Source organism: Argiope bruennichi, chromosome 4 (genome assembly GCF_947563725.1).
Source record: "Argiope bruennichi chromosome 4, qqArgBrue1.1, whole genome shotgun sequence".
In the NCBI taxonomy this organism is placed as follows: domain Eukaryota; kingdom Metazoa; phylum Arthropoda; class Arachnida; order Araneae; family Araneidae; genus Argiope; species Argiope bruennichi.
In genome coordinates this window covers 126,537,648-126,609,736 of record NC_079154.1, presented here as the reverse complement: position 1 = coordinate 126,609,736, position 72,089 = coordinate 126,537,648, and the positions used below count along the sequence as shown (strand labels likewise).

At 27.8% G+C, this 72,089-nt stretch overlaps 3 protein-coding genes across 4 annotated transcripts; 1 reads left to right on the top strand and 2 right to left on the bottom strand.

Annotated features, from left to right (window-relative positions):
- Positions 1-12,985: 12,985 nt before the first annotated feature.
- LOC129966439 (GSK3-beta interaction protein-like) lies at positions 12,986-13,333 on the bottom strand. Its single transcript, XM_056080863.1, has one exon. The coding sequence runs from the start codon at positions 13,331-13,333 to the stop codon at positions 12,986-12,988; it is 348 nt and encodes a 115-aa protein (XP_055936838.1).
- A 3,903-nt stretch (positions 13,334-17,236) lies between these two features.
- LOC129965916 (N-alpha-acetyltransferase 35, NatC auxiliary subunit-like) lies at positions 17,237-53,492 on the top strand. Its single transcript, XM_056080199.1, has 20 exons — positions 17,237-17,442; positions 19,327-19,439; positions 21,452-21,485; positions 21,580-21,694; positions 22,192-22,266; positions 22,416-22,583; positions 25,562-25,672; positions 26,030-26,080; positions 29,306-29,389; positions 30,162-30,282; positions 34,286-34,467; positions 36,267-36,326; positions 36,404-36,525; positions 38,693-38,858; positions 42,045-42,223; positions 44,844-44,929; positions 45,308-45,429; positions 47,190-47,453; positions 52,859-52,939; positions 53,367-53,492. The coding sequence occupies exons 1-20, from the start codon at positions 17,390-17,392 to the stop codon at positions 53,424-53,426; spliced, it is 2,247 nt and encodes a 748-aa protein (XP_055936174.1). The 5' UTR covers positions 17,237-17,389; the 3' UTR covers positions 53,427-53,492.
- Positions 53,493-55,725: 2,233 nt separating this feature from the next.
- On the bottom strand, positions 55,726-71,572 carry LOC129965739 (proton-coupled folate transporter-like). 2 transcript variants are annotated; one of them, XM_056079876.1, is made up of 6 exons: positions 70,476-71,572; positions 60,737-60,985; positions 59,447-59,530; positions 58,301-58,451; positions 57,080-57,135; positions 55,726-56,049 (listed from the first exon to the last, which is right to left on the bottom strand). In XM_056079876.1, the coding sequence occupies exons 1-6, from the start codon at positions 71,326-71,328 to the stop codon at positions 55,991-55,993; spliced, it is 1,452 nt and encodes a 483-aa protein (XP_055935851.1). In that variant the 5' UTR covers positions 71,329-71,572; the 3' UTR covers positions 55,726-55,990. The 2 variants fall into 2 exon arrangements, with proteins under 2 accessions (XP_055935851.1, XP_055935850.1); XM_056079875.1 differs by having other exon boundaries at positions 55,729-56,052; positions 70,476-71,571.
- Between the last annotated feature and the right edge of the window lie 517 nt (positions 71,573-72,089).

Below are 72,089 nucleotides of genomic sequence, written 5' to 3'. Positions count from 1 at the left end.
TCAGCGTTTACAGTTTTTTCAAAAGTTTTGCCCTTCATTATCTTCCCTGTTTGATAAGACACCTCATGTCCAAATTTTTGCTTTTTTAAAGTCCATAAAGTTTTATCCATTGATTTAAATCTTGTTTACTTTTTAGCTTCTCATATTCCCTTCAATTACTGTTTTAAATGATATAATTTTACCCATTGTTTGGAGCAGCATAGTCAACAGCATGGCTCTTGTCCCATAAAACCTCAAACAAACTCAGAAACTGAAAAGTTTCCTTAAACCGGTGCCATCAGTCCAAAATTCGTTACTTTTCCCTTCTGAATATAACCCTCCGAAATAAGATAATTCTTATTTTCTTCTTTACTTATTGATATACATTTGTAAGGCTATTTTCAAATTAATTTTTTTTTTTGTACCCAGGCTTTTTAAAAACTGCTTTTTAATCAAAATTTAAAGTATATTTAAGTTTAGGGAAAGAAGCATTTAAAACAATAAAATCTGTTTCACAGACATATTTCAATTCAATTTACATTTGATTGGATGTAAATACAAGGGTCTATGGAAACGTTCAGCAAAATTATTTGGAAATGTTTTCTATTTGTCCATTGTTCTGAACAAATAGTTCTTTAGGAATAGTGGTAGGCTCTTAGTTTCTATCAAATTGTAAACATATAAATCACTATTCATGGATCTATTAGCATTTTTAGATATAAAAACTGTGATAAATATTTTTTTAGTTGCTTTAGCAACATTTCATCTATTATATTTATAATGAACAAAAATCTATTTAGTGCAGAGACGTCACGGTTACATGAAGTTCCACAAGTGCTAAACACGTCAAAATTTAAATTGCAAGTAGTCTAAAACCGAGTTCCTACGACCCGTGACGGGGCACGCTTCCTCCCCTTCACTCTGACTTACGGTTTTCTGGGGTGCTTTGATGTTTGTCCAACAGTTTGTCGGTAAACTAGACAGGATTTTAGGAACGCAGCTTTGGAATGTATTCTCAGTTCTTTACGTTTACAGATTAAGAAACTCCAATGTTAAAATGGTGAAGTGCATATTGCACTTCACCCTTCCTAAAGGTCATGAATGAGCATTTTAGGAATATTGAAACATAATGATAATAAAAAGGAAAGAATAGATTAGCTTTATGATTATTCAATAATATTACTTACCATATTTAAGCATTTTCTATGTATTATACATAAACATTTGATGAAATAAAATGAAGAATAAATTCATTACACTGTTAATCATGCGCATATATTTGAGAATGTAGGAATGTGCATTGCAGGATGATTTTTTTTTTTTTTTAAGTTTCAACTACTTAATAATCAAGTGAGCTATTAGCATTTTTCCGTGATAGCATCAGCGTATATCACAAGGTAAAAATGATTTTTATGCCTTTAAGATTCAACTTCAACAATACCATTTTAGTTTTTGGTGTCATTGAAGTAATTCTGGTATCATTTTATTTAAGTAACTTTGAAAAAATTTTAAGTATTATTTTATAACAAAATATTTTTCAAATGAAACTAAAAACAATATTGTTTCTGTTAATATTTCATTTTGGCATGTTTTCTGGCACGATTGATGACCTAGGTGTGAAGAATCTATTATACGAAGCATACAAAAAAAGTGTTGCAATCGTCAAAGAATTCAAAACTCAAGATTTTGAGGCATCTCCAAGTGCCACAACTCCCTAAAACCAAAAAACACATTTTTGGAAATATGTGCACGCGAATTATCATGTTTCTATTTGCAAAAATTTCTGAGACATTAAGAAAAGACTAATTTTTATAATAAGATTATTAAATTGCTAAACTATAAGCTTTCTAAATTTTATAAAATGCCCTTTGCCTATAATAAATATTCTTTAAACATTTATCGAAGAGAAGATTACACACATTTTAAGATGTTTTGGCAGGATTTTCTAAAAATTCAGAAGAATTAAAATATGTTTCGCATTCAGCTTCCCACAGCGGAAAAGAGAAGACTGTCTCTGAAGGTCTACGGAAACGATTTCGGTTATTTTACAAATAATGCAAAAGGAATTGCTCAAAACTAATAGTGAAACTGAAATTTCGAATGGATGATCCGCAGGAAACTTTGACGTCAGTCATTTCTGCTTTCAACAATTTCAATGCTGTAGATTTTTACTTTGCCGATTTCTGTATCCAGTTCTACAAACAATATTGTGCGCATATGAGCCTATATTTTATGATTTGATGGTTAGATTAGATTTATGAGGTTAAATGGCACTAGAGCCTATCTTGGCCAAATTGCGCGATATAATGGTTAAAAATACATCATATTCAGCAACACTATGATCTGAGGCCATAGTTCAAAGTGAATCATGAAGGATTGAAAATTTTTGATTACGTGATTCGCAATAATTAATTAAATAGTGAGATTATTGTCTGGTTTTTAAATAACTTGAACTTCGACTTTTGTTGTTTGTTGGTAACAGAAACGTGATATCAACGAATTTAGACTGAAAATTTCTCGATAAACAAAAGGTACATGATTAAACCTTCGAGAACAATTCAATATTAATATGTGCATAGTATCCAAGAAAATATTACAAAATGCAGCAGCCCTAGAGAGCTACACATACCATAATATTCGACAGAACATAGTCCATCCTATTCAAGTTCGCTTCTGATATAAAAAGAAATTATTCTAGCAATAACAGTGAGATCACTAAGTATTTACATGACTGACAACTGGCTCCTCCCAAGAAGACAACGAGGTTAACTGAATTCTTAACAAGCATGTTTCAATTGAGGGTAACGTGAAGCTTGCAAATTCGTGTGCTTTGAGAAAACGAAATTCTCTGTTTAGTTTAGTTATATTAGCCTCCAGTTTTAAAGCAACACTAAGGCTATTTAGAGACGGACTTCGTAATTTTGAACCACATCAGTTGACGAGAACGACATCTGAGCTGGCACACATCCCCTCTCCACCCTTCCACACCAGCGGAAGGACGTTTGGCCCCGACAGATTTAATGTGCACCAGACTCCCTTACACGACAGTTCAGTGGAATCGGGTCTCAAACCTGAAACCCTCTGGTTCCGAAGCCTTACCATCAGGCCACCGTAGCCCCAACAAAATGCCTGATATTACTGCTTTCGATTAGAGCCAATCTTAAGAAGAACAGCGCCAAATTAGAAAAAAAATTAGTCAACGACTTTTTTATATTTTAAGAATCTAAAAATTTAAAATTAAGAAAAGAAACCAGCGGAATTTTACTCTTTTCGACTTTCTGGTATGGCATAAAATGACGTGTTATAGATTTTCTTTATTATGATAATAGTTCTTTTCTCCCATTAGGAAAGAAAAAAAAATTATGCAAAATAATAATTTTGTTGAAAAGCATACGTAGGTAATGTTATATTTTTCATTTATATCAAGTAATATATTTATCTAAAATGTTATATTTTTCATTTATAATTGTCACGAATAAACTCACGACGAATTTCTCCCACTCACAAATAAAGAGATAAAAGATAGTCAACCTTTTTATGGACTTAATTCTAACAATGAAAAAGATCAAATATTATGTTGATGAAGTCATCATTTATTCAATTTAATCTTTCAAGCTTTTTTCAGTTTAGAGATATCATGTCCACAAATAAATAGACGGAAATATATGTATTTTTTGTAAACGGATTTCATTCAAAATTGGATCGATATTAGCAGTTTTAGTAATATGACCACAAATCAAATTTCATCTATGGAGTTATAGTATTATTGATCAACTTAATTTCAAAACCTTTAGGAGGCGGGGGATTCTGCCCGAAGAATATTTAAGATGTGAAGATTCTTCGGCCTCTCTAGAGTGAATTTATTAGACGCAGCGGTTTCCTCTTGCATATTTTATATGCTACAAAGTTTGAATAAAAGCAGCATTTAGATTCTTTGACTCATTTTTTCACCCTCCGAGACAAGTGCAGAGCATTTTGCCTTCTTAATTTAACTCTAATACCACTGAACTGAGCTAAGAGTCAACAGCATACTGGTGCGGACACCTTAAACGCGAGGTTCAATTATGAACAATTGTCCATTTGGCCTTCTTCCAACCATTAACGAATGCTTATAATTGGAAAGAAAAAAAAATTGAAAGAAGACTAAAAGCGATGATTTTCAATAATCATTTGACCATCAACATATGCTTAAAGCATAAAAGAGAAATGAAAGATTAAAAGCGATTTTCAATAATCATCTACAGATATAAAACCTCGAATTGATTTTTGAGATAACTTCCAACGAGAGATTTATAGCATACTTACAAGAAACATTTAAGAGATTGTTTTTAGTGTAGATTTGGGTACCCCTTCGATTGGCGAAAAATTTCATCGATGAAGCGCAACTTATGGTTTCCATAATGTTTTGTTTTCATTGACGTTACTGTTGGGTTACCGACTGAAAATGCCCTTGGGGCCAATTAAATTGGCGTCACAAAAATTGCCAAAAAAAAAAAAAAATCAAGGGGCACCCAATTGTAAACTTTTGCCCAGCGATTTGTATCCAAGATTTATGACTTTTTCTTCCAAAATTTACATATAAAGTTGCAAAATGTTATCTTTATTACATTACTACATTAATAAGCGAATATGAAGGACTAGTAAATATTTTTATGCAGGTTTTATGAAAGGCATCGAAAATTTTCTGAATTAGAACCTCTTAAGTTTCTGTCATAGAATAGTTGTGAGGGATTTAAAAAGCCTCACTTTATAAAGAAATTTTACTGAATATTTTTGTATTTTGTTATGAAAATTTTTTAATTGAATAACTAAAAAATAACGGTAATAACTTTAGAAATTGATTTCTATTATCCTAAGTTGGGTACAATACCATTATATTTTCATTTATATCAAAAACATTATTTTGTTTTTAATTGAAATTCTAAGTTTTTTAGTGAAGTCCATATTATTAGACATACATAAATTTTTATGAAATATAGATATGAATAATAATTTCTACTTACAATTTGTAAAATTGAAACAAATTTATTAAATATTTGTCTATATGAAGGAAAAAAAATTTTCAAAATCGGTTTGAACGGTGATAGCTCATTTCTGTCAATAATATAAATTTTACACACGATTTCCTATAAATTTATATATTAACTAAATATACGTTAATGTATATACAAATTTATTTTGAAATTCAATTATCTCCAAGTATAAATTAAATTGAACGATAAACAAAAAAGCGCCATCAAAAATTTTCTTAAAATGGTATAAACAATTTTTCAATTGTTTTATTCCTTGATTAGTGGTTTTAAACCGCTTCAAGATGAGAAAATGAAAATAAGAACATAAATGACCTCATTCAAAATATGTAAATTTGCAGCAATTTCTAGGAATCTGAATTGAAAAAGAATCTTTCAGAAATATCTTATGAAGTATTTCCCAAACAGTTTGTTAAAAAAATTCGTTAAATGAAGAAAATATACTTTACTAACCTCCAAAGAAAAGAAGATTGCAAACGTTTGAAGATTTTTCCTCGAGAGACTTTCTTTTACGAATTAATCAAAACCAGGAATTTCTGCAACCAGTACATCATGAAAATGAAGAAAAGACGCTCTCCAAACATGAATTACAATAATAATGATTTCAGTCATTGTTCATATATTGAATTGTTTGAAATGTTAAGCATTGCTTGAAATTTTAAAACAAAGTAAATTTGGAACAATGAATGATCCAAAGATAACAATGTTTTGCTTTGTTGTATTGCAATTGTTATAGAATTTTCTTCTGGTTAGTTGGTAGTTGAGGTTTCTTGGCGCAAAAGCCAAATTTGGCCATACTGCGCCAAGCATATGGTATTATATCAAACTTGAAATTGAAATGTAATTTAATTTTAAAGTTTCAGCAATTCAATAAAAACATGGATATAAAAGTTTTAAAACCTAATTAACACGAAAGTAAAATTCAGAATTCCAGCGAATAAAATTGCACAATCAAACACGAAGAAATGTTTAAAACAAGAGTTAATTTTTCCATAGAATTAAAATGCAAAGACTAAAATTTTCAAAGAAAGCAAAGAAATTTATATTTCGAATATTACTATATAATTTGTTAAGAATAAATGGTAAAAACGAAGTAGGCACAGACAAGCAAACAAATTATACATTTTTGTACTTCGTTTGGAATAATATATTTAAGCTTTTATTTTGTTGCTTTAGGAGGAGGGGAAGCATGTGTACGAACATCTGAAGATGTCTCCTCTAACTCCTCACTAATATTGTATTCCAGAATGTCCTCCGGAGCCCTCGAAGTACTCATTTCCTCATCCGTTGCCAAAACTTCAGCTTTCTTAGAAGCAGGATAGAGAAGAGAGAGATATCTTCATCAGTAACTATGATTTTATTCTTTGGAGAATTAGAGGAAAGGTTGGCCTCTTTTGAAATGGTGTTTGAAAATTGTTTCGGTGAAGTTTTCCAAAACTTAGAACTGTGCTCATTATCCGAATTCAGTTTGGATGCTGCTGTACTACGTATATAAGTTTTATAAGATTTCGAGGTTTTGCCCACACTTTTGGACAAATAATTCCTATTAATGTTAGAATCTTTTTTCAGTTTTTTCCTATTTTGAACAGTCTTAAAATTAGAGAAGTCCGGTGGATCAGCAGTACACTCTGGAACTCCAGATTTAGATAAACTTAGTTTTTCAGCAGTATTATTTGAAGGTAAAATTTATAAAGGCTTCAGCAGATTTAGGGCAAGTTTCAGAAGGTATATATGATGCTTGGAATACAACAGAAACAGAAGGCAAGACCCCAGGGTTCACTTGAGTGCTTTTTGTTTGAACCTTTTTTTGCACCACGCTTGCATAACTTATTTCAGGTGCCGGTAAACGGGTCTTGACATTTCGCTTTGCTTCTGCGTACGTTATTTGTTTCATAACTTTTTCTGAAACGACTTCCTTTTAAAATGTCCAAGTGGGGCATGTACGAGAAAAGAAAGCATGAGGACTAATATGTTTAGATGCAATATTTTTTTTTAAAAAAGTGACTTTAGAAACCATGCTTACATAGTCGTGAAATTAGTTTTTATCTTAAGGCCGAATATTTAAATATTTACCATTGTAATTTCAATTCTGATTACGATAAAGGTCCAATCTATATAAATCTATACTTTTGGCAAGAAATTCAGGGGCGAAAAAAACAAAAGAACGAATAAAATATAAAGTAATATATTTTATTTTTAGCTTTCTTTCGTGCATAGATTCAAGACAAATTGAAAATTAGTAATAAATCATTCGCAGCGCTTTTAAGAAAATAGGCAGAAATTTGCTACTACATTATTTGCGAATAAAATTTAAACTCATGATACTGTATTTGAGAATTAAGCGTTTTAATGTAGCACGTTTAGATGTTGCATTTTAAATGTCATTTGCGGTACATTGGATTATGTATAGTTAAATGTGACAGTAAAATAAACTAGAAAATGAAGTAATATATTTCAGATTTGAAGGAATTTCAGTAATTATCAACATTTTCTTATTGAAAATGTTTTTTTTTTCTCTTGAGAATTAACCAGCGGCTGTTTTTAAAATTATCAATATGATTCCTATCATTTATTTTAGCCAGCCAAAAAGCTTATATTTTTGCAAAAAAAAAAACCTTATTTGAACAGCTTTAACGTAAAAAATACTTTAGCTCATTTCAAGTATCAGTTTGTGGAATGTATATACATAAAAGCATACATACATATAGAAAGAGCTACACATTATTGATATCCATTTAAATTTGAATTTAAAGCCCTTTCTATGCATTTTTTTTTTCATTTTGTTAAATAAAGTTAAACCGTAAGAAATATAAAGATTAAATCCTCATAAAACTAAAAATTATAATTCATATTATTAGATTAAATTTGTATTATGCACATCAGAATTATAATTTTTATAAATGTCTTCCGTGTGGGAAAATCATAAACGTATTCCTTTAAATAAATACATTTTTAAAGCAAATTTCTCACACTTTATATTTATTATATTCAACACTCGTTTGAAACGTGGTAAGGGTCATCAGCATTTTTCTCAAGGAAGTTTCGTTTCGTTATTAGACACAAGGAGTATCTTTCTCATTCATAGTGAGTTGATTACTATTTGGCGTATATTGTAAAATCGCCAAATCTTACATGCAAAGATAAAGTTTATAATGTGTCTTTCTTGACACTTGAGGGAAAGGGGGAAATTTAGCGAGCGCAAATACCATAGAACCGCAGATTGAGAGGAGGAGAATCTGGAAGGCAGACGAGATCACTAGGATACCTCGGGTTCGTGAAGACCGTTACACCTAAAGAAGGTGTGTCCCTGAGGAGAAATATTCTTGGGTGTTGATGGTTTAATAAAGTCTCAACTTCGGGGCCAGAGTTTCAGTTTCGTAATTCGATACCGTATATGTAGGCTCGATGCCCGTTAAATTTGAGGTCGTGGGTTTGACGCTCTCTCGCTGATGTGGTGCGAGTTCAAAAGTCATCCTCTAACCGCGGTTCTAAAATTATGAGGCCTTCATCAATATAGTCCTCGCACTTGTTTCATGATGTGATAATATAAGCCTGTTCACTGATGGATAAGTGCATTAATTAAGAATAATTAAACTTCAAAATTTTATGTCTTACTTAAGATTCTCATCTACATTCAGAATGTCACCCACCAACCCATTGCATTCATATTTTTCAATTTCGTACCTAGTATAGAATTATATTCCTTTATCTTACTTTTAAATCTACTATGAATTAAAATACCGTCAACACAAATTTCACAGACAAAACATTTATTGCTTTGTATGGATGCTTACAAATAGAATTTACAATTCTTTTTCTTCCAAATAATTATTTCTTGCAATCAAATAATTTTCATCAAATCAATAATCATTGTAAACAACAATAACAAGTCAAATAACAGAGATATCAACAATAACAAAGTGTGAAACATTATTTTTATGCTCTCTCTATATAGCATATGGTATATAAGAAGTGCCATAGTAAAAGTAAGCATTAACTTCATGTTAAATTTAAATACAAATAATTTGAGCAACAACTCCTAAAACTACTACAATGTCTAATTAATAAGTATATTTTTAGAAAAAAAAATCAATACATTAGTAGTATAAACACTGGCAGGAATATCACATAATAGATGATTTACACATAAACTGACTAGTGCAAACTGGCCAACTCAAAATCCAGCAGAGCTGCAAAATATGAAATATACCCTTTTAAAAAATGGAAATGTTTGATTTATTAAATAAAAAATTTTACCATTATTATTTGTATTTAAACAGTATTAAGCATTAGTATTTGATGTCTTCAAATTAAATGTATTTTAAATAAGTAACAAACTAACAAAACTATTTTCCAAGTCAATGTAAATACTATTCCTATTCCCTGATTAATGCTGGAAAGTCATTCAAAAGTTTAAGTTCTCCTACTATAATTTTATTTTAAAAAATCTATTTGAATAATTGTGTGATAAAAAAGAGAAATGAAGTATTTGAATAACATATATGAAGTTCCCTTTTCAAAAACATTAGACTCAGATATAAAAAATAAAATGAAGAGAAATAGAAAAGCAGAGAGAAAGGAATGAATTTCAATTTATGATTTTCTAAATGATTAGGAACAACCTTTGCAGTTTTAGAACGTCAATTTCTCCTTATTTTAAACAGAATTTTGTAATGTAAATTAAGTAATTTTCAATCGATTCAAAATTTAGTGGCTCATTCAGGTTCCTCATGTAGCCACTGCTTTTCATAGTGACACATTATGTAGAAAATGCATTTTCAAATTTTAATTGTGATTACAAATACAACAGACAATTGGTTTTATATAAATTTGCATAAATTTATTAGGAAAAATTGACAAATTTTACCAAATAAAGGAATAAATATTTTAAATAAATATACAAGGACTATTGCAAATCAACAGCTCCCAATGGATGAGCTGTCAGTGATATGAACTTAACAATCTCAACTCTTTAAATCTTAGAACAATGGTGCAATTCAAAATCATTAAGGAATGTTCATCAAGAAGTAAATATCAGCAAATGATTGAAACAATATACATAAATAAATGATATGAACTGATAACTCATATTAAGAATTACACAAATACATGAAAAATTATATACAATCAGATTTTTGTGATATAACTAATAAAAACCTTTGACAATAAAATAAGTTCAGTTTTGACAATAAAATCAATCATATAACCTTAAATTTAAACTTTTCAGCTCATAACAAAATTGTATATTAAATTATTGAAGGTAGTCAGATAAGAGAAAAATTGCAAACCCAATGAAAATAAGCTGATAACTGTGCTGCTAATTTATCAAAAGTTATTTAAGCCTTTAAACAACTGATTTCAGTATATTATATGGGCAAAGCCTAGCTAACTTGACTGAGCACATTGAGGGTTTGATAGCATAGTTGGTGGGAACTTTCTAACAAACACAGAGCAATAGTATATAATTTAAGGTATGCATTTATATAAAATCGTTTTACATATCTGTGTTGCATTTTAATATTTTAATAACTAATTTGAAAACTACACAGATTTTTTTTTTACAAAAAAAAAAAAAAAAATATCAACAATTTTTAATGATAAAATTGGCACAATTTCATAATGTATATATGTTTTAGGCAAACTCAAATATTACATTAGAGCTAACCATTTATATCCTATCAGTAATAACTTCAAAATTTGAAATAAGTTTTAACAGTGAAACAAAATATAAAAGAAAAAGAATTTAACATTTATAATTATGTGAATGATGCAATTGTTCAGTAGCACATATAAAAACTTTTAATCACATTCCTAAAAGATATCAATTATTCAAACTTGCATAAAAGGAAGGATCAAAATGTTGGAAAGATGAATGCTTCAAGGACGTTTTATTGGTGAGGTGATTATCTTAGTAAGAAGTTTCTATTCTGTTACTCATAATTACATTTCTTTAAGTAGGAGGGAACTCTGCAGCATTTACAAAAAGGAAATTTTTATGCTGAAAAGTTACAAAGCAATCATAGCCTAAAACTGATAAAGATATCAATATGATGAAGCAAATAGTTGTCCAGTTCATATTGTCTTGTTCCCAAGAATATCAAGATTTTTAAAAAATAAAGACCTATTTATTATCGTCCCTAAGTTCAAAATATGATCATAAACATTATAAAAATAATCTTTTAGGATGATTACACACTTTTTAGCACTTACAGCTTCTCTGTGACGACTCTACTACAAAATTTTGAATATCAAGACACCATTCTCCCATACTTATTTCAAATGGTAAAACAATGGACAAGGATAATTACTTATACATTTTTCACATGTGACAGAATTAATCTCTGACAATGCACTTGTAAATCATCTTCTAATGGCTAGAGTTTTTCATTATGTACTTCTTGCTTATTTGTGTGGTTTAATGTTTTTCAGATTTTTATTTGTTCCAATTAGTAAACTCTCTAATAGAGGACTAATTTTTAATCACTATTTGAATGTGATACTTATGAATAGAAACAAATGCAATTGCAGCAAATTAAATGACCAATGATTTGCAAATTTATAATAATAAAATTAAACTAAATCAATCTATAAAATAATATCTTTCAGATATATATGGAATAAATGAAATATGATATTTACATTGTTAGACTAGATTTCAAAAAGCAGCAAACTTTGCCTTATACTAGCATGAAGTATCAAAGCAGCATCACAAAAGATTATATGAGATAGTTTTCACAACTGAAAATGAGTACTAATAGAAGTGTATAATCTTCATGTTATGAAAGTGCTCCAATGGCATTTTTAGCAACTCAAATAATTTCACTGCAAGTCTCCAAATATTCTAAATCTTTAGTAAATATATGCATTGAAAATCTCAGATTATCAATTTAATATCATAATTACATTTTTTATCTTCAGACACGATAACTTAAATGAGAGAGATGGGGGTAGGGGAGTTCAAGATTTTCTATTTCATTACATGTTAGATCTATCTTTCTCACTAGGACAAGATTTGAAGATAATTATTTTATCTCAACCTTAAATGTCATGTTTTCTTAAACTATACAAACTCCATAGATACAGAAAAAGAATTCAATGAAGCTATTTTTGAAATACATGTAACAAATCAAAGGATAACTTTTAATATGAAGTTTCCATCTCTTGAATAATGTCTGAAATAATATTATTTCAAATTATTACTTACATAAGTTAAAACTTTAAAATAACTAATTTATTACATTTTCAAAATAACATAAAAATATGATTCATTTTAATGAATAATGTTCAAATGATAAATTGAAAATTTTACAGGTGCAGTTTTATTATATACTATTAAAGCCATTTCTAATAACTCATCAATACTTATATCTTTCAACTTAATGGGTAGAGCTCAAGGTTATAGATGCAGAAGGCAGCAATACTTTTTTTTATTACATTATCTTGCAATGGTACTAATTTTTTTTATAATAGTTTATATTTTCAGTAGTTACAATAAAATTTTAATAAAAATACTCTAAATATGTAAATGCATATCAATTCAAAGCAAGTGAAAGGATTATAGTAAAAAAGCATACATAAAGCATATATAAAATAACAAAATACAGATTTCATACAATAAAATAATACAGATTAATATTAAAAAGTAAAGATATAAAAAAAAGGAGCAATTACTTCAAGTTCATAACAATTTCAAAATTCAATACAAAATTTAAATAATCACAAAAATATAGATTCATATATTATTTTCCAAAAAAAAAAAAAATCACCAATTTGTGAATTATTATTATAATTTAAATACTTCATTACAAGAAAAAGCTAGCACAATTTTTATGTAACAAATTTTTAAAGAATATTCAAGTAATTAAAAAATTAGAGGAGGAATATTAATAAAACATATATAAGGAAACTAAATAATACAACAAAAATAACTTATGGGAATAAATAACAAAGAATTTTTTCAGCTATTTTGAAAGCTGTTAAGATGACAGTTGACTCAACTTTTTCTCCAATGCAGCAGCAAAACATTCCCTGAACTGAGAGCTGTATTTATCCATGAGAGCATAGGGTGTTTCATAATATGTTTGATCCTTATAAGTCTCTTCAACTTTATCAAAGTAATCAGAAACAACCCTGAATCCATAGCTTGACAATTCCACACAGAACTTTTTGCCTTCTTTAGTTTCAACATTAAAATATATCTCAGTTGAAGACTGGGGAAGATTTGTTGAAATGGTAATAGTTTTTAGAGCAAAGCCAACATCTCGAATCACAGCTTGAGCTTCTTCCCGCCAATCAATACACTGTTCTTCATCATGAGTAGTCATTATTTTCTAAAGAGAAACGCAGCATAAATTTCAAATTATTTACTGATTATTTATCTTAAAATTGTAATGCTGTTAATACTAAAGGTTTGGTTTCTTGTTAACAGAGTCTCAAATTCAGGATAGGAAAAACATTGGTCTGAAATCTTTTTCAGCCAAGCATATGATAAGTCTACAGGTCTGTGCAAATTCAAACTATCAGGATTAAATGTCCTAAACCTAGTGTGATATAAAAGTCTAAACAGGAAGGAGTATTTACTTATATATATATTGATTATATACCTTAAATAATCTTAAAATGAGATTTTAGTCTAATTATACTTAATTATATATTAATAATATGACAGAGTTCATTCAAAATTTTAAAAACATTTAATCAAATTATGAATTACAAGTTTCTTTTGATTTTGTTTTTTTTTTTAATGAAAAGTTAAACTTTGCAAATATGTTTTCAATTCTAAAGTCATGAAATCATTTAGATAAATGATTTCACAGCTTTAAATGGCTTTTCATTTAATAAAAAAAGCTTATTTTTAATTGAATACAAAATAATACCTACAAATGCATTATTATAACACAGATTACTGGTTATCAAAAAGCATTATCAAAAAATGATATTCATGAGAGCATTTTGATAATCAGATGTTCTAAAAGAAATTAAATACAAAAAATGACAAATTAAAAATCAGGAATTGAATTTGTTTTATATCTAATCATACAATGTAAAATTTTAAGATTCCTACACATTATATCAAAGTCTTTGCAGTCTGAAAGTGTAGATATGTCATCAGCATATGGATTGCTGGAGAACAGATTGCTTAAAAAAGGCATAAAAAGTTTTGAGAACTGGCATCTATTACTTCAGAGAACTTAGAGCCCAGGGAAAAATTATTATTAAAAAATTATTTTTAATTATTCCCTAGACTCAGACAACTAATTATTATAAATTTAATAATTAATTGTCGGAGTGAGATTAAGAAAGATTTTTTTAAAAAAAACCATTAAGATGAATAAAAAGAAGATAAATGATTAAAAGATTCAAAATATTATTTTAGAGGAATAGAGTTTAACTCAATACTAGATATAAATACATTCTTATTGATCCTTGTTTTCAAAGTATTCTTGAAAAAGATTTGATAATTAGAATATTTATTAATAATAGTTTCTTAATACTTAGCAAGTAACTTAACCCATATTTTTTAGCAAAGCAAATGAAAAAACAGTTCATGAAAAAGTAATTGAATTTGAGCAAAATTTTCAGAGGAAGCATTATCAACATTTTCATCCCAATTACCTTTAATAAGGTATCAATTAAAATGGAACTTGAAAAATTAAGAGTATCAAAAAATTAGCAGAATTGTTGATTAGAAATCACAATTCATTGTCACAGTTCACCAAATTTTCCTAATGCACCATGTATTTATTGTCTCTAAGTTTGAATGATCAGCTTGAAAACTGATATTAATTAAAGATTACTTGTAAAGCAATATAGGACAGGAAAGATTCACTAATTTAACTATTCTCTAAATTAAAAATAACTCAGCCTAAGCAATAAATGCTTTAATACAATAAATAACAACTTCTTAATAAGTAACAATTAACTTCTTTAACAATTAAAAAACGGATATTTTGTGTAATCCAAACATAAAAATAAACTGAAAAAAATTCTAGTAATTAGTTTATCTTAATTTTAATGAATAGATTTTATATTATAATCTGTATAATCCAGGATAGTAACATTCTCTTTACATACTAGGAATTAATTATAATATAGCACATTTCAACAATGCATTTATTGAAAAAATTTCATTTAATTAAAATGCATAAAGCTAGTTTAAATATTAAGAAAACTGATCAATCATAGCCTAAGAAAAAAAAGTAACCAGAAACAAGTAAACAAAATAATAATAATAAATAAATAAATAAAATAAAATAAAGAGAGAGAGAGAGAAGGGGATTTTATTATTGCCTATTACTCTAGGGGCCTCAGTCTCCAGTTATGCTTAAGAAATAACATTGGTGAAAGTGATATCAATCAGCTGATGGGAATGATGCTGTATTCTTCAATCCTCCTACCTACCCAATATTATTAGCATTTAATTCTAAAAGCATTTTTTAAGCACTTAACTCCCCTCCCCCTTTTTTTTTTATTCCATTCAACATTTCTTAGGTAGACAATTTAATTTCCTTACTTTTAAAAAGAGGGATTGATATAGAAACTTACATTTTTATTTTCATAGATAAAACTTTTTACAAAAAGCATCAACTGTAAATAATTTCCAGTGAGCACAGTTCGTCATTGTCAATTTGCTCAAATTCATGATGAATTGGATTCATTATTTCAGTTCAGTGGATTAACTGAGTGCAGGAAAGATCTATTACCTCTAGAACCATGTAAATATATTATTTATGCATTTGTCTATAAACTGCATGTTACCTTTGGTTTAATAGCATACCATTGGTGAATACAGACAGCCAACAGTCTAAAGTGACATTTTTGGCCATTAATTCATGGTTGCAATAAACATGGCATTTTGAGGGTTGTTTTTATCATTAATTGTTGATAAACAGCTCTACACAAGTACTTACACATTTCTATTGATAGAAGCATTTAAATACTTTATTCAGTAGATCAGGAATTTCAATTTTACTATTCATGTAGCTTAAAAAAATAATTTATAGATACATCTAGATATATTTGCATTTACAATGACACTACAAAGCAATTTTAAATCAATATTATTGCATTATGAAAGTATTATTACTTTTAGCATTTACCACAATGTAACTTGTATTTAAAAGTATTATACATATGCATTAAAATTATGTCATTTTGCAGAAGCTATATTTTAACAAAAAAAAAAACAAAAAAAAAACAGATTTTTCAAACATCTTATAAGTTCTATGAAAGATTTAAAAGCATTAATGCAACAATACAGTAATAAAACAAAAAGTATTATCTAATTAAACAGCAAATGAAAACAATGCGATTATAAAAGTGCATTCAGACAAAATATATAATGAAACAGTCTAGATCTGGAAGGAAAAAAGATCTAGTTAAGAAGAAATTTTTCTGCAAATAAATAAGCAATTTTTAACATTTGGTGATAAGTAAAATGTATTAAAATACAATGAAATAGAACCTTCTACCCAGGTAATAATGTATACATTAAAATAATTAGACATTGAAAATCTACAACAGATCAAGCTCAATTGTATCATTTCAAAATATGAGGCTTCTTTAAAGAAAAAAACAATTTTAGAAATTTAATCTTTGAAAATTATTAAATGAAATAAAGATTAGTCACGGTATTTTAATTTGTAATAAAATACATAACTTTTGTTTCTAAAAGAAGACAGCACTCATTTTAAAATAACTAATTCCGTGTATTCTGAAGAAAATTTCAAATGATAATAAGCTCTTAATTACAAATAATAAAGAAAATTTATACGGCTTGTTAAACCAACCACAGAATCCATACAGATATAATGTTTAAAACTTTGATAGTGTCATTTACAATATATTACTGAAATTCTTTTAGGGCAAAACATAAAAATACAAACTTTTTGCCGGAAAAATTAATCCCACAAATATTCTCTAGAAATTATTCTTCGACAAGCAGCCGAAACTCCAAACAAAACTTTTCCTTTTTTGTTTCTATTCTATTCATTCCTCAAATCGTATTGCCATTTCAGTTGTTGATTTTATAACTAATATTTTTTCAGGTCTGGATATCGTACTAGAGCTATATAAAAAAACTTAAAATTGAGAAAGAAAATACATTTTGTTGGTTTTGAAATATGAAATTTACTTTTAGAATTATTATGATTAGAAAATACTTCAAAGAAAGAAATTTCGCATTTTTTTTTATTAATATTAACTGATGCCAATGTTTGTAGAAAATCGATAATTCTCCACTTCAATAATGTTCTGTTTATTTATATTTACATTGTATCAATTCTAATTCAACATCAACATCAACATCATCGCGAAAATTAGAATGTGCTTATATTGAATTGAACTAAAATTTGAAAGTTTTGAAAATTAAAGTCTCAGTGATGGCTGATGACAGAGTGTGCTTAAAAAGTTGCGAAAGACGTTTTGATAGCAGGTAAATATAAGTATTTTGTTGCATTCGGTTTTGAATTCTCATAGTATGTAAAGTGTCTCATACAGTGGGTAAAAAAAAGTTTCCATACGCAGCTATGACTGTTAATGAAACTTAAATTTTTGACACAAAATACTTTGGAATGAAAATGAGAATTTGAAAATTGATGTAGCAGAAATTCATTTATTTTTTATGAATACTATAAAGAAAAAATGTGGAGAAAATTAAATACATAAATTGAAAGAAACAAAAAATGTCACTAATAAGGAACAAAAAGAGTTTCAATACGGTATTTACATTGTACATGAAAGATCTTTTTCATGTTGAATAGTTTACATTTAATGATCGGTAGGTCATCCTTTGACATTTATCACTCCTCTCAAGCGTTGTGGCATAATCCCTGCAAGTTTTCTTGTTGTTTAGAGGCACTACTCTTGACAAATCTTGGAGGTGTGCTTAGGATCATTGTTCTGTTGATAAATAAAGTCAGTTCCAAGAAACAGCTTTTCTGCACTTTTTAAAATATTTTGATTTAGAATGTCAAGATACATTTACCTATCCATATTTCCTTCTATAAAATATAAATTTCCGACACCAACAGCACTTATACAACCCCACACCATGATCCCGCCACACCGTGCTTAACACTTCCACATAACTTCTTAATTAACATATGCTGCTTTGGTTTCCTCCAGACCATAACTTGGCCATCTGACCCATGAATATTACATTTTGATTCATCACTGAAAAGGACTGATTCATCAAAAGAAAGAGGCTTACTTACATGTTACTTTGCAAACTCGAGGTGCTTTTTTCTGTTCCAGAAACTTATAAAAGAAGTATAAAAAACTTATACTTCTTACGGGCCACACATCCATTATAACCTTCTTTTTTAATGACATTTCTGACCATTTGAGGTTGACTTTAATGTTGTAATCAATTATTAAATCAGTTGCCAATTGAGGTGCACTAATCTGTGGATTATCTTGCACCTTACGCATGATATTTCTTTTATGTAAGTGACTTAACTTTGGAGGTCTTCCGGATCGATCTCTATCCTCAAATGTTTGCAGCTCACATTATTTTTCAATAATATACTGCACTGTAGACTTTGGTTTTCGAGTGATTTCACTAATTCTTTTCATTGATAATCCATCTTTTCGCAGCAGAATAGCTAATTCTCGAACGGCTTTCAGAACCTCCATTTTAAGATGATCAGCTACAAACTGGAATTAAGCAACTGTTGCTATGTTGTGTATTTCACTCTGGCAAACAAGAAACCTCGAATATTTACTGCGGGTCAGTTGTAAAACATGCCAGGAAAAATTTGCATATTGTGTACGGAAACTATTTTTGCATGATACTTCGTTATCTAGTTTAAAAATGGCAAAAAAGACCTGCTGCCTTTTGTAAAAAGAGAAACTTATTATGAAACTCCCTTTTAAAGACTTATCTTAATCATATATAAGTAATTTACAAAGATAAAAAGTGAAGATTAGAAATTATGCTAATTTATTTTTATTTTGTCTTTTGTACGGAAACTTATTTTACCCACTGTAGGTATATTTTTGGATTTTAAAAACTTTACCTAATCATTTTTTTCCTATGAATGATAATTAATTCCTCACAATGAAGGGCATTATTCCACTAATGACAGCTATTGTGCTAATTGCAAGTTGTTGCAGATTGAAATCTGATTTAAATGGGCATCATATAGTTTTATATAAAATAAAGTTTTTAATTCATTTGCATCATGCTCAATGCATTTCATAATGTAAAATTTTTGAATATATTTATTAATTGTTTTATTTATTTATTTGTCAATGGAAAAATAATAACAAAGTAAATAAAGAGATTTTTATGCTATTTTTATTCTTGCTTACTTAGGAGAAAGGAAACATGTGATAGTAACTCTTCAGGGCCACCTACTGAATCCTGCCAGAAATGTCGCAATTTTAATTGGATCGATGTGACAGAGGAATTTTTCAAAGCCACAGAAGGTAAAATGCATTGTTGCTTATAGTTTGTTACTAAAATATATATTGTAAACTTTATTTATTTATACAATTCATACAATACATACAATTCATACAATTTTAATAGGTTCCCCCCCCCAACAAATATAGCATGTTAAAAGACGAATTTTTTCATTTATTTGTGTTAAAACTTTTGGTACTTTTCTGTTTCCGAAACGTAAAAAAATTACCAAACTGTTGGTGCCAATGATGTTTAATTAATTGTAGTTAATCCAACTAATGCATTTTACTTGCAGTTCCTAATTGACCAGTAAAAACTTTATTGGGTGTCATAAAGGAATATGTTAGGGTAGAAACAGCTATTTATACGAATCGTTGGAAGGCGTATAAATCCAATGAACTGTGAGATGCCGGTTATGAACATTTCACAGTAAATCATCTATGTAAATCCAGAAAGTGGGTGTCACACACAAACAGTAGGATGCATGTGGGGAAATGCAAAATGGTGCAATAAACAGCATCTAGACACTGATAGACAGCACCTCTAATCATACTTATGCAACTTTATGTGGCAACAAATGCATAAAAACAGCTTTTTTCTTCAATGTTGGAAGATATTAAACATTTTATACCTCTTAAATAAATTAATAAAAGTTTAGGATGCAAAATTTTGATTTTTGACTTGATTTGTATTTGGTGTTTGATTTGGTGAAAATAATTTAACTGTTGCCAGTGGCCTTCGGAAATGGAACAGTACCAAATTTTTAAGCATCCAAAGTTACTAAATGGTATCCCTACTAAGGTAGAGAAAAAAATAATAATAATAATAGAGACTAAAAATTAATTATCCACATGTTATTTAATGAAAGAACCTTAAAAAAAATTATTTCTTGACTTGTCAGTTTTTTTTTTAAAGCCTGAAACTCATTTTAAAAAAACCCTTGGAAAAAATTGCTAGAATTTGTCCTTCCTCTAGATATTATATAGATATTATTTTTCATTTTTTTGTTTTGGCTTACATTTTTCCTTTTTGATATGCAATGGTAGAAAAAGTAGTTTTAAAAATTTAGTAGCAAAAAAAATATTTTTAAAAAATTCTATGCTTCATTTAAATTCCCGCATTAGGGTTAAAATTTACCAGCTTTTGTCAAAAATTGAATCGTTATCGTTTTATGAATTTAAATAGTATTTTGATGAAGAAAGGAAACATCTTATTGTAGTAAAGGGAAATATACTTTTAATGGTAACAAAGAAAATACATTGAAAATGATGTACTGGAGAATAAGGAAAAAGGAGTATATTAATGTATTTTATGAGCTTGATGCATATTAAATCAGTTACTTCACACCAGAAAGTGGATTTGGTAGTGAAATTGCTAATTTCAAAGGCAATAGCTGGAAGAAAATGATTTTGTATAATGATCTGAAAACATTTGATTGTAATAGCATAGAACCAAAATTATCCATAACATACAATCCAAAATTCATTGCCATTATTAGCAATTATTCAGTGATATATTTAAAAGAATGTTTGCTTAAAGAGATGGTATATTTAGTGTTATTTTTAAATTGAGCAAATAATTGCTTGGTAGTAAAAAATTTTCCCCTTATGAATTTTGCATTAAAATAGTTACTTTCAAAAGCATATAATTATCTAATCTATTAATTGGAAAATTTACATAATCCATTGATAAATTGTAATTAAATTCGAATTGTAACTTTGTAATGAGTAATAATTGTAATAAATACTTATAATAGTAATTGTAATTTGTATTTAAAGAAAATATATTTTAACATATATGATTGGTTATCTTTCCCTATTAAAAGTGGAACTTCCTACAGAAGTGGAACTCTTTTTCTGCATCTGACACAATAACATAAGCTATGAAAGTCATCAGTAGTGCAATGACTCGTATCTTTCCTCTTCATGTAATAGCCGCTTGAATTTTCTCTTGTTGTTGAGACATTTTCCATATATTTTTGAAATTCAAACATAAATAAATCTATTAAGTAATTACTTTATTTTGTAACTTTCAGAGTTGGAATTAGGACAACTTCTTCATGATGATATGTAAGTTTAAGTTATTTATAAGTCATTTTTTTTAAATTTCATTGATCTGCTATTTTAAAATGAAAAATATAACCATTTCAGTATTTTTTTACAGGTTTGGACTTTTTGAAGCAATGTCTGCTATTGAAATGATGGATCCTAAAATGGATGCTGGAATGATGTGCAATCGTGGCAATAAAAAAGTTCTTAACTTTGATCAAGCACTCAAAGTACTGATTAATTCAAATATTCTTTACAATGCTAAGCTTTTTAATTTTATAATTTTGCAGTGAGTTAATTTAGTTAAAAGGCATTGCCATAATTTTGTTCATTAGATATCTAAAAGAAATTGCTCTTTTCTTAAAATTAAAGTGCTACTAGATTCCATAACCTTTATCTCTACATTATGTTTATAATTATATTACTTTCATCACTGATGAAATGTAGTTTTGTGATTGGATATATTTGAAAATTTTTATGCAAATTAGCAGAATACAAATTGATAGTGTATCTTCTGAAATGCTTTAAATGATTATTTGGTTTAGTTTTGCTTCTACTTTTGTTAAAATTTGAAAAATATTATTTTTATGTATTTAAAAATATTATTTTACCTTTGTTATTTTAATTTAATTGCCTGTATTAATATTTAATTGTCTTTGTCATTAAAACATCTATGTTTATTCATCATAAAGGTGGCATTTGATAAAATTTTTATTTTAAATTTTAGGCTGATAAATTGAAAATTAAAGATTTAACAGTTGAAGAGCAAATTGGAATCATAGATGCTACTCTTGCATGCTTGGTAACAAATTATTTCTATTGAATTATTTTTATTATTTTCTGTTGAAGTGCCTATCTGAGACAAAATCTGCCTGTATTCAAATTATTACAAAACTGGATAAGAAGTTCTAATATGCAGTGAATGTTGCATTCTTTTTTACCGTCTTTCAGGTAACTTGGTTAGAAGGACATTCTCTTGCACAGACTGTTTTCACAAACTTATATCTACAGAAACCTCACATGGTAGAAGATAAAATTATACGAGCTTTTAGTATACACTCTTTAAAGTTGTTAGACGTTATTAGAGATTTTATAAATAAGGCTGGTGTATTTGAAGAGGTAAGATGTTTCTTTAAAAATTGCAAGTCTTTTTGATACTTGTTATAGTTTTAAAGATTTATTTCCATATTGTCTGAAACTGTATTTAGTGTTTTGAAACTGTAATATTATAATGGTTATATTTCAAAGCTAAGAGTATGATTTTAATTTGAAATTATCATTTTCATGATTTATATAGTCCTATTAAATAAAAACACTGTGGTTAAATAAATAATATAAATTCTTATGAAAATATGCTTATATATCCCTCTCAAATATTTTCTTTTTGGATAGGATTCACTTCCTCTTTTTCTATCTTTTGTATTATATTTTTAATTTTAGGAATAAATTAAACTATTTATGAACCAGAATTTATATGATTTAAATATATGTGTTATTTTTATTAAATATGTGAGAAAAGAAAGGGAATAAGATAATAAATTATTCATAGGAATTGGAATATTACATTTCCTGGTAAATGTTTTGTTTTTTTTAATCTGTAAATTAAAATTCTGTACTAGCTAATGTATCTCAGTTATTCAATAATGAATTAGACAAAGGGTTTTCTTCGAAATTTCAAATGAGCTAAGAGAAAGTTTAGCAGCTGTTATTGTTTAGAAATTCATATAATTTTCCTAAAATTCTCTTATTAGCATTTTACTTTTCCATATTTTTATTTTATTGCATTAGTCAATGTTTTTAAATTTTTCTATTCCAACAAATACTTTTTGTTTCATTATATTTAGCTTTGATATTTTTTTAAAATTAGTTTGAAGATTAATAAAATTATTGTTTTGCTTTTATTATGCCTTATGTAAAGTTAGAATTTTTTAGGTAGATTCTTTTTTTAGGAAGCTCTTATGACATGATTTTCCAGAAAATTTGTTTTAATGTGGATGAAAGTTGTAGATGGGTTTGCATATAGGTCATCCCGTGAAAAAGGCAGGAAATGATATGGGAGTTTTTAAAACTCCAATTCCCTAAAACTTCTAAATTATTGAAAATGAAAAGATTACTCATATTAGGCAAATAGTTGCTTCATATTGAATTCCAATGAAGTTAAAAATCTATGAATATATTTGTAAATAAAAACATCCCATGATTAAATAAAATGTATAAGTTTGATGAATTATGCTTTGCTGGATGTGAAATTCATCTTTGGTTGCATGTCTATTTCAAGATCTGAAGATTACAAATTTGTGATCAGTTGTACTTTATGGTAGATCAATCACATTTATGAATAGTTTACCTGCATTTAATTTAAACAAAAAGGAATATACTTTTACTTCCCATTGCGCCATCCGGAGTCTTTAGGTTTGTCGGTTGAGAATACTGCCTGTTTCAGTGGTTCTCATGATATGATTTTGGGAAAATTTCTGAAGCTCTTCACTATTCATAATCTCTAGAATTTAAATCCTAATTAACTTCCAAAGTTTTATCTTAATTTAACCCTTATTAATTTAATTCTAAAATGTTCTCTTATTTCTTGATCCAATTTCACCAATCTTGTTAATTAATGCTACTTGAGCTCTGTAAAACTGCTTTAATCAGCATTTTCACATGCGTCAAATGAAAGAATAAAAATCTGCTATGCTAAGCCAATTCTTTTACAAGATATCTGTATTTCCCTTTCCTAAGTCTGTATTTTCTTTAAGTGTCAAAGAATCCCTATCAGAATCTCATAGTATAAAATCACTCGAGGGAAATATTTTGTACTCTTTTGTTCTTCTCTTGTGGCATGGACTGATGTATCTTGCTGCTTCTTGCTTGTACATAAAGTATGCCTCCCGGGATGGAATAAATCAGAAGTTTTAAAATTTCAAAGTGTCTCCTCTCTTTGGCCATGAAACTGCTTAAAAATATGTGTTTACATTTTATATACATAATTTATTTAGGTTCATAAAAGTAATTATTTTCTCATTATTGGAGTTCGAATTTACTAACTTCTGAGTTGTATAGGGTTCTGATTTTCTCATGCTTCTCAAGCTACAATTTCTTAATTTGTCCAATATACAGTGCAGTACAATATACTCAGTTTTTTTGTTTGTTTTTTTATAGAGTTATTAGTTTAGAAGGGATAGCTCTGATGGGAAGATAAAATTTTCCTTTTCCTATGTTTTTCTTATTATTATAGATTTTAAAAAAAACGTTAATTAAACTAAGGGACCAAGGGAAGTTATTAACTGCTCATCATATTGGAAGAAATTTTATACTGAAAGCTTTTTGATAGCTTCAGTTGCTTCAAAGTTAAAGGAAGAAAGAATAATTTTCAACTTAAATTTATAAATCAGATATCTAATTTATCAGCTTGAAAAATGTATTTATAAATATCATTATAATATTTATTGTTTCAGTCTTTAGCAAGTTTTTCTGTTTTTAAAGAAAACTTAATGTAAAAAGATATATATATATATATATATATATATATTCTCCTTATTCAAGAGTCATTTAAGATTATTGCTCAATAGTCCTGATGTTAGTTATAGGCTTGCATATTTTAATTTTTTATCTTCAGAATTTAATGATTAATTTACCTTTTATTTTTCATTTCACATGATAACAAAAAATGCATAAAGGATAGCATGAATTCTTTTATGCATTCTGACTTTAATTACAATGTTTTAATTAAAGTCAGATGGGGTGTTTTAAGATTGAGTATTGACAGTTCTTCAATTCCAATATTAAAGATTTGTTGATCCTCTGTTTGTATAATTGTTTCTTGCAAATTTGGGAACCAAAACAAATTATGTTACAAGGATTAGTCGTCTTGTATCAGAAATACATGAATAAGTGTTGGAATAATATGACAATCAATGTATAATTAGAATTATTTGATGCTGTACCCATTTTCATAAATTGATACAAACTATCTTAAATTTAGAAAAACTATTAATATATGTAATTATTATTATTAACCCTTTGCAATTGTTACGGCCTCTGCTATTCAAAGGATTAATTGTGTATATGATAAATCTATTATGTATTATTTTCATTATTAGGAGGATTTTCAACCAGTCATGTATGGTTATAAATTAGCTAATGATATTCCCGTGGGTAAAGCCACAGCCATGTTAAAAGAAGTGGAAGAAGAGTTATTAAAGAAAGTAAAGGTAGCTATTCCATCCCATAGTCTCATATTAGAATAGCATTTTTATATTTTATACAATATCAATTTTTATTATCACTACAATATCAATCAATTTGAAAAGAAAAATTTTTATGTAAGTTTGAAAAGTGTTTCAAGCATTACATATATTTTTTACTGTAAATTCATTCAAAAATTGAAAATGCTATCTTAGGTAGAAATAGGAAATGTTTCATTTTTTTGTATTTAAATTGATGTGTGTGTGAGGGAGAGAGGGGATATTTATTTGTTTTGAATAGAATGACATTTATTTTATCACTTTCTTACAAAATGTAATTTTATCATCTTTTTTTTTTTTTTTTTTTTTTCCAATTTCTTGTAGCTAACTCGGTCCAAGCCCGGTGAAGAACAGGATATAGAAGTCCAAACAAGAGTATGTATTAAATCTTAATAAACTTTCAAATTAAAAAATATTGGTCACTGCTAATTTTATAAGTCCTTTATTATTATAATATTGTTATATAATACTCTTATTTATATTTTTAAAAATTACTCAAATTTATTACATTTAAATAGAAATTGAAAATTTAATATATGTTCTTATATGTGACATAAAAGTTGAATAATTTACTAATATTTTTTTTTCAATCAAAGAAAATCTTTGGAAGTTCAGTAAAGGCTGAAATTTTAAATTTAAATGGATTCATTAAATATATGATGTGCATCTGAATCAGTTTTTAAATGTATCAAAAATAAGATAATTGTCCAAAGCATAAACAGCTAATCCGAATGTTAATTTAACTAAATTTAAAATTATAAAGGAAAATATAGTTTGATTTACATCTACAATCTTCAAAATTTATATCTTTTTTATTTTATCATTTATTAATTTTGTATTGATATTATATTTGTTACAAGTATTTTTTCCCACAGAAACTAGAAATAACTTTATTTCTGGAAAACCAAGAATTTTTCAGTGCATTGGAAAAAATTTCAATTATTCATACTTTTATTTATTTATTCCCAGCAGAAGAATCTTGCAAATTCATTTTCGTAGGCCCTATGGGTTTCATTGTCCAGTTAATTCAGTTACTCGTATTATACTAAAATTAGCATTTCTTGAATATCTTGCCTAATAATATTTATAGTTGAAATTTGGTTTGGTGAGGTTTTATGCATAGCTAGATTTATCAATATAGTGGGGCATAAATTTGTTTTAATTGCTGGCAAAATGAAGCTTTGAAGAAAAGTGATCAAATTGTAATATAGTTAAAGTTACAACCTTAAAAATTGGGTTAAATTAAAAATTAAAAAGAAAAGAAAAAAAAAGTGAATAAAATATTGTTCTCTAGGTTCTTTTAAATAGGCTTCTTCATAACCAGTTTTTGCATTAATTAAATAGTTGCCTACATTATCAGTGATGATAAAGGTTGCTCTTAGCATCGTAGTAGTGCATCAGTTTCAGCTCTTCAGGTACTCTAAAGAATGTTTTATTAAATAACAGTTTTAATTGTTTATTAGTCTGGTATTTTAGTTAGCCCATAGATGTTCTAATTCCATCTTATGTTTCTGATGAGGCACAAAATTGATCTAGTGGAAGATGCTGAATTTTATTTTGATAACCCCTTTTTAACACTCAGTCTGTTTAGGAAGAAAAGACACTAAGTGTTTTTTTTTTCTTTTTTTTTTCCCATATTAGAAAGCCATTTACATTCCATTATCTGTCAGTGTACTACTTACTGCTTTAAGTAATTGCTTTGTGATTTTTTGACAGAGTTTGCCTTCTGCATTCAACCTAATTTTAGTTTTTTTTGTTTTTTTTTAAATATGAAAAATTTTGCTCATTGAATTTTAGATTGATTTAGATAAATTACTTATGCTTCCTAGCATATAACGGATATAATGCAAATAAATTTTTTAAATGTCCTGTATTCTACTTTGAAACATTTTAGTTTTCTCTAAATGTATAGAAAGTCTCTGAAATAAATGAAAATGTAAAAATCAGTTATCAAAATACATTTCAAAATAACACATTTACCTTCTTCTTTCAACCTAAAAATTAAACTTAAACTTATTTTTACTGTAAAAAATTTAGGTCATTTTTGTGTTATTTCTTTATAAATTTTAAAATATTTTGAATTTTATATAATTTAGAAAACAAGCATATAATTTTTAAAAAAAATCATATTTCCAAAATTTACTCGTGGGAGATTTGTTCTAAATCATCAAAAAAATTTGAGTCAATGCTCAATTCTGAATTATCCTTATTTTCACATCATTTTTAACTTTGAAAATATTTAATAAAAATAAGAGCTTGTATGTTATTCTGCATTTTTCCTTTTGAAAAATTGCCGAAGAAGTGGGATAATGTGCTTTTAAAGATTTATTTAATATTCAAAGAAGGAAAAATTTATAAAATAGATGAAATTCAAGTAAGTATCACCATTTGTAAAATATTTTGGAAATATAATTCATGTTAATAGTTTTAATTTTAAAATCATACTAAAAGAGATGTTTTAGAAATTTTATAAAGAAATGTCTTATTTTAAATCTTTTGTAGAAAATAATACAATTTCCAAAATATTCTTTGTATTTTAGTAATTGAAATTTTGGAAAATTAGATTTATAATTTTATAACAAATAATTAGATTGATTATTAGATATTATAACAAAATCACATAATCACATGAGAAAAATTAATAACAAAGGCCCCCATTAAATGATCTAAAGATTAATTTCCATAAGCTAATAAGTGGTTATTATTTCCTGTAGATACTATGATTAAAAATTATTATTCTGTTGCATATTAAATATACAGGCATCAAATCTATGTCATGGATACTATTATGACTTATAGAATTTTCCTAGAAATTTAAAGTGCAATGAATAATATAAAGAAACTCCTTTTCAAATGCAAGAGAGAAAGAAAGGTATATTGTCTCTAGAGCCATTAGGAAATAAGGTCCCTTACAAGTGTTGTTTTCTACAGGTGATAAGTTTTGGACTTTTGTTGCAATGATTTGTGTAGTTAATATTGCAAATAAAGTTTTCTTGATTTTAGGTGAGATTTGATTATTTCATTTGATTATCATTAAGGATGATTGGTTATTAAAAATAGCTACCCCCCCCCCCCCCAAGAAAACTAATGAAACTTTTATTCTGTTAAAGGCAAATTATTTCTTTAAAAAAAGCTTTCAAACCTTTTCCATTTTTAAAATTGTTCTTTTTAGTATTTTTTTTTAATAATACTTCTCACCATAAAGATTTGCAAACAATACTCAATAAAAATTATTCTTAATGTGTACCTTATTTCTAATGCAAATTTTTAAAGAAAGTATTGGAAAAACATCTGATTGATTCAATTATTGAGTCCTTATTAATAGAGAGTTTTTTATTTTTTTAAAGTGATTAAAATACCTGCCATCTATACTAAATATAAGTCATATCAATTTTCCATCTTCATGTACAGAAACAATTAGGATATTTATATAGAGATTTATTTTTTGTTTTAAACATTTCCTGAATTCTCTTTCTTAATTAAATGCTTAGTATGCTTGTCATTGATGTGTAATAAATATTTTGTTTTTGCCACAATTATCCTTTCATTATTAAATAAATAGGATTAGATTGCTTATTTTTTTATTTATTTTTTCTATAGCATGAGGAAGCAGTAGCTCTGTATTCTAGAATAAAATTTTGCCGAATACTTTATCAAGCACTTCTTTTGTTTCAGAAGAAAAAGGTAATAAACTTTATTTATATTATGCAAATTACTATTATTATGTAGTTTTTCAGAATCATGTTTAAAGCATTTTATATAACTCAATTTTAAAAATCATTATTTAATTGTAGAATCAGATCATTATTTAATTGCAGACTGTTGGAGCTTACACATTTCTCAATTAAATATCAAGTATGTTCATCCATGAAAGCAAAATTCTGGTAGTCTGAAATTTATAAAAATTTTAGACATTTACAGTTGTCTCTTGATTGTTGAACATTTAAATACTGAGAAAACTGTCAATAGGCAGTTGGAGAAGAGGCTGGCATTTAGCTGATGAAGTAGTTTAATAAACAAGTTTATTCAATTTCTGCAAGTTCATTTGTGAGACATATTGTCGAGCATTGCCATTATGAAGAATTTGTTGTTTGTCATTGTGAAGTTATTGGCCATTGCCAGATATAAAAATTGCAAGTGCAATTTGGCTATTTTTTAGGTGTTTTTCAGTTGCAATGATTTAGTCTTCAAAAAGTGATGGCAGGTAATTCCTTATGATGATCACCAAACTGAAACCATAGAAGAATTGTAATTACTTTGTATCAACGGGATATTTCATGTAATACTTTTTTTTTAGATTAATGTAAAATAATTTTTTAAACTTTATTTTGTGATTTGTTTAAAAATTAATTTAAAATATTTGCACAAATTTTAAATTATTTAAAAAATAAAATAAAATAGCTCATTGCATATTTATTACTTATGGAATAGTATTGTGCATTTTTTTTTTCTTTAGTGTTTTGCTGTAGATGAAGTTGATAAATTTCTAGTTCAGTGTCATGAATTGCTTCCTATCATGGAAAAGACTATTCATTTAGGTATTCGTCCTGATCCAAATGCTGAAAGTAGCAATAGAGGTAATCTTCTGGCACCATTTTACCTGCTAATCAGTTTTTCTAATTATGTTGATTTTAATTTCAATACTTTGTTTGTGTATTTATAAGTTTGCATATGAGGTTATTGCCATGGATTTTAATTTAATAATGTTGTTGTTTTAAAAATCTCATTTGCCAAAAGTGAAATATGACCTATAATTATAAACTATAACTATTGCTTTTTTTTTTCTATAAGTCAACTATTTTTTTAATGGATTTTGTTTGCTGTGTTATTTTAGTGTTGATGAATGATACAATTTGTGGTAGAATCCTTCTTTTATTTTGTTTGTATGTTAATGCCATAAATAAAATATTTTGGCATTGCCATAAATAAACATTTATTGTGAGCCTACAGTATATATTTACTTATTTACTAACCATATCTTGTTTATGCAAAAATAAGTGAGAGTGTAAGAATATGGGCTGTTTTATAAAATATTAGCATTTTAAAATCAAGCAGTTCAAAGGTGACACCATAGAGTTTGTATGTGGACAGATTAGTGGTTTGTGTTTTCTTATATGTGATTCAGCATGTTACATTCATAAAGAGGGCAGAATAATTTTTAAGAATGGGGGAATCTTTAATACTTGTTTGCTGGTGCTCACCATCCCACAAAGGATCATTTATTACAGTAAAGATGTTGCTTCCTTCCACAATTGGCTTTAAAAGTTATGGTTGAGCTTAATTTATTTACTTATAATGCTTAATTCAAATCAGAATTTGATTAAGTTTATTCTTTCTTGTTTTGATAATATTTAACTGTACAGGTGAAATTTAGGTTTAAGTAATAACAGTAAACACTGTTGAAAGAGAAATCATGTGATCACATCTAAATTCACACATAAAACCTCAAATCCCATATTAAATTATGCATTTTTTGGAAGCTTCATAATAGAAATATTTATATAGATTGATATTAATACTTGTTTGTAAATTTTGAAATATGCTTATTTCATTCTTTGAGGGTTTTGGAAATCTTAGGTTTGACATAAGTCAATAGTAATATCATTTGTTTGAAACAATTCCCAGAAATGCAATATGAAAGATAGTGATATTTAAAAAGAGTCTGTGTCATATAAAACTTTTACTTATCTTTTTTATGGTCAGGAAAAAAAATTAACAAGTGTTAAAATTAATTCTTGACTATGTCTCTCTATTTCTGTGTTCACCTAAGTGTTGGGAGCTGCATTGCACAAAATTATTCAGTATTTTATCTTAGTAGTAGGTTTACAGCTACCCACATATTCAGTTTAACCCAAGTTTATCATTGCCATCTATGGGTAACTAATGATGCATAGTATGATAGTATAAATCACCTTCAATCATATTTCATTATTATATATGCATCATTGGGAGATTTTAAAAGCTTTAATATAAAGATAAAGAGATAAAAGCTATTTAAGATAAAATTTTAACTAATTTTAAATTGATTAGAAACTGTACTGATCTAAATATTTATTTCTAAACAGAAATCAAGAATTTGACAAATTTCCCTGTAAGAATTCATAACTTTGAAACACCTTGTATATTAAACGAATAGAGGTTTCTATGGTTTGACAGAATTTGAATATATGAAATTTATATTTGAATAAAGTGAGGCAGTCATTTCTTGAATTCAGCTTCAAGCTCTCCACATTTGAGTACTCGCCCTACTTTCAATACATGTTTATCATTTATGTAGAAACACTTCAATATCAAGTTACTATGTAAAGATAAAATTAATTATTTTTAAAGCATATTTATTTATAGTCCTTTCACAGTTTTGCTGTTGCATATGATATACATGTTCAGCTATCACTCAGAATGTAGAAAACAGTACAAATAACTTACATAAGAAGAAAGCAGGCGTTTTAAATAAACAAAAAGAAAAAATGAGGGAAAGAGGTGGGGGCATGATTTGGGAAAATTAATCTTGTATCTGATTATGAGCAGATAAAAAAAAAAGATACAAAACTTTTGGAACTATGTATTTAAGAAGGAGGGCTTTCTCATTTTCTCTGTTTATAGTGTTATTTTTTTCATAAGCAGAAAAATGATTATCTCTTTCATGCATCAATACAATTTTAATTTATAAATTAAAATTTTTACAAAAAAAATTATCAATTTTTAGACTGAGAATAATAATAATATCTTACTGTGTACATAGTTCATTCCTGAATACATTCAGACCAGCATTTATGTGTAATGTTTTTTTAATTAATCAGAAGCCTGATTAACAAATCTTATTTTATCAATTTTTTCCCCATTCATATTAGCATTTCATAAATTTTATCCAGAATTTCTTTTTAGTATTTTTTTTTTTTTTTTTTTTTTGTCTAAGTAATTTGTGTTGAATTTGCTTTTGGTTTGTTGATGTATATATAAATTTATGTTGTTTTTTTTTACATTTAATTGAATATTTCTTTCGAAAGATTAAACTGTTGTTTAGATTTCAATCCGTTTAATGTTAGATGCTTCAAAGTAACTTCTACCTCTATAATGCACTTCTCTGCTTAGTTGTTCAAGTTTTGAAAATGATTTTTTAGTCCTCTTTCATAATGCTTTTCAATTCTAATGTTTTGGTTCTTTTGATGTATTCAATATCCTCAAATTGTGTTCCCTTTAGCAAATTTTTCAACTTCTGAAAAAAAAATGGCAGTTACTCTAGAGAGCATGGAGGATTATTAATCTCCACCATCATATGCTTTGTCAACACTTCTTCACTGGCAGTGTTGTCTAGAGCCGGCTATTGCAATGGGAAAAAATAATGTACTCACATTTTGTCAAAAATCTTAGTTTCTGAATTTTTTTTTTTTTTTTTTTTTTTTTTTTTTTTTTTTGAGGTTGAACATGAACTTTTGCAAAAAACTGATTTCTGGCAGTCTTTTCACAATGAATGACTTCATAATCAAATAGTCTTTTCTGTTGCTTACTCTCAGAGTCATACTCATTGCACTAAAATTCATTTCTCATTATTATTGAGTTGATAAAAAGTAGGATGTGCATTAACATTGCCAAAGAATTAACCATAAAAGTTCATTCTTGACTTGAATGTAAACAGTGAGGAATGTATATTAATAAAACTGTTATCTCCTGGAAATCAAAAGTTTGCAGTTGAATGATGAAATGCATTCATTCTCTTGATAAATAGTGAAAAACAAATTAGGAACAGAGCTTGCTGTTCTCTATTTTTCTCCTCAAAATTTGATGAAATGCCTCTATTGAGAGATGTTAGTATAACATATATTTATTTTCTTCGCAATATGTACACACTACAAGTCAAAAGAGGGCTTTTAGAATAACAACAATAAATAGAGTGATGCCACTCTAGCTGAAAGTAATTATGCTAAAATCTCTGCCGGCTTGTCACTGTTCAATTGCTTAGCAAGTACTTGGATAATTAGTTGGCAATCCAATGCCTCAAATCACTAACTTTCTCCATTGTTTCTCTCATGCACTTGGAAATTAGTGCTATGCCTTTCTGCTCCTTGTGAAAACATTGAAACCATTCAAAAGACATGTATGTTATAATACTTCCCCACCATATTCTTACTTGAACATTTAATGGATTTCTGTCATTTTTTTACTCAATTTCATATTAATCCATTACTGCAATTTCACAACAATGTAATAGGTAAATGTATGTTTCAAGAACTAATGTAATAGAATTACTTACTCTTACTGTAAAAGGGCCCATACTTTATTTGGAATACACTAGGTACACTATATGTCTGTTAGCACTTGCATATATATATATATATCCTCAAGCTAAAGATTATTTTGATGTATTTGTTTTTAATTTTATATTAGAATTGAAAATCAAATTAAATTAAACTCAATTTTATATCAAATTAAATTTTTATTTTCTGAAGGACTGTCCTGTTTTTGTTTCATGTTATTATAAATATTTATTCTTCAGATAAATTTTTATCTCTGCTTATATATATTTAAATAAATTTTAGCTTCCGTTCAATGCTTTTTTTTTTTTTTTTCCTTCTTCAATAGCTGATTATCCTACTATTTTGGGTTTTGAACCATTGGTGAATCAACGATTGTTGCCTCCAACTTTTCCTAGATATACTAAAATAAAGACACGCAAGGAATCAATTGAATATCTTTCTTTATTGGTTTCTCGACTGCGAACTATCTGTAATATAACGGAATGTGTTACATTCCATTCTGCTTTGGTAAGTTATTAATTTATTTGATCTGAATTTCATTAAAATATTCCTTCAGGTATAAAATTTCTTTTTGTTGAATGCTAGGTGATTTTATAATAGTGGTTCAGCATTATTTGTTTATTACTTTAATTCCTTTCTTTAGTTTGTCTTAATACAAATATGTGCTCTGATCTTTTTAGGTTGGAGTAAATACATAATATAAATGCATCATTCTTTTCCTGATTTAATGGTGATTCTATTCGTGATTTATGTAATGGTTCATTGAAAAAAGAAATCATATTTTCAATTTTAAATTATGTTATAATAGATCAATCTATCATAACATATTTATAAAATATATTATGATAGATCATATTAGTTATATATATATATTTATCAATAAAGTATAAACAGAGTTTCCACAGTCCTTGAAATTCCTTAAAATCCATTTTATTTTAAAAAACACTTCATGTTTTTTATTTGAATCTTGGATAAAAGATAAGATATACATCCATTTTTTTAATTTTTTTTTTATTTACTTGGAAAAGGGGAAAAAAAAAAAACAGTTTGAGGCCTGGTTTTCACTTTTAGAATTCTACCAACAAAAAATGTATATTGATATAAAACAATCACAATTGGCTGCTCTGGCCTCATGGGAAGGTCTCGGCTTCTGAACTGGAAGATTTCAGGTTTGAGACCCGATTCCATCAGAGAACCATAGTTTAAGCGGATCTGGCACACGTCCGTTGGGGCCAAACATCTTCCCCTGGTGTGATGTGGAAATTTAGAGAGGGGTGCCAACTCAGGTGTTGTTCTTGTCATCAATCATCGCCATGGTTCAAAATTACAAGGTCCATCCCAAAATAACCCTAGTCTTGCTTGGGACATGGGACATTAATCTAACTAAACTAAATTAATAAAACAATCACAATACTTAAATGCAATGTTGAAATGTGTTATTATTATTATTATTTGAATAACTTCTGTTGACATGTCATATTTCCATGGAAATGTGGATTTCAGTATTTTCAAAATCGAATTTTGTCATTCTTGATGTCAATAAGATTTCCTTTACGTAATAATTCTGCAATATTTTTAATGTTTCAGGCACTTTTTGTAAAAATTTATTCATATTATTGCAAAATTAACTATACTTATTTTGCTTTTGGGTGTTTATGTTTAGCACAATTCATTATTTTATCTAATGCAGTGAGTATATATATTTTAATGCATTTTAAAAAGTTGGGTTTTTTTTTTTTTAATGATTTTCAACAATATTTTTTGATAAATTAATTTTATAGTTTAAAGATACATGTATGAGATTCTTGTCACTCATTCAAGAGAAAATTTAATGTTTCATAATAATTACTCTTGCACAAGATGATATATTTATTTAAAAATTATTTTTTTTGCATGCATTTACTTTTTTGTTCTTTGATAATTCAAAAGCCTGAAAAGTGATATTCCAAGAGAATAGTTTTCCTATTAATGGTGTTTTATATACACACACATATCCAAAATGTAAAATTTTCAAGTTTGAAGATAAATTTCTGAAATATGTTTAAGGTTAGCTATATAGAATAATACGGCCATTAGTGGCATACAGAATGAGTGTTATTTTTAAAATTTTTGGAATTGATTGAGATGTAGTTACATTTTTAATGGATCCTTTTAAAAGTTGTGCAGATATATATTTTAGGAAATAGTTTTTCTTACTTATTAGTCTTTTTAGCTTTTAGAGTATATGTTAAGAAAATCCTGTACAATTTGGCATCTTTTTTTATATTTTCTCTTAAAAGTACTTTTTTTTTTTTTTTTTTCTGTAGGATTTTCTAAATGAGTTCAGCAAAACATCCCCATGTGTTCTTTCCAGATCAGTGCTACAAGTATGAAAATATTATATTTATTTAAATTTTCACAATATAGTTATTATGGAATTTTTAAAAATCATATTATTTTACAGTTACTCTACTTAAATCAAGCCAAATGCAGTGAACCTGGCAAAATCTTGGGTACCATGCATATTATAGATGTCTTGAGAGATGCCATAAAATCCTTCATCAAACCACCAGTTTTAATGCCAAGGTACTGAAATTATTTTCTCAATGAGTTAAAGTTCTAAAATACATTTGAAAATTAAGTAATACAAAAATGAAGGTGGTGTACTACCTTTTTATTCAGATTCAAAAATTAGCAAATTTCAATGCAACATCTCTTAGTTGGATAAGTCACTTTATATACTTAACCTGCTTATATATGCGCATCAAAGTTAATAGCTACATCTAATGAATAGCATGCTTATTGTTACTGATTAAAGATAGGCTGAATTTTGGATAAATTTGCCTAATGGGGTTTTGATTGAGTAGCATTATTTCCTGATATACAGAACCCTAGTGTTTTATAAGTGTCCTCTGCATTTTTTTTTTTTTTTTTTTTTCAAATATGTTATTAGGTTCTGAGTGAATTATTAGTTCCCAACAAGGCCAAGATCATCTTTGCACATGTGATAATGTGTGTCACTGTAAATAAAAACTTTTACAATTAGTTTAAATTATTTACAATTGGTTTAAATTATTAGAAAAAAATGATCAGAAATTAGCAAATAAGAAGACAGTCTGTTGTAATGGGTATCCTTCTTCTTTTTGAGCTATCAGCTTTAAAAAATATAGTAATTTTTTTTAATGATGATTTTTTTAATGCAATATTGTGTGAACAAATAAATAGGCAGAAATGTATAAAAATGCTACTCATTTTTTATTGTTATTTTGGTATTATAGATTTTATTGATATTTATGAGTATGCCATAATTGTTTAATTGATGAATTTGTAAAAATTTTTTATGGTAATATATATTTTTATAGCAATAATATTTTTTTAATTAATAAGTCTGTAATTATTTTTCACTATGTCTAATGATTTTAAAATGATTGTGTAATCTTTGAAAAAATAATGTGAAACATTATGTCGTAAACATTTTCTTTCACTCTTGAGTTTTATATTAATGTCATGCACATGAAACTTTGCTGTTTCTAATCACTATTCAGAAACATAAAATTTGTACCCCTTTATTGTTATATTTTTAAAAAATTTGAAAGCTGCTTTTTTTAAGGATCTAAAATTTTCAAATTTAATTTTGTTTGTTTGTTTGTTTGTTTAACACGATTGAATGAAAATTTTAAGTATATTATTTAAATCTCCTTTTTACTTCTTTTGAATATTAATGATAGATTAATTAGAAATGTAATTCTTAAATAAAACTGAATATTATTATGTTTAATCTGCAAGAACAAGTTATTTTGTATTATCTTGTTTTTATTCTCTTTTTACATAAATATAAATAACTAGACGGTTTCCAGCTTATGACAAATTTAGCATTAAAACTGATACAATCAATAACTAGACGGTTTCCAGCTTATGACAAATTTAGCATTAAAGCTGATACAATCAATATGCAGTTTTTCTATCAAAACAGCATACCAAATTCATTTAGCCCTTTGTAATTTTCAGCTATAGTATCTTCATGTATATGAAAATAAACAGGCTTAATTGAAAAGGTATATTTTGAATTAAAATTTTTTTTTATTATTACAATATTTTATTTTGCATTTTGTGTATCCCAAACAAAAAAAAAATCCTTGATTAGCATCATATTTAATATTAATTTTAATCTCTTTTAAATCACCTGGTTTCATTTCAGTTTCTGGTTTAATTGAAGAGAAATGGGTTGTTGCTTTAAACATGTTAATCTTGAAAGCAGATTTTTTTTTTTTTAATTTGTGTTTTATAAAAATTGTCAAACATTTTCAGAAATCAAATAAATCTTATCTTACAAAATCAGAATTCATTAAACAAAGTAATTTTTAATAATTCTTTAATTCTTAGACAATCTTTTAATCTTTCTTAGTAAATATTTCAAACTAAGAAAAATTTGAGAGACATGTTTTATCTTCTCTTTCTGTTCCTTCAGACAAATGTATTTAGTGTGGAATTTTCATTTCTCAGTAAATGAAACTTCACTAATTTTTTTTTTATTTTTTTTTAAAACACATTTCATATTTAATTATTTCATGCATGAGATTTTGTGTTATATCTTAAAAGAATGCAAAAGTTTCTGTTTTTCCTAAAGTTAAATTACAAAAATCCATTCTTTGTGTACTGTGAAAGAATGGTTATAAAATGCTTGTACAAACATGCAGTGTACACAAACTTGCAGTTTTTAAAATGCAAATTAATTTAAGTAAAATTTTTGCAGATCTCCTTTACTCTTCAATCCACAAACCAAAGAATATGTTGAGACATTTCTTGGTCACTGTGTCCGCCCATTTTGTACTTTGGTGCAAATAACAGGCCATAATCGTGCAAGACAGCGAGACAAATTGTCTCATCTATTAGAGGAGTTGGCTGCTCTACAGGAAGAGGTGAGCGCTTTACTTTTAACTACTATTTCCCCCCCCCCTTTCAAATCACTTTTTATTTTTGATTTTGTTAACACAATTGCAAAAACATTTATACTGTGTTAATTATCATTTAAACCTGTAATTGATAATTATATTTTGAAAAGTTTTGTATTGTTTTTGTGATAATAGTTGTTAGTGCAGAATGACATACTAGTGCATTCTCATTTACTTATTGAATAAATTAAAATTTTATGTAAAAAGCAAGGTATAATTAATTTTTTTATTGCTATCTGTTTTACACTGCATTAAAATTCTTTCTTATATTATACATTAACGTTGGTTTGTAATTATTTTTAGTATATGATGACGATGTATAAATTGTTTTATAAACTACGTTTGCATGAAAATTTATTAAAGTGACTTTTCCTCTCCCCTTCCCTCTAAATCTATAATTTTACACCATTATTAAAAATTTATATTGAATCCACTTCAACCTATGCTGAACTTTTAAATATAATGTTTTAACAAATTGTAGCTATTTTTTGTATAATTGTAGCTTAAATTGATTCTTGTGTGATTCTTTTAAATTTATTTCACAATTAGATGAGAGACATAATATTAATTCATTTTGAATTTGAAGTAGAAAATTTATTGAAATTTTAAATAATTTGTATCATTCAAAGTATCTGGTTTCGGAGGCACATTTTAAAAAACTCCTTCAATTATCAATTTTAGTAGATTTTCAAGATAATTATAACTCAAAACAATAAATAACAATAATTAGAAAATTTTTAAAATAATTAAATTGAGGTATTTTAGTGTAAAATTTGATGAAATTTGAGCAAAATGCAAAACATTCTACACTAAATTCAAATTATCCAATTTAAATTATTTTTCTACACATCATAGTTATTGTACTTATAAAAGCAATGAACTAAAAGCGAAGCAAAATATACAAATGAAAAAAAGTTATGGGTCTTCGAGCATTTTTATGGTAAAAATCATAGATACTACTGACAATAAAGTGTTAAAAATCAAAAACTATTAACATTAGACCTAAATCCTTAGTTCATTGCCTTCACAACACTTATGTTAATATATATACAAAATTTCAAGAAAATATATCCATAAGTTTTTGCATAGTAAAATTAAAAAATAAGCATAGTAAAATTTTGACAAAAAACACATTCTTTAAAAAATGCATTTAAAGTTTTTTTTAGTATACATCTAAAATAATATTTCATTTTCAACACTTAAAATTCACCACTTTTGTAGCAAATGCTTTCCTTATACTCGGTTTTATTAATTTTTTTTCTTTCTAATAGCCCATTTTATTTTTCTGGACAATTTTGTAACAGCCAAAGAATGCCTTTTTGCAGCAACAATTCGCTCGTTGTCGAAGCTACTTTATTGTGTTAGTATGTAATGACTTGGAATAATACCCAATTCATTAAAAATTTCTATTATGCCTGAAAAAAAAACCATTATTGAATAACAATGCAGCTATATTACTTCCTAAATGCAAAGTTTTCAACTTAAAAAACATATTTTTGGGAATAATTGTCCATAATAGACTATTCAAACTTTCATTAACATCTTGTGTTTTCCCATGAAGGCATTTTTTCAGGAGATTTTGGTCACATAATGTAATATATGTAGGCTTAATAATATTCATAATATTTTTTGGGAGTTCTATATTTGAGTCTTTACATTTCTACCTTCTAAAAGTGCACATTGGTATTTGCACCAAGAATCCCTTCCATTTGTCCATGCATTGGCTTTTTATTACTGTAACAAACATGAGCAAATGCAACAAGTGTTGCACTTTGAATCTGCAATAAATTACCAACATTGGATCTTATTGCAACGCCATAATAGTGTTGTATTTTATTTATGACATTGTCTGTAAGCTTTCCTTTACCCCCAAAACCTTTCGATTTTTATAAAGTTCTCAATTGAGTAACCACTCGCTTTTGAACATGCCCTACACATTCACATTTCAAAACAGAACCTTTAGTGAATTTTAATGAGAATATTAATGATATTAAAGTGCAAAAAAATGACTTCCGGTTATTTTCGTGCTACTTCTGGTTTCGTTTTCGTTAAAGTTGATTTAAAGAAACATCTATTTCTTCTGATATAATAATCATAGAAACAAAACAAACACAAATTTGAAAATGTAAATAATTGGTCTTTCAAAGGAAACAAAAAAAAATGTGATTTTTAGTCAAAAACTGATTTGGCAACCTATGCAGATACCTTGCTGACTTTTATCCATTTAAAAGAATATAATCACTGATTTTAAATGTATAAATATATATTATTATGCGTACACATTGAATTTCTTTTTTACACCTTCTGCTCTAAATTTATTAGTATTACTGCAGATGCATGCTTATTTGACATGATCATAAATTGAATAACTATCTTTATAAATTAGTTATACTCGTAAATTTAAATGGAAGGTTAAATTAAATACATCCAGTGCAGTGCCTGATACCAAATACCTCAAGTGTAGAATATTTGATGTGATGTAGTTGCTTGTTCAGTATATCTATGTTTTAAAGCACTATCACTGAAAGATAAGCATTAAAAGATGGAAATCAAAGAGCAGTGTATGAATGCAGTCATAATATGACAGCATTTTTAATGTCTTAGTATTAATCTATAAAAAAATAATATTTTATAGTGATCTCTGCATGTTGTTTTATATTTTTGATTTAGTAGCAATAAATACGGATGCTAGATAAAGAATGTACTGAATGTGAGTTATCCAGAAAGATATTGTGTTTTATGGCTGAGGAATCTGCCAGTTAAGAAATGGAACATACACAAAACATTTATTCTGATCTCTTTAATATTTCACAAGAGTGCAACTCCTTTCAAATCAGAAATTCAAAAGAAACAGAATCAAAACAACTTGTACAAAATATAAAAAATTTGTTAGTAGGCTAGATGTGAAATTGTATACATACATCTGTATAAATTTGCATTTAAAAATAATTGAAAATTATAATTTTAGAGTAAATTTCTAACCTTATAATTACACTCTTACTAGTAAATGTTACCTTTGTGTGTTTTTTTTTTTATTTTGTATATTCGATACAAAAAATTCCTTTTATAAAAATGCAATTCAAAATTGCAACAATGTGATTTGATAATATTTGTTAAATATCCAATTCATTCAACTTCTGTTTCATTTCATAGGCTGACAAAGTGGATGCCTTTCTTCACAGTATTTGTATTAAATTGGATAATCCATGCACTCATTTAGCTTGCTTTGGTACATGGGTTCTTTACCACACTTTAAAAGTTATGATTCAGTATGTACTGTCTGGATTTGAACTGGAGCTATATTCAAGCCATGAATATATTTATTTGTTTTGGTAAGTCTTCGTTTTGAAATGTTTCACTTATTGTGTCTACTAGTATACATAGTCTTAGATTCTCTGAATTGTTGTGATTTTCAGAATTTGTATTTCCAAATCATTTTACTGAAGTATATATTTAGGAAATACATGTCTATTGAATTTGCAATGTATTCATAATATGTCTAGGTTATAATTTATATTAATACCTGTCAAGGTCGAAAAAAATCTACTAGTAAAAATGGTTCCTGAACTTTTTTCAACCATAACCAGTATTTTAATAATATTTAATACCTTATGAACATTTTAATTTCAATGCATAGAGATTTAATAGTACTGAGATTGAAATTATCTCTTAAAGTTTAGTAATATCTAACTTAAAATAGAAATAATTTTAATATTATAACAAAAACACATTTCCATGATACAAGCAGCAACAGCATGTCATTGATTAAATTGTTAATTAAAAATTGTCCTTTTTTCTGATTTCCTTCACACTTTTAAAATACTTGAATCTTCATTGTAATTGCAAGCCTTTGCTTGCAACAAAATTCAGACTGGCAGTTTTTGCATAATTTTTTTAAAATCTCAAGAAAATACAAGCTAACTATTTATAAATATTATGTAAAATGGAGAATTTGTTAGAAAACTGGATGATCATAAGTACTTATGATTGCCCTTTATTCATGTGTTTTTGCGACGGATGAAGAAGAAAGGTCTTTATGCTATTATTAATAAAGGTGTAATAAATTATGTTGGTGAAGAAAAACGAAATTACTTAAAGGTTCCCAAATGGCAGAAAATAACCATATTATTTTTAGTTTTAGGAAATCTGCATTTTTTTTTTAAAGGTGGGGTCATTTTAAATGGAAAATTGTTCTCTTTTAACTTTGTTACACTTTTTAGAATCATTATTATTGTTACCTTTTAATATTTGTTGATGTGTGTTTTCTTTCCCTTTATTCTTGTAAATACATTTAATAACTTTTTTTTTTCAGTTTTAGCTTTAATGTTCAGTTAGTATTTATTATCCATCTGTAATTTTTGATATGTAGTTATATTTTTTGTAAATCACATATTATTTACAGTTATGTAAGTAAAACTTCATATTAATGAAATGATTGTAAGGTAAACAAGAGGTTTCTATATGCAAAAAAGAAAAAGATTGTAAGATTTTATCAACAAAAAAATTACACCATGAAATTTTCTTAAAATTTCTTGCATTTCTGATTAATGTTAAAATATATTATATTCATAGAATTTTATAAAGATAATTAATTATATAAACTAGTACTCAATATAAATATTAAAAATAGCTAATAATAAAAATCACTTGCTAAATACAATTTTTATTGATTGAATTAATGATAAAAAAATTACAGATATACAATATGCATATAAAAAAATGTCATCCATAATTATTTATCTTATAATATCCTCTTAGTTTTAAAAATGAACTCTAATGTTTTAAATAATGAAACATTTTTCATTGATATTTTTTGTATTTAGTTTATGAAATCAATTTTTTTTAACTTTCTATTATTATCAAAATTTGAATGTTTGCTTTTCATCTTTTTATATTTTAATTGAAAGAGTTAAAAATTTCCACAACTATCTTGTTGAAAAACTACAGTTTTTATGTATTCTTTTACATACTTGTTATATATTTTATGGAAATGTAAAGACATATAGCTTAAAAATTGCATTTTGTTTTATCAGTTAGCATTATCTCAAAGTCAAGGTGATCACAAACTCGAATATTACTTGATGCATACAAATTTAGGCTTTACTCTAACATCGTTGATTTATTCTTTAAAGATAATACAAAATCCAGTACTGTTATACATTGATTCTGATTATAAATAAGTTTGCTGTTCATATTAATTGATGCCATTTTCTGTAGTTATAAAAGTATAAATGAAGTCATTTTTTTTTAATTCCACTCTATTACTGAAGGGAGAAATATTGTTTTTGATCAAGATTTACAAAAACTTAAGATTTTATCTTATGTAAAACATATGTTACATGTAAAATTACATATAATCATTAAATGGAACATGCAGTATTGTTTTCAATTTCACTACAAATAGAATTAAATTGACTAAAATATATTACTTTATGATTCTATCTACTTTGTTTTCTATAACGGCACCAACTGCTATGATATGTCTCTCCACATTTAAAATATGATATTCCATTTATATATATATATATATATATATATATATATATATATATATATATATATATATAAAGAACATATGATTTTAGTGCTTGTATAATTTTATAAAACTTATTTTCAAAATTCCAAAAATAAATTATTCTTTTTCAAGAAGAATTTATTTAAGTGCCTTTCTAATTTCAATATTCATTGATTTGTAGAGTATTATTTGTAATGCTTGGTTCATTTAAGTGGTCTTTATTTATGGGAGTTCTTGTCTTTATATTTCCTGTGCTTTTGTCTATTGGGCAATATTCTGGAGGAATTATTGCATAAGCTTTTTTATTTGGTGATATACTTAATTAATTATATCATAGCAGATACATCAATTGAATTATTAATTCAATGATTTTTTTATGCAAGAAAATATTTGAGCTTATATATATTCAACCTAAATTATTCTTTCTCTCTGCATAGGTATTTATATGAATTTTTGTATGGTTGGATGGTGTCTTCATTATCCAGAGCAAATAATTTTCTTACTGAACAAGAAAACAAAGCAGGTATCTTGATCTTATAATTATTGTATAAATAAATTAACATATAAAGGCAATACAAATAATTATTATTAATGAAATTTATCTATTCACTCAGTTTTATGTTGATTTTTTTTTATAATTTTAAGATATTTTTACAGAATTAATCACATAATTTGCATTCTATCAAACTGATAATGTTGTAAACATCCATCAAATTTTGTATTTAGATACATAAAAATAATACCTTTTTGTCATATAATGTCAATTTCTCACATTTAAACTGTTTTAAATTTATACTGCTGCACTTTTTTATAAACTCAGTGCTAAATTCTGTATAAAACAGTGTACACTATGTATAAATGTACTCTTATGTATTCTTTTACTTTTTTTTTTTTTTTTTAGATCAGATGTTTCAAAAAGGTAGAAATAACAAAAGAAGTAAGAAAAAGAAAAGGATACAACCACACAGGAGAGAAATTATCCTTAATCAAGCTTTACAGAATTTATGTGGTGGATATTACAAGGTAATTGTGCAACTATAAATTATATTGTCCACCAACTGAGGCACTGAAATTTCTTCTTTTGATTGTTCTTTTTCTTTCTTACAGGAAATAATTTATATTTTGTAAAGTTAATTCACAAATTTTCTATTTAATCAATTGCGTATGTTATCCATGATATTAGTAAGAAATTTTGAATGAAATCTATTTTTGTGTGTTATTTTCTTATTTGCTTGTATATTACTATTATAAGTCACTTTCATATTTGAAATAAATCTAATGAAATATAGTTGATGGCTAAATTTTATATTCTAAAGGTTAATAATTAATGAATATTTATTCAGATAGAGAAGTTTAAATTTGCTAACAATTATAGTTTAACACTAAAGGGGTGGAACAATCTGTGAGAACTTGAGATATCCCTGCTTTCCACATATAATTCTTTTTTGCACCCAAAAATAATGCTTTATTTGAATGGCTTATATTCATATCTTTTAAAGTTCTTTCTTTTCTCAAGTGATTTTTTAAGGAATCATTGGCAAAAAAAAAAGTTTAAAAAAGAAATTTTACAAATATTTTAAAATTAGTCTAAAATTGATTCTTATTCAAATGGGAAATTTGTCCCCCCCCCCCCTGCAAAAAAAAAAAAAAAAAAAAACAGAACAGTCCCTGGTAATAAAAATATAAAAATTTAGTTACAACATATGAATTTTCTTTCATAAATTGTATTAAACAATTTTTCCACCGAATTTAAAGATGTTGGAAATTTATTGTTAAACATAGATTTCCTGCATGTAAGTCTTCACATGGAAAAAGTTGAAAAGAGAAAGGAGCTCAAAAATAGTAGAGTATAAACATCTTACTTTCAAAATAGATGAAATGAAGCAGCAAAAGATGGAACAATATGAATTTTATTTCCTTCTAGTATTTAGGAAGTCAGCAACATAACAATGTGTTGAAAAAAAGCAACTACACTGTGTTAGGCTTGCACTTTTTTTGGAATTTTGCAAATTTATGAAGATTGTTCGTAAACGAAAAGATTCTGTTTTTCTTATAACATTCCATAGATAGAATGTACATTGATATTTCCTGATATCCTGTATTTTATTTTAACTCTAGACAAATTCAGTTTTTCCCCCAAAAAAATTATTTCAATAAAATCAATTTGTGGTGCACAATTATTTTCATGTAATAATTACTATCAATAGATTTAGATAAATTATGAGATATTTTTGTTTCATCTGAAATCACTAAGATTCAAAAGACTTCAAGCAAATCAGTTTGCATTAAAATTAGAAATCTTAAAAAGTTTATTGAGAACTGTTTCCTTTATTATGAAGCAAGTAATAGATGCACAGTTATTTTAAAGAAGGATAGGAAGCCCATTTATGCAATATATATAGTGAAATTAAAATAAATTTAAGATTAAAGTTTGAATAGCAACTGAGTGTCAGTCAAAATATATATTGATTTTATTTCCCCCATATTTAGAAGAATGGGGAGGGGGAATGCAAGTAAATCATTCCTGAAAATGGCAATATAATATTTTAAATTGTCATTTTAAAATTTTAGTCATAATAATAAATTTTCTAAATTAATATGTCTTGAATAGTAAAAAAAAGCTTTAATAATGAGGTCACCAATTATTTTTCTTGAAATGTTTATGGTCTTTTTCTTATCTAACTTAAAATGTATGCAATTTTTATTATTATTCATAAAATTCCGTTCCACTATACTATATTTATTTAAGCACAAATTTGAAACAATTTATGTTTATTTTAAAGGCAGTGGTAGGATTTCAGTTAGATGGAAAACTGAAACGACCACTGGCGGAATTTGATAAAGAGCAAGTCCGATATGAACACAGATTTGCGCCATTTAATGCTGTGCTTACCCCTCCACCAGTGCCCTATAACCAGTTTCAAGAAATGACTAATCTTCCAGAAATTCAAAAGCGTTTCACTGCTGAAGATTTATATTTAGAAGCATGCAAGTGTTTCCATCATGCACGAACAAATTTGGAAAACATCTCAGAACCAAATGAAGAAGTAAGCAATCATTTCTTAAATTATTTTCTACCCAATATTCATTGTTTTTAATTGCCTAGCATAATTGGAAATATTTCTTCATTTTCTTTTTATGCTTATGATTATTATGAAAACAGAAAACCTTAAGCTAGTTTCATGAATATTGTTCTAATCTCATATAAACTTTAGAAAGTGGAAAATGATCAGAATTTCCATTAAAATACATCTTTCGTTCTCTTCTTCATAGATAGGAAAAAATTATCATCATCTTGCAGCAATTTTTAAAATTTTTGGAGACATCATGTAACCATAATCAAAAATCTGGGGAATGAGCTCATAATACTGATGTCAAAAATAGAAAAAATGCTACCGAAAATTGTGGTTGCTTTTTATTTACTTGAGAAAGGATTTTGCTTGTAAGAGAACTGACTAGCATTTTTCTGTATTTTGTGAATTGTATATGCCATAATCGATTTTTATTTGTCACATAAATTTGCAAGAACTAGCCCCTAAGAATGTTGAAAGAAGTCAAAAGCTTACACAGCTCAGAAGTTAAAACATTTATGTATTTGAAATTAAGCAGCGAGAAAAAGGATACACTTTTAAACTGACAAAATTTAATTTATTATAATATTCTCTTTTCTCAAAACGTGTGCAATAGCAGTAGCTTTTGCTGTCCTAATTTTGTTGGTACTATAAAGCATTCTGTAAAGATTATCAGATAGAAAAAGTTATCTGGGGTTTATGAGCATGTCATCTGTTAGTCTTAATATTATTATATGTTTTTATAATTATTTTTGCCTGTCTACATTCAGTATCTTTTATAAGTAGTGGGCATTATTTTCCCAATTACAACGTTTTGAGCAACAACAACAACAAAAAAAGTAATTTAAAAGGGTTATTGTTTGAGCAATATTCCATTTACAAAGTAAGTAAACTTATCCCTTTTTATTAAATTTTATCATAAGAATTTACTTATTCAGTTCTAGCAAAATTGTTTAAGTAATTAGAAATATCTGTGAATTTCTAAAAATCATTCCAAGTTGTTGACATTTATAATAGAAATACTTTAACTACAAGCTTATATTCATAAAACTATAAAGAGAAGAAATTAAATTAATCTAATTACCAGTTTGAGTTTCTGAATTTTCTATCTGGTTCTTGTTTAACTGACTAAAAACATCTGATTTGCTGTGATTTTTATCCATCAATTTAATTTCTTTATATTTTATATAATTTCAGAATATGTTATACAAGATGAATAAAATATAATTAAACCAAAATAAAATAAATAATATACACTAAACTATCAAACGTTTTCAAAAATGCAAATAAAAATTAGGAAATTTAAAATTATCCTCAGTCAAAATCAATCCATAGACATATATAAAATGATATCAATATTAAATTTAATTTTGCATTTCAAACAGCAGTCGAAGCCTATAATCAGGGAACCAATAAATTCAAATAAAAAAAATTTTATTGGGTACCAAATCTTTTGATTTTTTCATTGTAATGAGTATTCATACATGTATATGATGAAATGGGAAATAACAGATAGAAAACTATCTGCTAAAACATATCTTTAGTTTTCTTCTTCATCATAAGATAAAAGTTTCTCATCTATATGATGAATTTTAAGAGATATTGAACAAATGTGAGCATACTCTGATTATCGACTGTCAAAAAGAAAAGAAGTTGTAGGAACACTTTCTAATTTTTATGCAGGACTTTTCTTGCAAAAGATATGATTCACATTTTTTGAAACTTGTGAATTTCATATGATATTTCAGATACATGTTAGATGGTTAAAATTACAGTAATTGGCTCCTATGGGGGGAAAAAATAAAAGTTTCATGCAGCGCAGAAATGAAATTGCATATATATTTGAGTTTAAGCAGTGATAAAAATAATTACATTTTTTTTAACACAAAAAAAATCTAGCTTTTAAAATATGTATTATTTATAATTTAATTTGTATATATTTTTTTCTTTTCATTTAAAATTTTTAAATATTTCTACATGCTTGAACCAATAAACCTTCAAACTAATTTGTTATGCGACTCTCAGAAATCTAAATATTTGAATAATAGGAAAACTGGGTTTCGTACACATTTTACACTTTCTTAATAATGAATATATACATTCTTCCCCAAAAGTTTGTAAGCTGTAGTTAAATAAATGTTTTAGTAAAACTGAAAGGCATGCAAACAGCAATTACAAATATATTTATTCAGACCAAATGTGACTATCATTCAATGAAATATTTAGAAAAAATAATAATTTGTATATCAATTATATAACAAAATGGAAATATTAGATGTCCCAAAAGGTTATAGAATATATAATATTTCAACAAACTTTGCTCAATCCAATGTTTTAATAAGTCTTTTCTTTTTCCAATATGACTTATATATGTGTTTTTCCTGTACCATAATTAAGGTTTATATTATCTTTGGTTCTAAATTGTACCATGCATTTTCAGTGGCTGTCTTCAAGGTATTCATAAAATGAAATTGCCCTCGACTGTCTTATACCTTCCAACATATAATTCTCCACACATTTTCAATTGTTTATGTTAGATCAAGACTTATTGATGGCGATTCAAGAATAGTAACATTTTTCATATTTAAATCATTTTTCTTAGCTTGGGAAGTATGGCGGGAACAGTATCATGTTGATATTCCCAAATTTGTCCCCCTTTGTTTTCTGCAGATGGCTCTTACTATGTAGGAGAATTCGATCAGCACTGAAATGAAAGCCACTCACAAAATTCCAGATCCATAGCTAACCACTTTGCCTGGGCTCTTTTTGTAAATCACATTAATATTTTAGATTACAACAAGGTGCATCAAGATACACTTCTCTTTTTTTATCACTGAAAAAGGCAGCTATCCATTTATTACCATATGACATATGATTATGAGAATGTCATAGTTCTTGCTGAAGGGAAGTTTAGATAGTGGTAATCTGTCATTTTTCCTTAAGGAACATATAACCAAATTCTGTTATTTATATATGAACTGTGTTTTTGGATGTTTGCAACCAGAACATATTTGTAATTTTACATGCTAACATTTTCTGACTTGAAACTATTCTTTGTATCCATCTATTACTGTGAATATCTATTACTCATATTCTTCCCAAATGAAATTTTGATTCATATTTCATCTTATGAGTTATCATACTTTAGAATGAATTAAGTGTTTTGATGTATCCTTAACTGGGCAATTTCTAATTTAGAATTTTGCCCACTTCTTCATTAGAGAGTTACGATGCTTTAAGCATCTTGAAATGCAGATTATTTGACTACTTTCCTTTTTCTTACAACATATTTATTAGGCTCTGAATAAAAATTATGATGTTACATTTGCATTAAATTGCATTTGTTTATGAACTTTTGTCATAGTTATATTTTTTCTGTTAATTTTATGATTTAAAAAATTGATTGTAGATATACTGAGTAGAATTACTGTTTCTTCAATATAATATAATATAATAGGTAATTCAATATAATATAATATGCATAACATTACAATAAGTTGCCTTGGAATATACCATACACAATAGAAAATACTAATAATTCTATAAACTTTTGGGGTAGTGTGTATATAAACATATATACACATACAGAAGAGTGATACAGTTTAAATATCCATATATCACAATCAATTCTATTCTTTCAGCCTATACTTTCTTTCTGATAGTTATCCATTTAATGGGACATGGAAACAGTGCCATGGTTTTCAATTTTGCCCATTATAGTCTTTAAACATATCTCTTGTATATCTACTAATTCTTTTTATTAGTAATTTGAAAGATTCGTCTTTTATGTCTTAGATACGTATATATGTCTTAGAATATGTATATTCTTTGAAGTAGGTGTAGAATTTTCTAATATGTTCTATTCTTCATGATTTAATGAAATAGTTCAATATTTAACTATCATCAAGACTTCTTTTTAATAATCATGATGAGAACAGCATAAAGAACTAAACAAGAAGGCAAAAGGCAAGAAAAAAAGGACTCTTAGAGAGTGTTTTGAACTTTATAGTTTTAGAAATAAATTAGTTGATGCCACATTTTGACTAATGTGGGAAATAATAGCCTGTGCAATACAGGAGTCAAGCACAGTCAGTTTTCAAGTGTTTAGAAAATAGATTGATAGAAAAATTGTTGTTGGTTAGAAAATGGAACATATATTAATTTAAAATTATTGTGTATATATATATTGCTTGTTTTTGTTTAGTATTACTAACATATGCCAAAAATAATGGGAAAATATTAGCTTCATGGCAGTTCCTTGACAGCCTTATTAATTTTACATATAGAAAGTCTTGTGATGCAATCAGTAAAATGACAGGAATTGTCTGTCTAGAACTTTCTAACATGCTCCCCAATAAAGATGCCCCCCCCCCTCGTCCCATATAAAAATTCTTGACTTTTGGCAAAGCCAAGTAGGCATTAAGTGCTGAAAATTTTGTTTTTAAAGTGCCACACATGTGTGTTTTGTGCTTCTTAATGTAATGAAGAAAGTTGGGTATATTTTTAGATACCTTTTTTTACAGATTAAAGCCAAAATTTGACATTATAATTTTAGAACAAGATCAAATATCAAATTTCATTAGTCTAAGTTGTGTTTTTGAGCTTTTGCTTTTACTTGCATGCAAACATAAAATTGATCAACCCCTTCGCAAATTTGGTTCAAAATTTGACACCAAATTTAGCTAGCTTTTTGTTTTTTATAGTTTTTGTATTTACTTACACTTGAATAAGCTAACAAACTTCTTGCAAATTTATTTCTTTCAAAATGTGATAGGAATATTAAAATTTTATTTAAAGATCACATATGACATTTCATTTATGTAGCACCTGCATTTTTCATTTATTGTATTTACAGGCAATTTCAAATACATAATTCCAAAAATTTGTTTTTGGAACATGTGGATTTGTCAAAATGTCAAGGTGGATTTCAATTCTTTTTCCTTCTATATTTTGCACATGAATATAAAAGACTTAGAAGCATTTTAAAATATTTTATTGCATTTTTTGGATTCCTAAATAAACTTTTTTTTATGGGACAGTTTATTTTAATTTGGATCTTGTACTAGAAATCATACCAGCCTTAAATGAATACTTAATCAATTTATTTGTGTACCCATTATCACTTTCCTTTATAGTTCTTGCTTTATATCTCAGTATCAATAGAATTAATTATATAGATGGCTGTTAAAATGAGGAATTACATAAATTAAAATGTCTATTAACGTCCAAAAACCAATATTTAAATTTAAATATAAATTGAAACTTATAGAGAATCTTTACAGGTAATAAAAATTCTTCAGAGTCAATAAATTGGAATTTTGTGTTTGTTTTTATATAACAAAGTATCAAATAAGATTTTTTTTTTTTTTTTTGTATTTTAGATGATGAATTTGTTGAAAGTTGCAAAAACAAATTTTATTGTTATGAAGTTGCTGCATAGTGGCCACAAGAAAGGCTCTAAAGTAAGTATTTCTGTGTTATGTAAAATCATTTATTTTGTATTAAATATAATATAAAAGAATAAAAAATACTTTTTCTGTTAATTTGAAAAAAAGTTAAACATCTTTGAAAAAAGTCTCATTATAAGAATTACATATAATTAATAGTTGCACATGACTTGAAAACATTTATATTATTATGTTATCTTAAATTATGCTATGTAAAACTTAGAGCATAGAATATTTTGGAAACATAAACATTTAAGAGAATTTTCTTCATTAGTAATGAACAGGTTATATTTTACAAAAAATAAATCTTAATTTTTATTTTGATTTTTAAAAAAAATTAAAAGGTCTTTAAATCATAAAAGATAATGCTCAATGATGAATAAATGTTAGAATTAAAAATCTTATTCATCTTTTTTTTTTTTTTTTTTTTTTTTTTTTTCAGACTCCTCCAGAATTTGACTTCTCAGTGCATAAGAATTTTCCAACTATTAAAGTCATGTAAAATGTTTGTACATAAAAATACTTCATATTTGTTAAAAAAATAAATTATATCATTTGGTCTTATGAACTTTATGCTTCCTGTATTGTAAATGTCATTTTAGTTTGATAGTTCCTTTTTAATCCTAATTTTGATTGCAGAAGAGCATGTTTATCATGAAAAAAAATTCAAAATGTGTGGAAGATAATTCTAACAAGTTTACTGTTATCAAACATTAGTATTAATAATGTTGTCTCATGTTTCCTTTTGTTAAAATTCTTGTACATTCATGCATTTTCTCATTGAAATTTGAATTAGTGGAATATCTTTGTTCTTATTTTTAAAGCTATGCCAAAAATTTCTGATTGAAATTCTTAGACAATTTTTTATTGTGATGAAGAATTTAACTTTTCTAAACCTTTGAAAAGTATAAATTTGAAAAGGGTTTTGTATTTAAAACAGATTTAATTTGCTGATACATAGGATAGTGTAGAAAAAAAGACATTAGATTTTTATAAGCTTGAATGAGAAATTAAACTTCTGTAATTCAGGCAAGTGACAAGTCGCAGATATGAAATGTACCCAAAGTATTAATAAATCAGAAACTGAGACTACAAAAATGTTGATTAAGTTGTGGTCAAAGATAATTTTGACTAAGTGATATGTAACTAAATGTCTTTAAATTACTTTAATAAAAAGTTTTAATGTATTCAAGATCATTATTTCTACTTGATAAATAGTCATTAATTTTCAAAATAATTCTTTATTTGTAGTTTTTAATTAATGCAAAATGTTTTTATCTGCAGAAAATGATAAATCTTCATACAAAGCTTCTGATATCATATATTTTAATATACTGTGAAACCTCTGCAGCTCTGATGTAAATATTATAGATGCTTTATTTTATCTAAGATTTCTACAGCATTTTAATGAATCCTAAAACAAATAAATGTATAAAGAATTGGGATGTGATATACTGAAGCAAGATGTCATTTACCCAAGTCCCTAGTAACTATAAAATTAATATTTTGTTTACACTTTATGCATAGAAATCTTAGAAAATTAACATAATGGTATTCACTATATCAAAGGATAAAATTAAAATACCATTGCAAAGTAACAGCAAGTTTCTCTGCAGGGAGTAAAAAAAAAAAAAATCCCAAGGCTGAGTCATCTCTAGTTTCATAAAGCTAGTCTAAATCTATTATGCCACACTCTCATAATAAATGTATTTTAGGAGCAATGTTGTTATTTACTTTCAAAGCCAAACCTACTACACACAATTAAGGTATCTGTCAGTGTTCTCATGATTATCTCTATCATATATCCACAACTGGCCATTTATCAGTTACCTTACAGGTATAATAGTTGCTCTCCCTTTTGAGATTCAAAAAACTTGTAACTGCATAGATATTACACCTTGCTGTCAATCATTTTCTCATGTTAGGTAAGTGGTTCATCTCCAAAGGAGTGATTCTTTTGCAGCTTGAAGTCTCATACAACTGCTAATAGTATGTTTTTATAGGTGTAATTGGGAATGAATTTTGCAGATATTGTCATTTTCTTAATTTTAAAATGATTATATGGGACAAATGAGATTTATTGTATGTATAAAATCATATTCAACTGGGAGCATTAAGCAATGCTGTTTTTTCAAAAATAGTTTATTAAGAAATCAGCCAAAATTATAAGAATATATCTAGTTATTCCAGAAATCATGGATTAATTAGTGACAAGTGATTTAGTTTCTCATCACAGTTACTAATTGGCTTGGAAAGCATATTTTTGATAAGATGAGAAATTACATTTGTTGTCTCTGAATGCATTTATTGCAGTTCAACATATCTATGTTCAGAAATGGGAACACTAATCTGTTCCTCAGGAGAAAAATCTAAAAACAAAATGCGAACATCCTAGAATCTGTCGTATCCTACAGATCCAAGAAATGTATAATTTAACTTATACTGCATATAATCAATGAGCATTTAAATTTATGAAAGCTTTGTTTTCATTTTCTCTGAATACTGTTGTGACTAAAGTCAATAAATTTCATAACAATAGTTTTAAAAATAGAATAGTTCTCTTTTTCTGGAAAGTCTTACTAAAGGGCATGATTCTCAATAGGCTAAGACCTCAGCAGTTTACATTGTAGTCAGCATTCCCAACTATCTTTACTAATTCAAAACAAGTATACATTAATGCACAAAATTAATCATAAGCTAATAGGAAACTAACTTTCTTATTCATGAAATTTATTTTGTAATCATTGAAGCGTTTTCATATAAAATAAATAATGCTATTTCAAATAGATATAAAATTCTCTTTTTATTGAAATCAACATTGAAATAAAAACAAGTAAAAAAGCTAAACATATTTCATAATGTCAATTAACAACACACTATACGTTTTATACAATAAAAATATACAAGTAATAATTAAAATTTTTAACAATTTTTAAAATGAGAAAGAATATCATATTTTAAATAAAATAATCAATTCGCACCGGTACAATCTAAAAAAAATCTATTTCATAGATTCTAATTGCATGCATTATAAGATGTTCAAAATATTTTGAAGGCCCCTTTTATTTATGAGTTCACAGAGCCAGTTGATGCAGCAACACTGCAGATCTCACTTACACTTCCATCTTCTGAAATATAAAATAGTTAAGAATAATTTCTAGCTTTAAAATATAACTGAAACTGTACTATTATAATTTTATATAACTGCAGAACATCTTTAATCATAAAACTGATTATTCTTTTATAAATTATTTTTCTCCTCGCTAATTTATATGGAATTCCCAAAACTTATTTTTTAAATCTTTATTAACATGTTTGTAAATTCTACTTATAAAAATGTTCATCCTTCTGATGATTATTTTTTCGTTTTTAGTTTTGATTATGTTCTTAAAACTACCAGTCCTGCATTTTAAGGCAGATTTTAGGTTTAGTTAAATTTACAAAATTTCATTATATGTGTGGCTATCTAAATCATTCATCTAACAAATAAAATGCCTATTGAAATTTATATATAGCCATTATAAAAGTATTGAAGAAGGCTTTTATATGCCTGCATTTTTTTATTACTTGGCAAGCTTGAGGGGGGGGGGGAGAGCAGAAGAACAATCAACATTCTCTGTCAACGATTATCTGAAATATCTGTTTATTCAATGTAAATTCTAGTATATCTATGAATTATATTTTCAAATTAATGCTAAACATAAAAGAATAGTTACATGTTTGTCGAGTTTCAGAATGCTTAAATGAATGCAAATTTTTCTTGCCAATATATGCTATAGAAATAAGTAATGATATGGATAAAATTGTATTTCAAATGGTGTCATAAAAATATTCTACTTATAGCGTTTTTTATTTATTTAAATTTAACCTAACAAAGAAAAAAAATTAAATATTCCTCAATCTGCATAAAAAACATTTTTCAAGTCTGGCATAAATCAAATTGTGTCAGAGTTTTTAGTTACTTTGCTATATTTATTTTTACTATTATAAAAAGTAATAGGAAATGAATATTTTTGATTTTCTCTATTCGAATAAAATAGCAATTCAAATTTTTAATTGATTCAATACATAAAAATATATTTTACACATTATATTGCCATTAATTTAGAAAAATAAGTTTCTTTATGGCACAGGTTGTACTAAAAATGCACTTACCATGTTCAATAGTTTCATAGGCTGTGATATATGTACTTCTAGTTAAATAAAGATATCTGTAACAAAAATCAATATCACAGATTTATGAAACACATAAAATTGACAAATATCCTTAATATTTTAAGATAAAGGTTGTGATGAAATGTAATTTTTAGTTCAGTAACATGCTATTTAAAAAATCAAATTCAACAAAATATAATTCACAAATATTGTTACATAAAATTAAGTCATAAAAATAAAAAATTTCCCTAAAATAGTATTTTAAAAATTATCCATTAAGATTTGAAGAATTTCTCGAATAATACATATGAGCATTCATTAATCCTTTTCAGGTTTGTGGTATCACTTGTTAACAGCAAAATTATCTGCTTTTCTATTTATCACAGCTTTTTTAGTTTCTCCTATACAAAATATACCAACAGAAAGTTTTGTAATAGTCAAAAATTGGAACTCGGTATTTTAACAAATCTCCATGTTTCAGATATCCTTAAATTTAAAAAACACATTTTTGGAATATATTTGGCTCTTTGTGAACATGATAATCAAAAATGTATTGGAATAAACAGATGAAATATGGTATATAGTCTGTACTTCAATTTATGGATTTCTGTCAAATTTCGAACAAAATCCATTCAGAGGAAGTATGTCTGTCTAAATATAAATTAATATAATATTCACAAAATGAAGAGAGTTAGATTGATAAAATTTAATACACAGATGTAATATCTGCAGTGTAGATATGTATCAAAATCTGAAAGTTGTTGACCATCTATCAGTCTGATCTTTCATAAGCATGTAATTATGACAACTCAAAATCTCAATGACTTAAAAATGTGAGATTGTATGACTACAATTGTAGTCCTATGTCTAATTCTGGCTTTAATTGGTCAGGAAAAAGGCATCCATGTAATTTTCTGGTATCTTAACAGCATTCCAGTAATTAGTCATTAAAAAAAATACCAAAAGATCACAATTTTATTCACTCTTTTACAACTACTGTTCACCATTGGTATGCTATCTATTGGAATCACTATGTGAATATTGTTTAGAAAGCCAAATAGGAGCAATTAGAACTAAAAAAAAAATGTATGTATACTTTAGGTGTTTTTTTTTTTTTTTTTTAGTTATAAGCATTTTAGTTTATGAAATAGAGGCAAAATGTGAAATAAAATGGACTAAAAATTAAAAATAGATTTCAGTGTAATTCATAGATATACTTACAGCATGATGACGAAGGCTATTCCCTGTAAGCCAGCAGCTACTTCAAAACTTAGCCCATGGAAAGAAGTTTCAGTAAACACTGTCATAAGTGAAAATGAACCCAATAAGAAACATATGTTTTGCAGAACAGTTGTAAATGCAAAAATTCTTCCTGTAAGAAAAAAATTATAATAAGATTAAAATAACTATGAAATTGAAATTAGAATACATTGAAAATATTATTAATAATAAAGAAGTATAATTGGATACAGTTATGCAATTAAAAAGTCAAATCTAAAAATATTTTTTCAAGATAGCATTGTTTCGATAAAACTAAACAAGAAAAATATCTTTATATAGAAAATTTTATGAAAATTCTGACTTTAAAAACAGATTATAGTACACCCAATTTTGCATAGAAAACTATAGACATATGGATATTATTTATAGTAGTTGACTAGAAATTCATAAGATGACGATTGGTTCCAGACTGCATAAATATATCTAAAAAGATTTTTTCATTGTTTTTTGTTTTTCCCAATATAAATAAATTAGTATAAATTTTTAAAAACAATCTTTTATATTTATCTTTAAAATTTTCTAAATGAATTCTTCTGATCAATATTTTTTTAAGTGTGCATCTTGAGAAATTTGGTTTCATCTCAAGGATATTATTTAAGAAAAAATCTACAAGATTTTTTTTTTCACTTGCAATTTGCTATTGGCAATAATTTTCAACAGCTTCTATTTTGAAATCAAAGTATTGTACAAAATTCATATGAAAAAAAGGAATGTAGATAGCTGTAATCAATTTAATTTCATGATTTGAAAAAAAGGTGTAATGATAGCAAGCTTATTGATACAAATATTTATTACCCTTATTAAAATTTGTTCATTGGATTTCAATGTAATGTAAAATGTGTTTTATTTATTTTTATCAAACTTATGCCAAAAGTATATTTTACAAAAAGTGTTTGCTGGGCTGTATAACAGATAAAAAATATATATAGTTTGGCACTTGGGTATACTCTGGCTGGATTCGACAATCATACAGGCAGCTGGGAAATGTTTGGGAACAACTGCTATATGTAATTAAGCATACAATAAATATTGTTAAAATTTTATTAATGTAATAAATTATGACTTTAAATATGAATAAAAAATTACCTCTTTCATCAGAAGCAACAGTTTTGGACAAAATTGAACGTAAAGCAGGAACTGGAAACTCAGAGAACATATATAAAATGATACCTGAAAAAAATGTTTTTTTATATATTTCGTAGTTAAAATGCTATTGTTCATACAAATAATTATTATATTTATTAAAATTTGTTCAATAGATTTCAGTGTAATGTAAAATATGTTTTATTTCTTTTTTATCTAAACTTATGCAATCAAAGTCAGTGTAGAACAGTTTTAATAAATATTTCAGTAAATATGATTCCATAGCTTAAAAAATATAAACAATATTATACATACTACAAAGTATGTATGAATAGTTCTTTCCTCTTAATTAATTTTATCTAATATAATTTTGTTCTGAAAAAATTAATACAGAGGAATTGGTGTTACTTATGGTATTGTAAAGAGTTCATTTTGAAGAATAATTAATACCTATTTTTAAAACATTCAATAAAACATTACATTAAAAACTTCTGTTCTGGAGCAAATGATGGAATGGAAAAGTGATAATTAAATGTATTTCTATTATTTTAAGCTTATTACTAAAATATAAAAATTAATTAAAATGCTGAATGCATATATCAAAAAGTTGGAAAATATATCAAGTATTGTTATGGCATTGTAAATATAATATAGAATTTAAGTCCTTCCTAGGTTGTAATTTCTACTAGCAACACAGATGTAGAAAAGCATAAATAATGAACTCCGTCTATGGAGCTAGCATTCAGCTGTAAGAGGATAGTATTGCAATTATTTTAGTAATTGGTGTTGTCCCTTTCTTTTTTTAGGTAAAAATAACAAATTAATTAGTATTTAATCAGTTGTGAAAAAAGTTTATGGGCAGCCAACAATGTGGCACAAGAAGATGTAAAGCTATTTGACTGATATGATTTGACAAGAGAAGGAGAAAAAAGCAAATAGATGTATACCAAAATTCATGCAGTCCTCAATCTTTTTACTTCCAATTAGTTTATATATATATATATTACAGACTATATATAATATATACAACAAAAATTATATCACATATATACAGCATAAAAACATTTGTTAGTGAATAAATTATTGTAATTTCTAAAATTTTCAAATAAATTTGAAGTACAGCTAGTGTTTCAAAATTAAAATGATTTTTGACTGTTAATGAACCAATAATTACCTTTTATATCTGAAAAGAACCTTTCATATTTTATCACTATTCTCAATTTATAGAACTCAACATAAATCAGCTGTCTTTTTATATAAATCCATAAACAAAAGGTCATATGACATACTTACAGCTATAAACCATATAATCATGGTTAGTACTTAAGGCACTGAGTCCAAAAACAACTAATCCTGTAAATCTGGAGAATAATCCTAGCATCCCAATACAATGATCAGGAACACGTGGAAAGCGATGAAGAAGAGGATATATGCATATCAGTGCAAGCCCTTCCACAGCAAATTGAATGGAATGGAAGTTGGTATATTCATCAAAATTCCAGTTTATTGTCCTCAAAAAGTAATATGATAGTGTAAGCTGAACTGAAAAAAAAAGGTAAAATTATCATAACATTTAAACTCACATAATCTGGGGGCACGGCAGTGCCCCCGCCAAGTCGAGCAAAAACAAGCGGCACGTCCGTACCATCCTTTTCTCGAAGCAGTTCAGGCCATTTTTGACCCCCTATAACTTTGTTACGGATAAAACTAGAAGCCTGATATTTCAGTAACCAAGCAGGCATTATACAAATACGGAATATTTCAAATTTCATTAAATTTGAACCAGTAGTTTAAGAATTATAACTAGTCAAAGTTTGTGAATTTTGTCACTGACTGACTGACTGACCGATCATCAAAACTCTAAGGCACTTCTAGCAGACATAGAAGCTTCAAATTTAGAATACAATTAGTGTTTAGTGTATAAATCAAGGAAAAACTAAAATATCCGTGTAATAATGGAGGGATCGATACATTTTTCGAAGTTTCGAGCATTATCCATTTTGTTGGCAAATTCGTCGCCAAGTCGCCAAATGGTCGCCAAGTTTGTCACCAAGCTCTGGGATGACAGGTTCGGCATCCGACAGCATCCAATACAGATTACTGTAAAACGATCTTTCTTATGATGATACTATTTGCTCTGGAAAGCAAAATGACAGGTTTGTAACAATATCTAATTTGAAATAATTCAATTTAAAGCTGTGGAAGCTGCAAACGCAATGGGTGACATTCAGAGAATCAATCTGGTAGAAGAAGAGCAAACTGATCTTCAAAGTATGATCGTAAAACTTAATGCCGATCAAAAAAGAGTCTTCGATATGATCACAAATAAAATGGACACAACTGATAATAACGCTGCCGTTTTACACTGTTTTGTGAGTGGAACTGGTGGTACTGGAAAGAGCTTTTTAATAAAGTTTGGGTTAAGATGTATTTAAACAAAAAAAGTGGCAGTTAATTGCTCCAACAGGAATAGCTGCATTCAATGTGAATGGGTTGACTAAAACTATTGCAGCTGCCTGTAGAACACAAGCAAACACCGAAGTACAAGCCACTTTCTGATGAAGTGCTCCAAGTTCTGAGATCAGATTTGAAAGAAGTAGTGTTGTTTATCATAGACAAAGTGTCGATAATATCCAATGTTACTTTAACATATATTCATTTACGCTTACCTGAAATATTCGACACAAGCGACGATCAGAATGGGTGGTTTGGAAAAAAACATCTTGTAGTTTTCAGAGATCTCTTACAGCTTCCGCCGGTAAGAGAAAAGTCACCTATTGAAAAACTACCAACTGCTGAAACTAATAAGTTGTTAGGTTCCCTCAGGATACCAAATCTGTGGATTGAACTGCTCATATACGATGAACTTACAATTAACATGCGACAGCTCAATGATTCTGACTTAGTTGAAATGCTAAATAGAATAAGATTAGATGTGACTACACAAAAGGACCGCGACTTACTCTCGACTAGATTAATAACTCTAAAATACAATTCAAATGAAAACAGGTTAATTGAAATAATTGAACACCTCTCGAAACTTCTTGATGATACCGTTTGCTTATTACCTACAAAAAACATGTGTCAACAATTAAATACTGCAATGCTTAAACCTCTTCCACATCCCGAAATAAAACTTACAGCTGTAGATAGTGTGGCGATCCTGCTTCCATCAAAATGACTGTATTCGAAAAACTATTTTCCTAACTGCGCACCGGAAGTACGAAGCAGTTATCTACGATCAAGCGCGCAAGCTGTGCGAATTAAAAAGATCAATTTCCGGTCTTTCACAAAAATCTGTTGTCTGTCGATGTGTTAGCGTTAAAAATTAAAAGATGTTTATTTTTATATAAAAAAAGTCGTCGCTCATTCTTTATGTGTGGATGTAACTTAACTATCCCAATTTGCAACCTTCTCCACTAAAACATCCCACATTTGGTGACTCGAAAAGTGAAAGGATAACTTTCCCAGTTTTCTTTATGCATTAAATGGCGCCACAGCGCATTTCTTCCTAATGGCGGTAAGCGTATCGTTGAATATTTTTTCTATTTTCACAGCCTAAATAATTTCCATCGGAACTTCTGTTATATAATTTGAATTAGCATTTTCATATTATTTACTCTGATTATCAGTATATTATTTGTATTTTCGTATTTCAAAGCAGTTTTGTGAAATTATATTTATAACGTGCCTTTGATTTCTTGAATAAAACATGCCAGGAGATACTCCAAATTCCGCCAACAACGACGCAACAGTTTCTCGTGTTGGCGTCAAACTTCCGCCTTTCTGGAAAGCTAACCCTGCATTATGGTTTGTTCAACTTGAGGCGCAATTCGCCTTGGTGGGAATTACTGCTGACGATACAAAATTTAATCATGTTGTTTCTGCCGTTGATTCTGATATTTTGAATTGTGTAAGCGATGTAATATTGAAACCTCCTGATACTGATAAATATCCAACATTAAAAAAACGTTTAATTGAGTTGCATTCTGAAAGTGAAGCTTCGAAAATACGTACGCTGCTACAAGGCCTAGAACTTGGCGACCAACGACCATCTCAGTTATTAGCTCGTATGAAAACATTGGCGGGCGATACTGTTGGCGAGCCACTCTTAAAATTTCTTTGGCTCGGAAGACTGCCAAACAGCACACAAACTATTTTAACTGCTTTGAATGAAGATTTAGCTGGTTTAGCATCAGTTGCAGATAAAATAAATGATTTGGCTGGCCATTCAAACATTAATTCCGTTACTCCTCAATCTTTGAATAATCAAATAGCCCAACTTGAAAAACAAGTCGCCCATTTGACGACTTTAGTTGGCGAGCTTACTACAACAATGCGCCAATCACGCTCTCAAAGCAGAAATAGAAATCGACCTTTTAAAAACAGTCGTAGTTGCTCTCGTGATCGCTTAAAAAAATATAAAGAACCTGCTGATGGCATTTGCTTTTATCATACAAATTTTGGCACAAAAGCAAAAAAATGTAGTTTGCCTTGCTCTTTCAAGAATTCGGGAAACTAAATCGGCGGTCGTCCACTGGCCTTGGCCACGATCGCAAAAATTAATAGAATTATGCTGGCCGATAAAGTTAGTAAATGGAAATTTTTAGTGGATACAGGCGCAGACGTATCTGTTTTACCACACAATTATGCTCCTAAAGCTGATTCCTCTAATGAATTACTCCTCTTAGCTGCTAATGGCACAAAAATAGCTACTTTTGGTAAAAAACGCCTTACGCTAGACTTAAATTTACGGCGAAATTTTACTTGGTCTTTCATAATTGCAAATGTGAACCAACCAATTATAGGTGTTGATTTTTTAAAACACTATAATCTTTTGGTTGATGTTAAAAGTGGTTGTTTGATTGATGGCATAACTAAATTAACCACTCAAGGCAAATATACAAACACAGATTCATTAACTTCTGGTATATCCATTTTGCTTGGTGATTCAGAATTCTATGACATTTTATCGCAATTCCAAGACCTCACTAATCCATCTCAACCAACAAAAAGCAAAGTATCAACTAAAATACATCACTTTATTGAAACAACTGGTCAACCAGTATTTTCGAGACCTCGTCGCTTATCTCCCGAGTTGCTAAAAATTGCACGTCAGGAATTTGAATTTTTAATGTCTCAAGGTATTATCCGTCCTTCTAGTAGCCCATGGGCAAGTCCTCTACACATGGTGAAAAAGTCTAATGGAGAATGGAGACCGTGTGGCGACTACCGTCATTTAAATTCAATTACCGTTCCTGATAGATACCCAGTTCCTCATATTCAAGATTGCACTCAAATGTTTTTCAATAAAACCATTTTCTCCACCCTGGATTTGATCCGAGCTTATCATCAAATTCCTATTAACCCAGCGGACATTCCAAAAACAGCAATCACAACCCCATTTGGTCTTTTTGAATATGTTTATATGCCCTTTGGTTTAAGAAACGCGGGACAAACCTTTCAACGTTATATACATCAAGTTTTGTCAAATTTAGATTTCTGCATTCCTTATTTTGATGACATACTGATTGCATCAAATAATGTAGAACAGCACAAACAACATTTAAAAACAGTATTTGAACGATTATCTCAGCACGGATTGAAACTAAACCCTTCAAAATGCGTCCTTGGGAAGCAATCGGTAAAGTTTCTAGGTTGTCTAATTACATCTGAAGGCGTGAAACCTTTACCGGAAAAAGTTCAAGCCATTTCTGATTTTCCCAAACCTCAAAATATATCTGAGCTAAAGCGTTTCTTGGCCATGCTCAATTTTTACCGTCGATTTTTGCCTCATGCCGCTCAGACTCAAGCTAGCCTACACGAACTTTTAAAAAACTCTAAAAAGAATGATAAGCGACTTGTTCCTTGGACTGACCTCACTACAGAAGCTTTCGAAAAATGCAAATCTGATATTGCAAATGCAGCTACTTTGAACTTCCATTCACCTAACCAGCAATTATCTATCATGGTTGATGCTTCAGACTCAGCCATCGGATCTGTCCTCCATACAACTACGTCTAATGGTCAACAACCTCTAGCATTTTATTCCCGAAAACTTACGCCCTCAGAACGTAAATACAGTACGTATGATAGGGAACTTTTGGCGATATATGCAACTATCAAACATTTTCGACACTTGTTGGAAGGTCAAAATTTCATAATATTTACAGATCATCGACCTCTTACTTTTGCTTTCACCAAAAAATCTGACTCTTCTTCTCCAAGACAACTAAGATACCTTGATTTCATTGCACAATTCAGCACCGACATCAGGCACGTATCGGGCTCAAAAAACGTTGTAGCTGATACCTTATCTCGTATTAATGAAATACAGTTACCAAAAATAGACTTTTCTGCCATGGCGGAAGCACAAGCATCTGATGAAGAACTTCAGACTATTTTGGCAAAGAATGAACTGTCACTTTGTTTAAAACCTCTCTCAACCGACCCCAATTCATCTAAACTTTACTGTGATGTCAAGCAAAACAAAATTAGACCTTACGTCCCAGAAATTTTCCGAAAGAAAGTTTTTCTATCTTTGCACAATATTTCCCACCCAGGTATCCGTGCCACTAAACATTTGATTTCAGAGAGATTCTTTTGGCCGTCCATGCAAAAGGACATTTCAAATTTCACCCGTTCATGTCTAGATTGCCAAAAATCTAAAATAGCTAGACACACCAATAGTCCTCTTAAATCTTTTCAATTACCTGCAGCCAGATTCGATCATGTTCATCTAGATCTCGTAGGACCTCTTCCACCTTCAAACAATTGCGGATACCTACTTACCTGCATAGATCGTTTCACACGATGGCCTGAGGCAATTCCCATTCCTGATATTTCTGCTGAAACTGTTGCGCGTGCATTCATAACTCATTGGATCTCACGCTTCGGTTTGCCTTCAATAATCACGACAGATCAAGGACGACAATTCCAAAGCAACTTGTTTTCTTTGCTCAGCAAACTCTTGGGTGTCCAAAAGATCCGAACGACCCCATACCACCCAAAAAGCAATGGAATAGTCGAGCGATTCCATCGATCTCTTAAACAAAGCCTCCGATGTCATGCATCTACGAAATGGGCCGAATCAATTCCTTTGGTTTTGCTCGGACTCCGAACCGCATTAAAAGAAGATCTACAGTGCACATCGGCCGAACTAGTTTATGGCTCAACCCTTAAACTACCATCAGAATTTTTTTGAATCCCCTTCAATTAACGTCGAGCCTCATGAGTTCCTAATAAATTTACGGACCTTGATGGATCAACTTAAACCTGTTGCTACTGCACCTCATGACACCAAGAAAGTATTCGTTCATCCAGCTCTGGACACTTGCTCACATGTGTTCGTGCGCCACGATGCTGTTAAAAAACCTTTACAAGCGCCATACAATGGACCATACCTCGTACTCAAACGAACTGATAAAATGTTCACAATTGAAAAGAACGGCAAACAGTCCACGATCAACATTGATCGCTTAAAGCCTGCGTTCTTCGAGAACTCTCACCAGTCCTCTGCACCAGCAATATCACCACCAGTTGCAGTTCCGACTTCACCAAAACCAGTACCCGAACTGTCTCCATCGAGTCCTGTGTCACCTACAAATTCTACTCCAGTACCTTATGTGACCAGATCTGGCCGACGAGTTCGCTTCAACACTCGTTACCTCTAACTTCAGTGCCTGCTGCACTACTTGAGGGGGGAGTACTGTGGCGATCCTGCTTCCATCAAAATGACTGTATTCGAAAAACTATTTTCCTAACTGCGCACCGGAAGTACGAAGCAGTTATCTACGATCAAGCGCGCAAGCTGTGCGTATTAAAAAGATCAATTTCCGGTCTTTCACAAAAATCTGTTGTCTGTCGATGTGTTAGCGTTAAAAATTAAAAGATGTTTATTTTTATATAAAAAAAGTCGTCGCTCATTCTTTATGTGTGGATGTAACTTAACTATCCCAATTTGCAACCTTCTCCACTAAAACATCCCACAATAGCATAGATTGCCCCAGATACCTCACAAAAAGAGCTCGTGAATGCATAAAAAATATGAAGACGATGCTTCTACGATTGCAGGCCTGGAAGAGAACATAATTATAAAAATAGGAGCAAAAGTCGTGTTAAGGCGAAATATTGGCGTGAGTCTTGGTTGATTTCCGGGTTCTATCGGTATAGTGCAAAGAGTAAAGGTTGATACGGAAAATACAAAAATAATTAAGAAAATATACATTACATTTAATAAAGGACATGTTTACGAGCTTAGTCCGGTAAAAATTAAATTTGAAATTATTAATGGAGCTTATGTTCATAGCGAACAGTTTCCCATATGTATAGCCTATGCTATAATTATACACAAAAGTCTGAGCCTAAATCTAAATAATGCACTGATGAATATCGGTTTTGCAGTATTCACATCCGGTCAAACTTACGTGGCAATTTCGAGAGTTATAGGTCTGGACGGCTTACATCTAATAAATGTCGACTTTGGAAGTATTAAAGCGCAGGAATTCTCAATTTGTGAATACAACAGACTAAGAATCATTTACCGTTCAGACTTGTCAAAAATTGTAACATCAAAGCTTACGAGAAAAACCCATAGAGACAGGGAGTGGGCTATGAGAAAAACTGTAGCTGAAGCTCAAGAAGTAGTACCGGAAAAGAAAAAGTGGAAGACTACATACAAAAATAAGAAAAGAACTATCTACAAAAAGAAATGAGATGCCATCAAAAACATAACGTGTAAAAAAACCAAGTCTCGCAACTCAGTTCTTCTATCGTAAAAAGTTGTGAGATCCATGTAATACCAAGTCGGTCAATTTATTCAGTCTCTACTTAAGGGTCCTTCTATCTTAAGTTATTACGTCATTAGCTAACCTAACAACATCTTATAGTGACCATATCAATATTAAAAATCTTTTATGTTTTAAATAAATAGATTGACTTGGCAATCGCACTAAACAATCTAATTTTATATAATATGTTAATGTTATCTAATTTAATGTAAAGATGTATTGTGTTTTCATGCGATTGCCAAGTCAATCTATTTATTTAAACCATAAAAGATTTTTAATATTGATATGGTCACTATAAGATGTTGTTAGGTTAGCTAATGACGTAATAACTTAAGATAGAAGGACCCTTAAGTAGAGACTGAATAAATTGACCGACTTGGTATTACATGGATCTCACAACTTTTTACGATAGAAGAACTGAGTTGCGAGACTTGGTTTTTTTACACGTTATGTTTTTGATGGCATTTCTTATTCATAATAAAATAACAATACATGAATATGAGTGTATTATATTTTTATTGTTATTTATTGATTTTCCAAAAATAATTACAGTTGGTGACAACACAAAATACCTAATGTACCATTATGTAGAATTAAATAGCCTTGAATAAAAAAATATTTCAATGGAAATTAGTTTTAAGCATCATTCATCAATATCCTATAGAATACAATTCTTTGTTTTCACTGAATACTGATGTCAAAAAAGGTATTCCTTTCCAAAATACCAGGATATTGTAGTGTATGTAACAGATTGCCTTAAACTTTGGGTTATCATTATATTTAAAAAAAATTACTATAATTTACAATTTATATAAATGAAAAATTATGAAGCTTGATTGCAAATATTATATAAATTCATAGATTATATGTATGTAAAAAAATAAGATACATAAATTATTTTGATAATTTTTTTTAATTATCTCTTGGAAAACTTGATTAATTTAAGCAAATCTAATTTTTTTTATAAACAAGATCATACAGAAATATATAGCATGTAGGAAAAGGAATAAGAGAGTTTTATTAATTTTTTCATGCTACATTTAAGTTAATCTAATAGTGTAAGCTGCAATAAATAATTTTATTTGTTTAGAAACTAGAATTAGAAGATTGTTAAAATCTTAAAGCCTTTATTTTTTAGTTTAATAGCAACCTAAAAAACAATTTATATAAGTTACATACTTTTTATTCAGCTATTATTTACTTAATTAGAATTTATCCTACTTTTCTCCAAAATAAAATAACTCTTTTTTAATAATCTCTTTGAATAAATAATGCAGGGATACTTCAGTCACTAAAATGAAGGTTATCAAATCATGCATAGATAAAGGGAAAATATATTTTGTATGTTTATTATATTTTAATTACTCAAAAACTATTTCTTTTCTTACAAAACATATATATATATAACCCAGTTCATATTGAGATACATATGAAGTATCAAGAAAAACAAGAGAAAAAAACATTACATAATAATTAAATCATAAACTAATGAAAAATACATTTTTAAATCTTAAGAAAAAAAAAATGCAATGTATTTATCACAGAATTGCAAGATATGCTAATAGGTTTTTAAAAAATATTAAACTGAGCTAAGTGCATTTTAGATGTGATGACTATGCATATAATAGAACATCATCTCCTCATTTCACTCCATTTTTTCCCCAAATTCTATAGAGAAGTATAAATTGCAGAATTTATAGTGAAAAGGAATGCAATTATATTCAACATGATTAGATTAATTTACACAAACCCAATTTTTAATAGTTTACCCTATATTTTATAAAAAGCCTTTTTTTTTTTTTTTTTTTTTTTACTAGTAAAGAAAGAGTCCATTAAAAGATTAACAAACTCTAACATCCAAAGAGCATTTTTTTTTCTAACTATTATCTTACAAAAAATATAGTCACCCTATTATAGTGAATTATGGCAATTCAATTCATACTTACTTAAAAACTATGAATTCCTCTTTTATGGGTTTTTGTTAAACAGACATTCTAAATCACTTAGAACAATATATTTTTACATTTTATACAACATAGTCCTTTCCTTACAGCCTCCTGCTCCAATATCTAAAATATCCCAAAATGATTTTCAGGAAAGTTAATCACATTATTTATTTGTCAAAATAAAGAAATATGTACCAACAATCAACACATTCATTTCATACACATCATTTTTTAATAAGCTCTATTAAATGAAGGAATTTTTTTAAATGGATGTAAATAATATATTTATATACTTACCTACAGACCCCATATAAGTAAGACTCAATGCAATTAACATCAGTATTATTTTTGCCCTTTTTCCTTCCTCACGAAAACGAAAAACAGTTTTGAGAGAGTCTCCAACATGTCTTAAACTGAAAAGACTTGACCAAGACAAGGGTCCGTACAGAGACTGAGAGTCAGAAGAATAGCTTGGAATTCGGAAAATAATATATATTGCAATGCCAGCAGATATTATGGCTTCAAATATAAAGAGCATAACAAAATTATTAAGTTCCCATTCATAGTGTACATGTTTAAGAAACAGTCCAGCAGTTTTTATTCCAACAGTGCCTCCAATAAATATCATTGATTCTAAAATAATAATTCGTTTAGTCCTGGATTGTTCGAGAGTAAAATCGGATATATATCCGTAAGTTGTAGCTATGATACCAACAGTGCCAAATGTAACACCAGAAATAAAGGAACTAATGAAAAAATAAGCCATGTGAATTCTTATAAAATAGGAAAGAACAGCATTTATACAGGCAGCAATGACTGTACCAATTGGAGGAATCAACATGGGAAGTTTACGACCGAGACGGTCACTCCATGATCCTACATAAAATGTAGTGATAAATGTAAAAATAAATAAGCACATATCAGTATATTTTGACCATGTAGTAGCTAAATTTGTAGCATCTGTTTGATTAGCTTTCAATGCATAGCTACACTCGCTGATGTTCACCGGGTTTTTTAACATTATACAAGATTTTATATAAATCAATTCTTGAAGCGCATTACTTTCCATAAATATTATCATCATATAAAGGAAAAGAATGGGTTCCACAGTAATAAGCTTCAATTTTGCAATAATTGATTGCAAATTCATTTTGGATTGATATGAAAGATTCAGCAAAATTTACTTATATAATAATTTAAAATATCATTTAAAATTTAGAAACTAATTTTAAATTAAAATTATTATAAAATGAAAATTAACTTAAACTGCACAGCATGATGAATCATAAAAACCGGGAACGATTGAGATTCTAGTGCTACTACTGCGCTACCGAGGCAACCGGGAACAATTGTTTATTTACAAATGCATGCAACCCTCTTTAAATAGCAGCGTCTCAATCGCCATCCTTATCTCTATGAGATGGAAGAATCCATCATAAGCCGTACATTTCGAAGGTAGAAAGATTTGACAGAGACGGGGGCGCTTCGAGACAACTGACGTCATTAATATTGTAGTACTAAACTTTTCGCGGTTCAATTGAATCATTTCTCACTGCGCACATAGAAAAATGTTGGGAATGTGGTTTTGGTTTCTTTTTATTAGAAGATATACTGTTATTCTAGTGAGTGAGAAAAATTTAATTTTGAATTTCTTTCATATATTTATTATGTATCACTCAATTTTTAATTTTTGGAATAACATTTTTGTTACTGTAAATTACTCTCCTCTCCTAGACAAATAAAACAAAACGAATTTTATTAGTTAGCAGATAAATCATTGTAAATTATTAATAAAAATATAATGAACCTTTTTAATGCTTGAAATGAAACCACTTTTCATATTTTATTTATAAATGAAGTTTTTTGTAACAAATTAATCATACATGAATAATGATATAATTGTACATTTAA

What these genes read in the sequence shown, in the direction of transcription:
- LOC129965739 (XM_056079875.1), bottom strand. Translation starts at nt 71,328, where the DNA reads ATGAATTTGCAATCAATTATTGCAAAATTGAAGCTTATTACTGTGGAA. An exon ending in TACTTATATGGGGTCTGTAG is followed by an intron (nt 60,986 to 70,475) that starts GTAAGTATATAA and finishes TTTTTTTTTCAG; the next exon opens with TTCAGCTTACACTATCATAT. An exon ending in TGATTATATGGTTTATAGCT is followed by an intron (nt 59,531 to 60,736) that starts GTAAGTATGTCA and finishes CATTTTTTTCAG; the next exon opens with GTATCATTTTATATATGTTC.
- LOC129965916 (XM_056080199.1), top strand. Translation starts at nt 17,390, where the DNA reads ATGGCTGATGACAGAGTGTGCTTAAAAAGTTGCGAAAGACGTTTTGAT. An exon ending in TTACATTCCATTCTGCTTTG is followed by an intron (nt 34,468 to 36,266) that starts GTAAGTTATTAA and finishes TTTTTTCTGTAG; the next exon opens with GATTTTCTAAATGAGTTCAG. An exon ending in TATGTGGTGGATATTACAAG is followed by an intron (nt 45,430 to 47,189) that starts GTAATTGTGCAA and finishes TTTATTTTAAAG; the next exon opens with GCAGTGGTAGGATTTCAGTT.
- LOC129966439 (XM_056080863.1), bottom strand. Translation starts at nt 13,333, where the DNA reads ATGACTACTCATGATGAAGAACAGTGTATTGATTGGCGGGAAGAAGCT.